The sequence below is a fragment of the Podarcis vaucheri genome, assembly GCF_965113315.1.
Source record: "Podarcis vaucheri genome assembly, chromosome: 1".
Lineage (NCBI taxonomy): Eukaryota > Metazoa > Chordata > Lepidosauria > Squamata > Lacertidae > Podarcis > Podarcis vaucheri.
The window spans coordinates 48,476,946-48,547,836 of NC_138759.1; the positions used below are offsets into that span (position 1 = coordinate 48,476,946).

The 70,891-nt window shown below is 44.9% G+C and overlaps 4 protein-coding genes, 1 long non-coding RNA gene and 2 pseudogenes across 8 annotated transcripts; 6 read left to right on the plus strand and 1 right to left on the minus strand.

Moving 5' to 3' along the window:
- Positions 1–846: 846 nt before the first annotated feature.
- MED6 (mediator complex subunit 6) lies at positions 847–17,165 on the plus strand. 2 transcript variants are annotated; one of them, XM_082226931.1, is made up of 8 exons: positions 847–995; positions 6,928–7,087; positions 9,543–9,634; positions 12,402–12,484; positions 13,121–13,229; positions 13,732–13,847; positions 15,968–15,995; positions 16,346–17,165. In XM_082226931.1, the coding sequence occupies exons 1-8, from the start codon at positions 974–976 to the stop codon at positions 16,474–16,476; spliced, it is 741 nt and encodes a 246-aa protein (XP_082083057.1). In that variant the 5' UTR covers positions 847–973; the 3' UTR covers positions 16,477–17,165. The 2 variants fall into 2 exon arrangements, with proteins under 2 accessions (XP_082083057.1, XP_082083058.1); XM_082226932.1 differs by lacking the exon at positions 847–995 and adding an exon at positions 1,027–1,225.
- LOC309535155 lies at positions 16,382–17,625 on the minus strand. Its single transcript, XR_014221031.1, has 2 exons — positions 17,589–17,625; positions 16,382–17,527 (listed from the first exon to the last, which is right to left on the minus strand). It is a non-coding gene; the product is annotated as an uncharacterized lncRNA (long non-coding RNA).
- A 327-nt stretch (positions 17,626–17,952) lies between these two features.
- LOC309533511 (disintegrin and metalloproteinase domain-containing protein 21-like) lies at positions 17,953–23,728 on the plus strand. Its single transcript, XM_082224925.1, has one exon. The coding sequence runs from the start codon at positions 20,158–20,160 to the stop codon at positions 22,270–22,272; it is 2,115 nt and encodes a 704-aa protein (XP_082081051.1). The 5' UTR covers positions 17,953–20,157; the 3' UTR covers positions 22,273–23,728.
- Positions 23,729–29,460: 5,732 nt separating this feature from the next.
- Positions 29,461–31,944, plus strand: LOC309533462 (disintegrin and metalloproteinase domain-containing protein 20 pseudogene; annotated as a pseudogene). The gene has a single exon. The product of its transcript is annotated as a disintegrin and metalloproteinase domain-containing protein 20 pseudogene (transcript).
- A 1,545-nt stretch (positions 31,945–33,489) lies between these two features.
- On the plus strand, positions 33,490–44,376 carry LOC309535957 (disintegrin and metalloproteinase domain-containing protein 20 pseudogene; annotated as a pseudogene). The gene is made up of 3 exons (XR_014224522.1): positions 33,490–33,590; positions 38,560–39,756; positions 44,373–44,376. The product of XR_014224522.1 is annotated as a disintegrin and metalloproteinase domain-containing protein 20 pseudogene (transcript).
- On the plus strand, positions 38,306–44,715 carry LOC309535962 (disintegrin and metalloproteinase domain-containing protein 25-like; the record flags this gene model as incomplete). The annotated part of the gene is made up of 2 exons (XM_082229498.1): positions 38,306–38,681; positions 43,150–44,715. 2 exons carry the CDS (start codon positions 38,306–38,308, stop codon positions 43,839–43,841), a joined length of 1,068 nt encoding a protein of 355 aa, XP_082085624.1. The 3' UTR covers positions 43,842–44,715.
- A 17,189-nt stretch (positions 44,716–61,904) lies between these two features.
- On the plus strand, positions 61,905–68,885 carry LOC309535964 (disintegrin and metalloproteinase domain-containing protein 20-like; the record flags this gene model as incomplete). Its single annotated transcript, XM_082229503.1, has 2 exons — positions 61,905–63,365; positions 67,049–68,885. The coding sequence occupies exons 1-2, from the start codon at positions 63,298–63,300 to the stop codon at positions 68,883–68,885; spliced, it is 1,905 nt and encodes a 634-aa protein (XP_082085629.1). The 5' UTR covers positions 61,905–63,297.
- Between the last annotated feature and the right edge of the window lie 2,006 nt (positions 68,886–70,891).

Consider the following 70,891-nt stretch of genomic DNA (forward strand, 5'->3'; position numbering starts at 1 on the left):
CTAGACAACATCTTAAAAAGCAGAGACATCACCTTGCCAACAAAGGTCCGTATAGTAAAAGCCATGGTTTTCCCAGTAGTGATGTATGGAAGTGAGAGCTGGACCATAAAGAAGGCTGATCGCCGAAGAATTGATGCTTTTGAATTATGGTGCTGGAGGAGACTCTTGAGAGTCCCATGGACTGCAAGAAGATCAAACCTCTCCATTCTGAAGGAAATCAGCCCTGAGCGCTCACTGGAAGGACAGATCGTGAAGCTGAGGCTCCAATACTTTGGCCACCTCATGAGAAGAGAAGACTCCCTGGAAAAGACCCTGATGTTGGGAAAGATGGAGGGCACAAGGAGAAGGGGACGACAGAGAATGAGATGGTTGGATGGTGTTCTTGAAGCTACTAGCATGAGTTTGATCAAACTGAGGGAGGCAGTGGAGGACAGAAGTGCCTGGCGTGCTCTGGTCCATGGGGTCACGAAGAGTCGGACACGACTAAACGACTAAACAACAACAACAATGCAACTATGTCCTTCATATGTGTTGCATTTGAAGCGCTGGTGTGTGTATGTGATTTACTTTTCAGCGCAATCCTAACCACGTCGACTCAACAGGCAAATCCTATTGATATCCAATGGGACTTATTCCCGTGTGTGGAGCTAGAATCGCATCCTTAGACCTTTTTTATGTAAATCCTTAAAAAGACATGCTTTACTTTTCACTCCTAAAGTTATATTTCACCCCCTTTGCTTTTTAGCGCCCATCAGGGGTGCGCAATCCTTCTGGAACCCCAAAATACAACCGCCTTAGTCCTCCAGTCGTTGAAGGAACAACTACGCATACTCCCTGCTCGGCTCTCTCGTCGCCGCTCTAGCCATTCGCTTCTCCTCATCTCCGAGGCTCGGCATCCTAGGCAACCTCTCTCTATGGTGCGGTGAGGTCATAGCATTGCGCCGGGGCGGATGCGACGCGCGGCGCTGAAACCATGGCGGCGGTGGACATACGAGGTAATGGAGACTGGATTCTTTTGCTTTACTGTATCTGCTTAGGCACCTTGTTTAAGGACAGGCCACTGACTCCCGGCTCCCTTCCCGCCCCGTGTGTCTCCATTTTGCCATCCATGTCCGCCAGGGCCCCTGTGGCAGATGCAGAAAGCAGGGTCGACAGGCGTCTGTCGTCTCCATAGGACTGGAAAGGAGGGAGTGGACGAAACCTTTGTGGGAGTCGCAGAATAAAAGTAATTCCAGTTATTTATTTATTTTTAAAGACGCAGTGGAATCAAGTGTCGTTGTCGTTTTTTTTAATAAGACTCCCAATAAGTCTTGCGCCCAAAGACATTGTAACATTGCGCCGATCTGCGGCTGAGATTAGAAGCGATATTAGTGGCTTTGGGGCTTTTGAAATTATAAACGTTATTCTGTTGTCGAGAGAGTAGCCAAAACAAGGAAAGGAAAGGAAAGACGCTAATAACATTACAACTCGGGATCACCTAATGAAATTGCCAGGAGGTTCAGGACAAATTCAAAAGAAACAGGTCTTTCATAGCGAATAACATGTTCACTACTCCACACTGTGGCAATAGCCACCAGGTTCAGATGACTTCAAAAAAAGACTTGAAACTGAATCAGAAAGGATTTCTGGGTTTGTACTCTTCTCAGTTTTATTTCATTACATGAGGACTATATATATCCTTGAGATTCTACCTAGAGCGGCATGTTGCCTGCAGTGTTATAAACTCAGAAATATAAGTTAATTGCCGAATAGCACCTTAAACCTAGGTTATGGTTGCCGCAACAGTGTGTCTAAGTACCATCCCCCCCGATGAGATTTATTGTTATTATTAATATCCATTTGCGACTAGTGCGGGTCCAATTATGACCATGTGGAGATATCTGGATGCCAAGTTGGCAACTGACATCTCCATTTGACTGCCTCCCCTTTCTTACGCAGGTAATCAAAAGAGCTTATTTATTACATTTATATCCCACCTCTCTCCCCCCCCCCCGCCAAGGAATACATGGTTTCCCCTGCTCCTCAGTTAATCCCCACAAGAACCCTGTGAGAGGTAGGTTAAGAGGCTGTGACTGGCCCAAGGTCACCCAGTGAGCTTCATGACTGAGTGGGCCTTTGAACCCTGATCTCCCAGATCCTAGTCTAACGCTCTAACCACAACACCACACTGGCTTCCTAGAGTGCTTCTGCTTTGGGGCAGGTACCGTATTTTTTGCACCATAACACTCACTTTTTTCCTCCTAGAAAGTAAGGGGAAATGTCTGTGCGTGTTATGGAGGGAATGCCTACGGGTGGCGGGGAGGATCTGCTGCAGTCGTGAGCAGAGGATCCATGGTTCCCCTTCCTTCCCTCCTCCGTGGCTCGCTTTGAAACAGCAAAGCAGGAGAAGAGCCGCTGAGTGGGGAGGAGAGAGGGACAGAGAGCCTGATTCTTTAAAGGAGCAAAGCGGGAGAGGAGAGGAGCCGCTTACACGAGTGTAAGCAGCTCCTGTCTGGTTGGTTCCTTTAAAGCAAGCAGGCTCTCTGTCCCTCTCTCCTCCCCACTCAGCTCGCTACATAGCAGCAAAGCTTTTCAGCTCACTAAGCCAGGGATGAGCGGGGAGGAGGGAGAAAAGCAGAGCCTGCTTGCTTTAAAGGAGCAAAGTAGGAGAGGAGAGGAGCCTTCTCCCCTTATACCCCTCTTCTTCATTATTAGCAGCATCCTTCTCCACCCACCCCACACGTGCTCCTTGTCCCTTGAGTGCTTTTCCTTCCCTCCCCACTTAAAACGTGGTTACAAAGCACGGATCCACATGGATCCTCAGGATTTTTGCACTGGGTCACCCCAAATTCACCATCAGATCACATAGCATGTCCATGGCTACATCTTGCACCAAAAAAAAAAATCATGCACCCACTGTTGCCTGGGGCCGCAGTGGTGCAAAAACGTGGTTACAAAGCACGGATCCACATGGATCCTCAGGATTTTTGCATTGGGCTACTCCAAACTCACTGTCAGATCACATGTCTGTGGCCACAGCATGAACCACAAAAATCATACATCCACTGTTTCGTTTAGAATATTTTTTTTCTTGTTTTCCTCCTCTAAAAACTATGTGAGTGTTATGGTCGGGTGCGTGTTATAGAGCGAAAAATACGGTATATAAATTAAGTAGGCAAATAAATATGGGGAAAGCAAAATGTCACTTAGAGAAGGATCTGAAATACTTTCCTTGAAGATTGAATTTGTTTTTGTTCTGGATTTTTAAAAAGTGTTTTAGTGTGTTGTAAACTACTTTGAGATTTTTTAAATATATAAAGCTGTATAGAAATGAAATGAATCATCATCATCTCCACGGGGGACGGGGGATGGCACCTAGACATACCATTGTGGCAGTCGCAACTTGGGTTTAAGGTACCATTTGGCGATTACCTTATATATCTGATTTTCTAACACTGGGTGGGACACCAATGGGGTGGGATGGCATGTTCCCATTTTGCATCATTTTTTGTTATAAGAATAACCTGAAGTGCAGACAACTTTGAGGCATTAAGCTTAATGTTTATTTTTGAAATGATTAAAACTGAATTTCTGACACCTCAAAGAAGAAGAGAATGATTACATTTGTACCTTGGAAGTCAAACAGAATCTGTTCCAGAAGTCTGTTCAACTTCCAAAATATCTGGAAACCAAGGTGCGGCTTCTGATTGGCTGCAGGAAGCTCCTGCATCCAGTCGAAACCATGGCAGACATTTGGGTTCCAAAGAACATTTGAAAACCAGAAGGCTCACTTCTGGATTTGCGGCGTTTGGGAGCCAAAACGTTCAACTTGCAAGGCGTTCAGGATCCAAGGTACGATTGTATTGATTAGGATTTCTTAGTCATTTTGAGTTGGCTATACAGTGGTACCTCTGGATATGAACGGGATCGGTTCCGGAGCCCTGTTCACACCCTGAAGTAAATGTAAGATGCGACTGTGCGTGCGTGGCTCGCGTTTTTGCCACCTCCGTGCACGCGCGTGACGTCATTTTGAGCATCTGCGCATACGCGAGCGACGAAATTCCATTACTTCCGGGTCGCCGCGGAGCACAACCCGAAAATATTCATCCCAAAGCTACTTCAACCCGAGGTATGAGTGTACAGTCATACCTCATGTTACGTTTGCTTCAGGTTGAGTGTTTACAAGTTGCGTCCTGCGGCGACCCGGAAGTACTGGAAAGGGTTACTTCCAGGTTTCGGCACTCACGCATGTGCAGATACGCAAAATGACATCATGCGCAGAAGCGGTGAATCATGACCCGCGTGTGTGCAGACGCGGGTTGCATTCTTTTCAGGTTGTGAACGGGCCTGAAAACCAGAGGTACCACTGTAGTTACTTTAAGAAGTACCGTATTTTTCGCTCTATAACACGCACCCGACCATAACACGCACGTAGTTTTTAGAGGAGGAAAATCCGTAGGCATGCCACCCATAGGCATTCCCTCCATAACACGCACAGACATTTCCCCTTACTTTCTAGGAGGAAAAAAGTGAGTGTGATGGTGCAAAAAATACGGTATTTAGAAATAGCAGTCAAAGCTAGTCTTTTCAAGTCATTCTGTTTGACACTGATTTTTGCAGGTGTCATGCTAATATGTTGCTGAACCTCTACGTCTGCGAAATCAGCATATGGCAGTGGCTTCGTGCTGTGCTGTATAGGTGGATATTTTCCACTGCAGGCAGATTCCTACTTTATTAATTAATTTCACAGGAAAGGTTCCATTGTTTCCACTGATATTCCCTAATGTGAGAATGCTTTCCCCCGTCTTGTATTGCACTTGAAGATAAAGGAGTGACTTTTTGAAGTGTTCCTGTATTTTAGTTTGTACTACAGTGGTACCTCGGGTTACATATGCTTCAGGTTACATACGCTTCAGGTTACAGACTCCGCTAACCCAGAAATAGTTCTTCAGGCTAAGAACTTTGCTTCAGGATGAGAACAAAAATCGTGCTCCGGCGGTGCGGCAGCAGCAGGATTAGCTAAAGTGGTGCTTCAGGTTAAGAACAGTTTCAGGTTAAGTACATACCTCCGGAACGAATTAAGTACTTAACCCCCAGGTACCACTGTATGGGTAGAAGCACAGAGGGAACAGATATACTAAAAAAATATTGAGGATATGTATTGCTGAATCTGTGGCATCTGTGGTTTCATTAATTCCCACATTTTAATCTGCTTTTATGAAAGAAGGTAAATTGTTGCATTGAGAGAAACCTTTCTCTATAGCAGTAGAATGGAGCAAGGCACATTTACATAATAATAAGACCATCTCTTTGCTTGCCTCTGCTTTATGCAAGAGTCTGAGCAGCACATTGTTGATGCAGCATATGTATTATTCATAGCCCTATTTATGCTGCATTAATCATGGTTTCCTAAGCATCTAGATATGCTTTCTATAAGATTGCTGAAACAATGTAAAGTGGTACTTCGGTTTTCGAACGTCTCCGTTGATGAACATTTCAGTTTACGAATGCTGTACACCTGGAAGTAAATGCTTCAGTTTTCAAACACACCTCAGAAGTCGAACATGCCACACGGCTTCCGCTGAGTGCAAGATCCTGAGGCCTAGCTGTCAACTGTTGAGTCCTGAGCACCCACGCAACACGGAGGTGATATTTGGGCTTATTTGGTGACTGTGCAATCAATCTGTGCTCATCTCATCTCAGGAGCTCTCTTGCAACCAATTTGTTTTTGTGACTGTGCAATCAATCTGTGTTCACTCAAACTTCCTCTCCAGTCAGGCATCCACCTTAGAATAGTTGCAGTGGAAGTCCTAGGTTTGCAAGTAGTATTGGTGGAAACATATTACTGTATGTTCCTGCATCATTTCTGACACTTCTGCATACCCTTTTATCTTGCACTATGGATACATTTCCTGCATTGGAAGCAGTGTTGGAAACTCCCATTGTTCTAGGTGCATTTTGCGAAAAAGAATTTCATTAGAGCAAGCAGTTTCTGAGCTCTGGGTGCAGTACTGCACCTAATATTTCAGATTAAAACTGCACAGTGGAAGGAAAGGAGGACCTTTTTCTGCTTCCCCACTTGAAGCTACTCTCTGAAGACTGGAGAAGAGACCCTCTTAAGAATATTAGGAGGGCAGGCAGGGGAAGCATGGCTTTGTTTTTTGCAGCCTTCAGATGAGGACTAGACCATGTGAAAAATGAATTTAAGATTTTAGCTTCAGTTCATTCATTTTCAGCTTTGTATTCCAGTTATAAAAATGTGTGCCTAAATATTCCATTGTTGGGCCCATAACGTAGGTTTAAGGTGCCATTTAGCGCCCAGCTTTCATATCTCAGTTTCTAACACTGATTGGAAGTCAAGTGGAACTTCTGTGATTCCCACTGTGGTTTAAAATGGTTGTGCTTTGGCTCCAAACTTTCTTCATCCACTTTCTTAAGCATTGAGAAGTATCGCTACACTTGCCTTGCTGCAAACCCCATATCAAAGCCAGCACAGAGAACATGTTCTGTGTATTAATTTAGTGCTTCCTCAAACCTTACTTTCTACATTACATTTTAAAAATAACTGTTTCACCTTTAAAACTTGTGTGCTTCGTCCCTTCTTGAGACCTCCAGGTATAGGGCGGTATACAAATTCAACAAACAACAGCAACAACAAAAGTTTTGTACAAAGTTGAGAGATTGACTACCCTTTAGAGAAAGTCTGCCAACTTCCTGGTGCTTGGAACCAGTTCCCCATAGAGCAGGTCCTTGGGGATCCTGCCATACTCTGAGCTCCAAGCACCCATTAAAGTAGGTGGATAGTGGTGGGCCAGCATTTTATTGACCAGGGCTGCCCGGCTTAAGGTGGGCAGTAGCTGACCAGTGAGACACAATCTCTCACACTGATGAAGACTATCGCTTTGTAACTATACTTGTGCTAACCATTCATTTCTCTTTCTCCTCCAGATAACCTCTTGGGAATTTCCTGGGTTGATAGTGCTTGGATTCCAATATTAAACAGTGGAAGTGTGTTGGATTATTTCTCAGAGCGTAGCAACCCATTCTATGATCGAACGTGCAACAATGAAATGGTCAAAATGCAAAGGCTATCGCTGGATCACCTAAAGTAAGTTACTGCTAGACATTGGTAAAGTAATCCTATAAAACAGGAATAGGGAATGTTCAGCCTACAGACCTGATTCATCCCGGCAGGTCTCTCTATTTGGTCCTATTTGTTTCAGGGACACCATGGCCAAGTGCTACATCTCTCTTCATATATATGTTAGTTGGCATTGCCTGCAAGCCCTGTTCTGCAGCAGTTTCCAGTTTCCTGACAACCAGCTGGCTGATTGGAAACTGCTGTGTGAAGCATTTTGCTAGCTCTTTGCTTGGAGTGTGAGAAATGATGGCAAAGCTTCTAGTGCAGCTCTTTCCAAGTGCCTGACAGCCACCTGGTTATCATGTGCTTTGGAAGCATTATGCAAGGGACTTAAACACCCACCAGTCACCTGATGTAATTATGTCCAGCCCACCTTTCACAACTGGCCCGCTGGAGTGGGGAAAGAAGAGGATCTGGGCTGTTGAGACTAAAAGTATCCTCCTGCGGTTATAAAACAAGGTTTAGAATGGTAATTGTCACCTGTGAAAAGTAAACACTACCACCAATTGAAGTACTAAAGCCAGAGATGATAGAACTTTCCCCCTCTCTTTGTCCCTAGTCTGCCTTGACAGCTGATTCACTTAAACTGCTTGCCCTGCCCTTTTATATAAGCAGAAGACACTTACCCAATTTGTCTTGTGCTATGGATGAAATATGGATTCAATGATTTTGGCTTATGTAAGATTAGAGAAATGCCTGTTAACTGGTGGTCTTCTGAAAATTTCTTATTCTGTTTTGAAATGGTAGATGTTGAATGACTAAGACGATACTGTGTGTCAAAAGTGATTAAAGCATTTACATTTGTAATCTACTTTGTTCCATGCATATGAGAAATTGTCAACCTTCCTGTTGATTATAGAATGCTCTGCAACACAATTGTTTGCATATTTTAACATCAACTAAAGTTGGAGCTATAAAAGATTGCTTTAATTAATGTTAAATTAAAATTCATTTCAAAATGAAGAGCATCATAACTGCTTCAGATAATCTATTGCTGTTAAAGGATAGCTTTATTAAGTATATTCAAAATAAACAATGAACAAATATATTTATTGGGAAAGACATACTAATGAGCCCAAGGAAGCAAGCACTGTTTCTTTTTTATATTGGAAAAAGAGCCTAGAGAGCAATTTAAGTGGTCTCATTAGTAAGCAGTTACCTTGAAACCTCCTTTGTCTTTTATTTCTATTTGCTCTGAAAATGCTGTACAATAAGATAACTCTTTTCTTTTTGAATATTCTGAAATTTCCTAATGAAGTCCTTGTTAGTACGATTTGTGGCTGTGATCCTTTATAGCAGCGGTCTGCAACCTTTAAGACAAAAAGAGCCACTTGGACCCGTTTCCGAAGAAAAAACAACAACTGGGAGCCGCAAAACCATTGCGACATTTAAAACAAATATATCTCCGGAGCCACGATCTGACAGCGGGCGGGAAGGGGATGTCGGGACGGTGCGTGACTAATGCACGCACCGCCCCCATGCGATGTCACAGCCAGTACAGTGCCCGCCACAGTGAGGAGTGTCGGGGCGCACAATGCGCCTCCTCCCCTCGCTAGTATCCGCCCCGGAGCCGCAGCAAAGATGTAAAAGAGCCACATGCGGCTCCGGAGCCGCGGGTTGCAGACCCCTGCTTTATAGTGTTGCACTTCCAAACCTGCAGAGATTCAGAATCCAATAACCACACTAATCAAATCCAAACATGAATACTTGATTTTAAATCATCCTATGGTGCTGTGGGTTAAACCACAGAGCCTAGGGTTTGCTGATCAGAAGGTCGGCGGTTCGAATCCCCGAGACGCAGTGAGCTCCCGTTGCTCGGTGCCTGCTCCTGCCAACCTAGCAGTTTGAAAGCACGAAGTGCAAGTAGATAAAATAGGTACCGCTCCAGCAGGAAGGTAAACCGTGTTTCTGTACGCTGCCACTGGTCTGCCAGAAGCGGACGCTGTACGCTGTCACTGGTCTGCCAGAAGCGGTTTAGTCATGCTGGCCACATGACCCGGAAGCTGTATGATGGCTCCTTTGGCCCGTAAAGCGAGATGAGCGCCGCAAACCCAGTTGTCCACGACCGGACCTAACGGTCAGGGGTCCCTTTACCTATGGTGCTGTTAATCTATCGGTGAATTTGGTGGGAGTCCAGCTGGTGACAAATTTATTAAGGACAGCAGTATGAAACCCGATAGATTTAGAGCAAATAGATCCATCAGGTGACTGTCAGAAAATTACTAGGATCTAGGACAATTTATTACATGATTTGGTCCAAGAGGGGGCACACTTGGAAGTGTGCACTAGATGACCTTTTGGGTCTCTCCTAATTCTATAATAAATATGATTCTATAGGTGTGATCTGTCAGTGGGAGACTTGTACTTTCAGTTGGCTTCTTTAGCCTTATCTCCTTGTTCAGTCTTGTCTTTATTCTTTCAGTCAAATGGTTGGAGTGGAATATATCCTTTTACATGCACAAGAGCCAATTCTCTTCATTATTCGTAAGCAGCAAAGACAGAGTCCGACGCATGGTAAGGATTTGTACAGTATTTTGTGGAGGACAAGATGGAAACAAAAAACAAAAAAAGGATAGGTACATTGCTTCCCTGTGCAGATGCAGTGCTCCCATACAGAGGAATCTTCACAGGGCTAAGCAAAGCTATGTTCTTCAACCTCCCCTCAGTGCACATACAGGAAGTGATTTGTTGTTTATGAAGAACAAGAGGTCTCTGCATATCCCCATCCAGGCTTTCTGTTCTGCTTGATCAAGTTAACCTCCCTCTGGAGGTCTCATATCTTGAGCAAACAGGGAGGAATCTGGGCATACAGAAGGTGCATATTCCACCTCCAATTCCTCATATCAGCTTGTGGCTTTTTGGGGGGTGTGGGGTGATGGAAAGAAATGAGAATCCTGTGTTTAGGTGCTGTGCCCACACAGGAAAGGATCATAGCCTATGCATACTTCTGAATGCGCCACCTGCTTTTGTTTTCCTGTTCACGGAAGCATAGGTAGAAATGCTAGCTCCCAGAATTCATGTTGCGGTTACATTTTCTTCCTGAATTTTGTTTTATGGTCTAATTTCCTTTTTGAAATAGTAAAAGAATGCCCTCTTGTGGCAAAAGACAAATAGTGCTGGTAAAAACATGCCTATTTGCAATCTTATGTTTTTAGCAGTGTTGATGACTTGTTATAACTATGTATTGCTTGTCATGTATAATCTCTGTATGTATAGAGGAGTAATTCCTCCCCACTGAGCAATAAGCCACTGCATAGTCAATCTTAAAAACAAAACTTGCAGTATATAACTCAATATATAATTATAAATAAAAACCAGGTGATGTGACAACAAACAGAACAACTTCTGAATGCAGTTGTAAAATATCATTAATAATTTTTTGGAAGAGTAAGTTCTGTTCCACTAATGCATTAGAGTTCTTTGAGCATGTCAGCAAGCATATAGATAGATGTGATCCAGTTGACACAGTGCATTTGGACTTTCAAAAAGTTTTAACAAAATACCTCACCCAAGACTCCTGAGTAAGCTTAGCTCCCATGGAATAAGAAGAAAGGACTTCTTGTGGATCAGGAATTGGTTAAGGTGCAGTAAGCAGAGAAGAATGGACAGTTCTCTGAATGAAGACATCTAGAAAGTAGAGTCCCCCAAGAATCAGTATTGGAATCTAAAATTCTTAAGTTGTTTATGAATGACCCAGAGTTAGGGTGAGCAGTGAGGAGGCCAGGTTGCTGATGGTACAAAACAGCTTAAGGTCATTAAAACAAAAAGGGAATTCAGAGAGCTCCAAAAAGACCTCTCCAAGCTGAGCGAATGGGCAGTAAAATGGCAAATGCATTTCAGTGTAAACAAGTGCAGCCTGGAGAGCAGTACAGCAGCAATTTCCCATCGCATATACTGTGACTGAGTGAAAGTAAAAGCCAGATATAAAATAACATTAAAATTCATTTTACAAGTGCACACTCTCAGATATAAACAAACCTGAAGGTCTGTAGTCTGCAGGGATAAGATCCAGACACAGATGCAGGTTTCTTTTCCTTTTCCTAGTGAACGTTTGCATGTTTCATTTAAAGACTCCCCAGGTGTTCAGAAAAATGTAAGAAAAGTAACAGGATTTTTAAAAAAGAACTTACAATAAGGACTACATGCACACAAAGCAGTCCTGTAGGAACATAATGTTTGAAACCATTAAGCAGTCATTTCATTTTTTTCTATAGTTTTACAGCTTGTACCTTCTGTTTAAAAATTCTCTTAGGGCAGGGGATAGTGCAATCGCATAATAAAAGAAATAATAAAAATACCCATAAGTAACAAGGATAAAAGAACAAAAGCAAAATGCAGCATGGCAATATTGCCAAGAGCAGACTAAAAAAAGTAGATTTTTTAAAGTTCTAGAGAAAATAAAAAGGTATTTTAATAAAAAGGTAAAGGCATGAAAAGACACCATGTATCTTCACCATGTAGGAGATCTTGGAGACAATATTAACATGGACGGGTATGTGATGAAAGCATAGCAGGGGGCTACCGTAGGTGGATGTTTTCCCTTTAAAAAAATGGGAGGGACACACACACTAAACACAGGGAGGAATACTCCTCTCCCTTGTTCTCGATATACAGCTCAGGTTGAGGCTTGCCTGTACAGTCGTACCTTGTTTTGCAACCAGGATCCATTCCGGAGGCTATGCCGCTAGCCAAAAAGACGCAGGGCAAAGCGCCGCGCCTGCGCACGTACACAGAGCAGTTTGCACTTCTGTGCATGCGCAAAGTGTGATTTAGCGCTTCTGCGCATGCGCAAGCTGCAAACCCAGAAGTAACCCGTTCCGGTAATTCCGGGTTTGCTGCGGACGTTTGCCAGAATGGACGCTAGACGAGGCGGACATTCATGGAGGTATTACTGTACAGTCTCAAAATGTTTTCTTTCCCATGTTATTTTGCTCAAGTGTTGGGCTGGCAATAAAGCATGAGGAGAAAGGCATTCAATCCCGTCCCGTTCCCCCCCGGCTTTCTTCATGTTTTAATCATGGGTTGAGATTTGCTCTAACCATTGAGTTTTTCTCCCCAATACTTGCTTCAAAAGTAAAAAAAGTGGAAGACTGAGCCCCCACAAACTGAGCCCTACTGGGCCATGTGTGTCTGATCCACATATGAGAGAAATTAGGCACTCTGCTTGATTTTGGATAGGAGGCTTGAATGTCCCATGACCGATGTACCAAATACACTTGCAATGACAGTTGTTCATCTAGTGTTTTGGTAGCTGGACTAATGTTGTGCTTTTCTTTTATAGTTACCCCACTGGCTGATTATTACATTATTGCTGGAGTGATTTATCAGGCCCCTGACTTGGGGTCAGTTGTAAACTCCAGAGTGGTAAGTCTCTGTCCTGTATTCTTATAATGAATGTATTAGCAATGCAAGTGCTTTGGGGGTTTTTCCCCTTGTTTGTCCTCAGGTTTGGGGGCAAAATGTGTGAAAAAAGGATCTCCACCTTTTTTGTGTGTGAAAAATGTATGTGTTGTAGGAAGTAAGAAGATTTACTGTTGTTCTGGACTGTTGACTTTTGAATGGTGTATTGTTCTTAAGTTTAAGGTTGAATATGCCCTGTATCAGAATAGCCCCCCCCCTTAGAGAGTGTGTTCCCAAAGTGGGGTACCACATCTCAGAAGGCCCCCTCAATGGTTACCAACTACCTAACTTCAGAAGATGGAGATATTTGATCCCTGAAGATGTATATGTAGTAAAGAAATTACTTCTGAGCATGTGCAGACTACCTTGCATTTACTCCATGTGTTCCCACCTCCTAAGTGAAAGATCTGGCTCAATGGTATTATTCAATCCCCCTCCCAATCTTCCAGCCTCTGTGCATGAAGGTACAGGGAGATTCCACCCCAAACTCAGAGTACTGGACTACCTATGTATAATGGCATTTATTTTGTGAGTTGGCTGGCTAAAATATAGCACAATGTGGGAAATCATGTATCTTGTTACAAACTTATTTTTTTCAAGCTCAGTGCAGTACATGGAATCCAGTCAGCTTTTGAAGAAGCCATGTCCTACTGCCGCTATCACCCTTCGAAAGGCTATTGGTGGCATTTCAAAGATCAAGAGGAACGAGGTAGCCTTCTAGGCTTTAAAATACATGCTCTTTCTCCTTTGATAGAAATTGTGGGCTTGGGCTTGGTGTGTTGACTTCTCTGAAATGCCTGTCTGTTCTGCTGGTTTATAAATGAATGAATGAATGAATGAATGAATGAATGTACCACAGGAGTTGGAAAGAGTTAAAACATTCCAGAAAAGTAATGGTGTCAACACAGTGTCATTTTAGGTGTCTGGGCATGTAGGATGGGGCACTGTTGGTGGAAGTGAAAGCTTACATTAATTTAATTCTGCAGGGATACCAAATCAATTGAAGGAGCTTAGGGAAGATATAAAGTAAGCAGAAGGGAGAAACCTTTCTGGAAAGTTGTAGAAAATTAAATGTTAGCTTCTGCTGCAAAACTAACAAACTAAGGAAGACAAGAAGCTTTATTTTGTAAATGAAGAATGGACAGATAAAAGAAAGTTTAAAGTTTATGTTCTTATGGGATGCTTCATTACAATCTCTAAATTATTTTCAGATAAAGCCAAACCCAAAGCCAAAAAAAAGGAAGAACCAAGCTCCATTTTCCAGAGACAACGTGTAGATGCATTACTCCTAGATCTGAGGCAAAAATTTCCCCCGAAGTTTGTGCAGGTATTAGTTGGGCTAACACTTTAACTGATAATACAGTGGTACCTCAGGTTACAAACACCTTGGGTTACAAATACTTCGGGTTACAGACTCCGCTAACCTGGAAGTAGTACCTCGGGTTAAGAACTTTACCTCAGGATGAGAACAAAAATTGTGCGCTGGTGGCAGCAGGAGGCCCCATTAGCTAAAGTGGTACCTCAGGTTAAGAACTGTTTCAGGTTCAGAATGGATGTCCGGAACGAATTAAGTTCGTAACCAGAGGTACCTCTGTACATCAATTGGATGTATTAAGGTTATGTACTGTAGGTGTTAGAGCTGTCATTCAACCCTAAAGGTTGGCATCTGTTATGGTTGGCATCTTCAACCTATTTATTTATTGAATTTATATACTGCCCTATACCCGGGGGCATCTTGTTAGCTGGTTTCATATGTTACTTGATTTTTAAAAGTGTGATTATTTAAAGTGATATAATTTGACTTTCCTGTGCAAAAATGTAACTTGGAAATCTCTTGTGTAATGAAAGCCATTGCACAAGGCTATAGATTTGGCTTCTACAAGATTACCGCATTTTTCGCTCTATAACACGCATCTGACCATAACACGCACATCGTTTTTAGAGGAGGAAAACAAGGGAAAAAACATTCTGAATGAAACAGTGGACGTATCATTTTTGTGCTTCATGCTGTGGCCACAGACATGTGATCTGATGGTGAATTTGGGATGACCCAATGCAAAAATCCTGAGAATCCCTGTGGATCCATGCTTTGTAACCACGTTTTTGCACCACTGCAGCCCCAGGCAACAGTGGGTGCGTGATTTTTTTGGGGGCAGGCTGTAGCCATGGACATGCTATGTGCTCTGATGGTGAATTTTGGCTGACCCAATGCAAAGATCCTGAGGATCCATGTGGACCCATGCTTTTTAACCACATTTTTGCACCATTGCAGCCCCAGGCAACAGTGGGTGTGTGATTTTTGGGGGGCAGGCTGTAGCCATGGACATGCTATGTGCTCTGATGGTGAATTTGGGGTGACCCAATGCAAAGATCCTGAGGATCCATGTGGATCCATGCTTTGTAACCACATTTTAAGTGGGAAGGGAAGGAAAAACACAGAAGGGACAAGGAGAGGGGTGTGCAGAGAAGCAGCTGGCTAAGAATGCAGGAGAGGGCTATAACGTGAGGAAAGGAAGGCAAAAGTTTCCCCCCACCCACCCACACAAGCCAGCGCTCTCTCTCTCTCTCTCTCTCCCCCTCCCACCTGCATGTTTTCCGGCTGCCTGATATTTATTTTTTTTAATTGCCTTGACAGAAGAAAGCATTTTAACTGCATTAAGAACTATTTAGCAGCGAAACCTAAGCTTTGCCATCCCTTAAGAGGTACAGACACTGTAATCTTCCAGATCGCATGAATTTACAGGCAAAACACTGTTTAAGGATTTCATCCTTTTAAATGGAAGAAAGCATATTTGAATGCTGTGTGTCCTCAGAAACAAAAAGCAGGAAGTCAAATCAGAATTTTAAGCTGAACCTGTAATCTCTCTTCCCTTCACAAACATTGTTCCCTCCGGAGCATGGAGAGGAGTTAGAAGGACGCTCTGTTTTCCTCTCTGCTTGCCTGGAGGGGAGGGGCTTTCCCTGCTCTTTGTTCCGTTTGAGCAAACACAGCAACGAAACAGGGAGGGTGGGCAGTAAGACCCTGAGGCAGACTGCAGGAAAGCAGCCACTTCCTCTTTTCAGGTTTCTGTTCTCCGAGACACGATTTGATTTTTGCCTGATTTTTGCCTCCACTCGCGCCATTTGGCTCCAGGGACCACACATTCGCTCAATAACACGCACAGACATTTCCCCTTCCTTTTTAGGAGAAAAAATCTGCATGTTATAGAGAGAAAAATGCGGTAAATTCTGCCTCAAAAACCTATTATTTGAGAGTGTCAACAAGCATATACATAGACAGAAGTTGTCTAATTGACATGCTGTACTTGATTTTTTTTAATTAAAAAAATCAACTAAATGGTTTTTTATATAGGGCAGCAGTTCTTAGTAGGACAATAGCAAGATCATGCCAAAGCCAGATGCATGTATTTTTTTATTAGTGACTGTTTTTCTTTTTCCTCTTCACAGCAAAAGTCTGGAGAAAAACCCATTCCAGGTGAGAATTCAGTCATTGTTTTTAAACAGAACCAAATCCAAAGACATTGCAGTTTTCTTTTCAGCTGAGGCTTATGGGAATATTGCCACTGTCTAAGGTCATGTTCACTATAGAGAGTGAGTGGGGGAAGATAGTGAGGTCCCCTGTGCTGGGATCCTAAAAAATCACCACTTTATTTATAAACATTCTGGGTGCAGGAAACTATGATTCTCCAGTACAAATAGAAAATCTGAATGCAGCAATTCAAGTTACTGCTTTATTCTGGTAGTTTTGCGTTGGAAAACAATCTTACAGAAGAATCAGATATATAAAGTTGTTAGAATTAGATTTTCTTGGTTTTATTTTTCCAGTGGATCAGATCAAGAAGGAGCCAGAGCCAACCCCTGAAGCTACAAAACAAGAGGAAAAGGACACGGCTAAGATCACCCAACAGAGCACTAGCACCAAAGGACCGCCAGAGAAACGGATGAGACTGCAATGACAGAAGGGAAGATTATACTCTTAAACTGCAATACAGCAAGGAAAGGAATGACAACTGCATGGTGGACTTTTGATATTTCAAGGCTCTTTTCTTTTGAACTGTTTACAAACCTGTTAGCTGCAAACCTTTAGCTACATACAGGAAGAAATAGTTTGGCCTTTTCCCTGTTTTAATATTGAAGGCTGTATTTCATCTAGTGTACCTAACCCCCAGTGTCATATCTTTGGGTAGAAACCCGTCCTCTTTTATTAAGCTTAGACCTTGTAAAAAGATGCTTCAGAAAAGACCACCAAGAAAAAACAAATGCAAAACTAGCTAATTCCTTGATCATTATCTTCATTTTACCCCTCTTTTTTACATGTACTACAGAATAACAAATGTGTGGCAGGATTATGTGAAGAAATGAGCAAGTTATGCTTTGGGCTTTGAAGAAAGGTGTTGGCAGTAGATGAAAATATTTTCAAAACTGTTTTACAGAATCCATATAATTGGAAGTGAAATGTAGGCTGAAATTTCAAAATTTTCTTGGTAACTATCTCAGTAAATAACATAATTGGAACAATCACTCTCTTTATAAGCTTTTGAGTCCATAATGCTTTATATATCGATAAAGTTTTACCTTTGTTAATTTTTCATAACTGTACAGTGTAATGTTGAAATAAACTCAGGTACTCTGGTTTTTGAACTTACATATTAAATTTATTCCTGACTCTACCCCATATTACCCTCTAATTAAAGTTGGTGAGAGAATAAGTTGCACTTATCATTTCGGCCACATAATGAACTTTCCATATTGTATTTGCCTGTTGTAATTTGACCTGTTTATTATGGTTAATGTCAGGGCAAGAAATAATATATAAAAAGTTGAGCCTTTTATGTAATTAGCATTGCCCCAGATACTGTATTTTTCACTCCATAAGACACACTTTTTTCCTCCTAAAAAGTAAGGGGTAATGTCTATGCGTCTTATGGAGCGAATGTGTGGTCCCTGGAGCTGAATCACCCGAGTGCAGTGTGCGCTGTTGCCACACCCTCCTGGGTGGCCGACAGCCTTTCCTTTCCCCTGGGAAGGTTTGGGAGTGGTGGGCAAGCTGTGCGCTGTTGCCCCACACTCCTGGGCTGCTCTCTTTGAGAGAGGCTTTGCCAATGATGGCTCTGGGAATGTTGGCCAGAGGATGGCGAGAAGAGGCAGCTTCCGAGAGAGGGGAGGAAGAGGACGAAGAGGAGGGGGACCAAGAAGCGGGAAAGGAGGTAGGTTGCCGTGAGTGGAGAGTCATGGTAGAGTTCAAAGGAGAGGCATCAACGAAGGGGAGAAATTGCAGATGTCGGCTGAGGAGTTTGGGCAAAAGGAGGAGGCTGGAAAAGGGGCCTGTGCTGCTTGGGGAGGGGGAGAAAAAAGTGGGGAGAAGGAAAGCCTCCCAAGCCTCCGCGGGAGGAGAGCGATCCCTGCAGAGGCTTAGGATGGAAGCTGAGATTGGTGAGTTCATGTGTAACATTTGAAACTTTACATTATCTGGAATTTGCTGCTATTGCTACTACTAAGCATGATATGCTAGGTGTCATATATATAGGGGAAAGTCCTAAGAGTCATTCCCACATACAGACTTCTGAATAAACTTGGCAGCTATGGAACAGGAGGACAGATTTTCTTCTGGACTGGTGAAACAGGAAAGTTTTCACAAAAAATGAAACCCCACCCCCAAAAGTATCCTTATTAGAACTGGTGCTATTTAGTTTTCCAAGTTATCTACAGTCAGGTGAGCAGTAGGTAGCCAGGCTTGCAGATGATACCAAAGTACAGAGAATGGTAAAAATCAGATTGTAAATGTTTGAGACAATGCCAGGCTGTCTGTGGGTGGGGTGGAGGGTGAGAGGGAAGAGAAATGTGGTTATGGCATTGGAGGAAATCCCTTCTCTCCTTGTCCTTTCTCAACTCTGAAAACAAACAGGCAATTTGAGCACCTTTTAGATTGAAACTGAAGCTAAGCAGCTGGTCAGGAAAGAAGCAGAGCTTATTTTGAAAATAACCAAAGCCTTTTGGGCTAGAAACTGGAAAGTGTTCAATGTGCTTTTTTATATGATATGGCAGCTAAAATTACATATTAAAACAATTGCCAGAGCAGTAGCTGTGTTAGCAAAAGCAATGAAGAGGGGTTTTGGCATCTTAAAGACTAACACATTTTGTTGTGGCATATGGAGTGTTTCAAAGTTAAGTGTTCAGCGTATCTCACATGGATGTAGAGAAGAGCACAGTTTAAATGGCTATAAATGATCAGAAAAAAATAGTTGCACCATATTCTGGAATAAGAAAGAGGGTAGATGGCTGACTGTATCTTCTCCTAATTTTCCTGAATTGTTCCGTTTCAGAGATTATAAAAATCTAACTTTCATAGACTGTTAATAGGGAGGTGTGAGCCTTGTGAGGAGGGAATGAGGAGCCTGTTGCCCTCCAGATTTTGCTGGACTGCAATTCCCATTACTCCCTGCCAATGCAAACACTGATCAAGGAAGATATGAAACAACAGTTGAGAGTCCCAGGATCCCCCATGCCTGCAGGCTATTCTTATGATCGTACCCCCCAATTGAAATATTTAACTCTACATCCTCTCTGTCCCTCTCTCCTTTTTAGACTCAGGATAACACCGAGAGGTAGATGGGTAGAGGGCGCGAAAGTGGTTCAGGGGCACTTCCAGCCGCTTCTCTCACGCAAGCACCCTTTCCCTCACACCTTGTAACCCGCCGCGCCGTCGAGAGAGGTAAGCGAGGAGCGAGATGCTCCCCGACCTCGAAGGCGACGGCGTTGCTCTAGCCGTCCAAGATGCTTCCCTCAGCGAAGGGCGCCTGCACACTTGTCGCCGGCGGGAGGCTTCGGGGCGGCCAGGCGAGGTTCCTTTCGCTAACCGTTTATTAAGGGCCGAATGCCGCCCACCACCCAGGAGCTTAAATCTGTCATGCCCGCCGCCTTGGGAGCCGTTTGGACCCCGGCGAATTACACGCTTCCATTGGCGGCAAAATCACGGTTCCTCCTCCTCAGAGGCGACGACGCTGTTAGAGGAAAGGGCCAGAGGCGCCCTCGTGGGTTGCACCGCCTTCTTGGACCCACCAGCCATCGGCTCCGCGTGCTTCGCCGCCCTCTCGGTTCACGCAGGCGCCATAGAGAGACTTTTGTTATTTTTCGCGCCCACACCCTCCGAATAAATCCCTGAGAAGAAGGCGGAGAAACGAGGCGCGGGGAGCTTGTTCTTGGCGCGGGAAAGCAGCGCGCGTGGGACACAAAGCACCTGCTGAATTCCTCACAGGGGAGCCTCGAGGGAGAGCGGCGCGGCGGCTGACCAGCGGCGGGAGAAGGAGGGGAAAAGGCCCGCCTGGAGGGGAAAAGCCAGGTAAGCCACTGTTTTGTTCTGGAACGGCGTCGTTTTCCCGCCCCCCCCCCCGCCGCCGCCGCGGCTCCCGCGCTCGCCCCTCCCCTCGGGCCGCTCAGTTCCACGGTTGCTGGAGCGCCGGGCGGAGGACACCACCGATGGCTGCTCTCCTCCCCGCAGGGCAGCGGTGGCGCCGGTGGCGTCGGCGGCAGCAGCGGAGGAGCCTCGTCCTTCTTCTTCCCACTCCCTGCCTGGCTGCCGCCTTCCCGCGTGAGGCGAGGCCCTCCGGCCGCCCCCCGGCCCGCGCGCGAGGGGAGATATGGGGCCGGGCGGCGCCGGCGGGGGACTGGCGTGGCTGCTGCTGGCCTCGGGCGTCTTCCTGAGCCAGGCCTCGAGCCAGGCGCCGCCTCAGGGCTTCCGATACGTCTCCTACGAGGTGATCATCCCGAGGAGGATGGCGCCGCGTCGCGGGCGGGAGCCCCAAGACCTCACGTACCTCGTGGAGCTGCAGGGGAAGGGCCGCGTGGTGCACCTCCGGCAGAAGAGAGGCTTCGTGCCTCAGCACTTCCCGGTGTTCACCTACGGCAAGGAGGGAGACCTCCAGGCGGACTACCCTTTCGTCAGGGACGATTGCTTCTACCACGGGTTTGTGCAAGGCCAGCCTTCCTCTCTGGTCGCGGTCAGCACATGCTCAGGAGGCCTTAGGGGCCTCCTGCAGGTGGAAAACAAGACGTACGAAATCGAGCCGGTCCAGGCACCCACGAACTTTCAACATGTGGTTTATCGGCTGGAAGAAAAGGAAGGCGCCGTCCGCATGAGGTGCGGGCTCACTAAGGGAGATCAAAATCTCCAGGAGGCCACGATCCAGATCCCAGAGAATGTAGAGCTCAAAAGTTCCCAGGGAGCACTCTGGCAGACACATGCCAGATATGTGAAGGTTGCAGTTGTAGTGGAACATGAGCTGTTTGTCCATACTGGCAGAAATGAAAGTCTTGCTGCTAGAGAAGTACTGGATATTGTCCATATTGCAGATTCACTCTATAAGCCTCTTGGGATTCATGTAGTCCTAGTTGGACTGGAAATATGGTCACAAAAGAACCTCATGGCAATTGCTAAAAGTATAGATGAACTGCTTGATGTTTTTAATACTTGGAGAAAAACGACCTTCATCCACCATCTAAGGCATGATGTTGGCCACTTATTTGTATATAAGCATTTTGGAGATAAGCTTGGATTATCATTTGTGGGAACAGTGTGTGATCCCATTTGGGCATCTGCTGTCGAGGCATTTATTACTTCTAGTTTGTTCTCATTCACTATAACTTTTGCTCATCAGTTGGGCCATAACCTTGGCATGCAACATGATGAGAAATACTGCACTTGTAGTCAGCATTCTTGCATTATGGCTTCATTACAGAGCAACACAAGTCAGTTTAGCAATTGCAGTTTTGATAGTTATTCTACCCTAATGAATAGTGGTAGGAAACAATGTCTGTTAATTCCACCAGAGCATGAGAAACTGTATGAGCTCGAAAACTGCGGAAACAAGGTGGTAGAGAGCGGAGAACAATGTGATTGCGGTTCAGAATTTCATTGTGAATTGGATGCATGTTGCCAGTCGAATTGTATGTTGCGGTCAGGAGCCACTTGTGCTTCTGGAACATGCTGTGCCAACTGTCAGTTTCTTCCAGCTGGAACAGTTTGTAGAGAAAGGACTGACATCTGTGATCTTCCTGAATACTGCACTGGGATTTCAGAGTGGTGTCCTGAAGATGTTTATGTGCAAGATGGAGCTCCATGCTATGATGGTGCCTATTGCTATCATGGGAAATGCTCTACTCACATTCAACAGTGCAAAATGATATTTGGCAAACAAGCAACAGTTGCCCCACTAGATTGCTTCAAAGAAATAAATACGCGAGGTGACCGCTTTGGCAATTGTGGCATTATTCCTGGTGATGTTTATAAGAAATGTGAAACAAGTAGTATCTTGTGTGGAAGAGTCCAGTGCATAAATATTGATAAAGTGTCCAATCTGAATGAGCATAACACCATAATACAAACTCCTGTTAACAACAACTTGTGCTGGGGTACATACTACCCAAGTGGAATGGGCATAGCTGATATTGGAGCAGTGAGAGATGGCACACAATGCGGTGATGGCATGATATGTATTAATAGGTATTGTATCAAGGTATCCCTTCTGAACTATGACTGTAATCAAACAAAGTGCCACAACAGAGGAATGTGCAACTCTCATAAAAATTGTCATTGTGACTATGGTTGGGCCCCTCCATATTGTCTAAATGAAGGTTATGGTGGCAGCATTGACAGTGGACCTCCTCCACCTAAGAGTGGCAATTTAGGTATGACTATAAGCATTGTAATAGTTATTTTTACTGTTGTTATTGGAGCTGGGGTTGGAATCATATAAGGAATTTCACTGATAGAAGGGTTGAAATTACTTACTGTATATTACTCATTGAAGTGTCAGACTCCAGTAAGCTCTCAAAAGACAGCAAGTCCTAAAGTGTCTAATCTGACATTGCAAACACTTAGGAGATGTTGAGCTTATAAAGGATTTCACTCAGTACATTATGCTGCAAATAATGTACTGTATTTTGTTGCTTGTAAAACAAGTCTGGCCTCTCTTAGTAATTTAAAAATCTGACTTGCTATTAATTTTCTAGGCTCATCAGCTTATGAAAATACTTGGGCACCTAGATAGTAATGTTTGAGGATGACTTCCCATGGGGCCTGTTGTAACATAATTACTGTGGAGTATCACATAAACAGAGCACTCTAGTGTGGGTTGGGGCTGACCAGGGCCTGTTTAAATAGGTCCTATCAGACTGATCTTATTTGCAGGTCATGTGGAGGTAATGCAAATTGTTTATTAGGGAAATAAATTGAAACCTGACCAATTATTCTAATTGGCACCTGTGGTTTTTAAAAACAATGTACCTCTGCTCTCTGAATGGAGAAACTGAAGTTCCATGTTCTTGTTGAAGGCCAAGCATATCAGTAGTTAATTTCCAAAACAAAATGTTGGGTCCACAAGAAAGCTCATGTAACAATTTATGCATGCATTTAATAACATTCCATTGGAAGTGGACATCTACAAAGTTTGCTCAAAGAATTAAACTGGACAGTGTTTTACAGTTGCATCTTCAAGCAAATTATGTATATGCCCATTCTAATAAAATATATTCAAGCCCACAAGAATCTTTCTAAATGCCATTTTGTGGAGGCAAAAGCATACAGTGAAACTAACTTTTGTACACTGTAAATTAGACAGGATTGGAAGCTTGGAAAAAAATTGAAGTAGCAAGAGAATGCCATCCAGAGACAAACCTAGAAAGATGATACATTCAAAAAGAATTATGAACAATTCTTTTAACTGCAATAATGACAATACAATTGGTTTCTTCACACATCTGAAATGCCTTTAGGAATGAGGTAAAACATCTGACAATTGCACATTCACGAACCTCTTACTCAAGATTTGTGTAGCTCTTTAAATGATATTTAATCATGTGTAAGTGTGTTGGGAACTGCAGCATCCATTAGTAGTATAACTGACACACTGCTGCTCTATACATAACTCCAGTATGTTATGACTATTCATAAGCGGCCTCACAAGAATAAATGTAAACTCATGCTTTTGATTTGCAATGGCATACAATATAAATTCTGGGAGATTTCATGTATGGTTTTTGCAGAACACAAAAGTGCAAGCCAGCAGAGCTATGTGGTATATGTTCTATAGCAGTATTGTATGCCCTTTGAACAATCAAACATCTGGGGTGAAAACATTATTTATGGGCCTGTGTAATGTAAGAAAATTGCTCTGGTGAAACTGGTTCAATTAAATACAAATTTTGCCTTTCTGTCTCAGTCTGTCTTGCATTCTAATTTAACCGAAAGCATTCGTCTTTGACTTCCCTCTCACAAACCCTTCATCAGGACTGCATTGTTTAACACTTGGATATTTCCTGGAAGAATCAGTTTACAGTTCTTAACAGTGATACTTGCTCAGAACAGTGAGAGTTTATATATATATATATATACCACCCATCTTTCGTAATTTATCTTTATCATATTGTACAATACACTGTTTTGAATGCCCTTTACTGATGTACAACCATGAAAACTATCGCTTAGAAATTATTTCAGATTACTTAATAAAAATATTTTATGTAAAAGTATTTTTATTTATTACATTTGTATCTCACCTTTCATCCATGGACCTCAAATAAGCATACATAGATCTCATTTCCCCCCTCACAATAGCCTGTGAGGTAGGTAATAGCATCTGGTCTCAGATAGATCTTGGTGACTGTCCCTGCTAATTTCATGGCAGCATGGGAATTTTAACGTAGGTTTCCCTGGTGCTAGTTAAACACACTGCAATAGTGATGTCTTCATAAAAAGGTGTATATCAGCTTTTCATCAAGAGAACAGCAATTTGTTTTGGTATTGTGATTGGTTTTATGAATGCAAATCATTCCTGGAATAGTTGTCTACAATTACAGCTAATTTTTTGCCTTTTATTCAAAGTAATAATAGCCTCTAGACATAAATTACTGTAGATTATTTGGTAGTCATGCCTTCTGCAGCCAGTGCAATATTTTTTATTGGGACACCTCAAGGAATTTAATGAGAGCAAAGCAGATGATATCTATGAAAGTGACAGTTTGAAACTCATACAGTGTTAGAGTTGGTACAGTCCTCATTGGGCTTTGCCACTCCAGTGTCATTTATGCTGTCAAATGTTCCTGGCTACTTAGCAGACCTATTTTGACATTTTGCCGGTTGGGACTCCCTCTAGCTCAGGGGTGGGGAACTTCTGGCTCACAGGTCAATCTTGGCCCTATCAGGGGTTCCAATTTAGCCCATGAGGACATTTTCCACAAACCACACCCACCGGTGGCATCAGCTCATGGGCAGGGTTCAATCCTGCTGGGTGCTGCTTCACTAGTGGGGAGTACATTAGCAAAGTAAATCCCTGCAGAGAGCGGAATTGAATCCTCTACTCACCAGTTGGTGAGTGGAGCACTTAATCTTGCTGGGTGCTGCTTTGCCACTGCATTTTATGTAAATAACCTCTCCCTTCACCCTATAAGTCAACTTTAGCATGTGCATGGTACTGCACACTTATCAGTTACCTGACATCATTATGTCAAATAATCCAGAATGCGGCAGCTAGGCTGGTGACTGGGGGCGGCCGCTGAGACCACATAACACCGGTATTGAAAGACCTACATTGGCTCCCAGTACGTTTCCGAGCACAATTCAAAGTGTTGGTGTTGACCTTTAAATTCCTAAACAGCCTCGGCCTAGTATACCTGAAGGAGCGTCTCCAATCACATCATTCTGCCGGGACGATGAGGTCCAGCGCCGAGGGCCTTCTGGCGGTTCCCTCACTGCGAGAAGCAAAGCTACAGGGAACCAGGCAGAGGGCCTTCTCGGTAGTGGCGCCCGCCCTGTGGAACGCCCTCCCATCAGATATCAAAGAGATAAATAACTACCTGACATTTAGGAAAGTTTTTAATGTGTGACATTTTAATGTATTTTTAATCTTTGTTGGAAGCCACCCAGAGTGGCTGGGGGAACCCAGCCAGATGGGCGGGGTACAAATAAATTATTATTATTATTATTATTATTATTATTATTATTATTATTATTATTATTATTGACAGGTGTGTGGCTACTGCGTACCTGTCGAAGGTGGCCCATGGGGTGGGGGCATTAAAGATCTTGGCTGTTGAGTCAAAAAGGTTTCCTGTATCTGCTTCTAGCCAATTGAACAGGCTTACTCACTAGGCTTATCTAAATTTATATGCCTGACTAGCTTCCCCCAGCTGCTAATGCAGTTAGTGAAATCAGGGGGTATGGCTCAAATTTCAGTGAGCAGGAATTTGAAAGGGAAAGGTCAATTTAGCCCCTGGGAATGGGATTGTTTTTGTAACCAAGGGAAAGGACGGTGGGTGTTAAGAAGGGATAAGGCAATGGGCAGTGAATTAACTGTAAAATTAATGCCCTATGGATGTTTCCTTTTTAAACCAAATGTTTTTAACCAGTCACAAAATGGCTGCCACATCTTAAGGTAGAAAAAGAGACAGGGCCACAAAATGGTCAGCCACCTCATCAATGGGGAGAGGGCACCAACAGAATCCACCGCTGTGTTCGCTTGCAGTGAGAATCCATCACTTCTCCGTTTAGAACAGAATGGATGGTGAGTGTCCAGTTCTGGCATTCAGTGAAGGGGTGGGCATGTTTAAGGGGCGAAGGTATTCAGTGTGGTAAAGGCCAAACCAGTTCAAACAAGAACTAAGCAGGAAGAGCAAACATTCTCTAATGCATTGCAGTTTTGAGAGGTTACTTCTTGAGACCTTTCACAGGCATCACAGGAGGCACCATGTTGGGAACCCCCGCCATAGCCGATATCTTATATAAGTTCACAAACGAACAAAAATGAAATAGAATATTCTATCCTCCTGCTCTTGATCAGTATAAATGGTGTTCAGGGAATCATTTTCTTTCTCTGTTTGCTGTCTAACTCATTTTTATATGTCATTACCCTGCTGAAGGCCCCAGGATTCTGGCCCATAAGCCTGGCTGAGGAACTATGAACTTTATTTTAAAAATGTCAGGAAACCTGGAAATTAAGATATGCTATGGAACTTACATGTTCATTTTCACAACTGGATAGTCTGGAAGTATCAAAGAGGATGGCCAATGGCATGCACTGATTGCTTGCTTTGTCAGTGCAACTACAATGACAATGTTCTCAAATTTTGAAGAAAATGAAGCAACTTTAAGCAATGTAATATTACAGTAATTTATTTTACATAAATAAAAAATACTTATTTTAACGTCACATTAAATTATCTTCTGTATGACAATATGCCTTACAGGAAGAACTGTGTACCATTAAACAGAAATAATCTGGTTTCTAGTCTTTTATCACTATTTGCTTTCTGTCTCATTGGGTTGCTAATGAGCAAATTCAAACCATCATATCAAAGCCACCTAAAAAGCGGATACAGAGAACGGTGGAAGCAAAAATATTAATGTTATATGGACAAAATATAAAACAATCTTACCAATAAGAAGCATTTATTTATTTGTTTGTTTATTTAAAAATGCGAAAAAACAGTGCTTAAGAACTAAAAGCAAAATGCCTGCATTTTTTATCTGATATAGGTGTAAAATGGCTCAGAAGTCCATTAAATGAGATTTCTTAATTTTCTGAATAATCTCTTCTGAATAAATCCTCAAGAAAGATAACTGTACTGACAGCTGATGTGGACAAAATAATAATGCATCAAGCCATTTCAACTACATTTAGTCATGGAAATAGGAGAAAAATAAATAACTGTCCAATTGGAAATACATTACAATTTTCAAAATAAAATTGATTTTTAAAAGGGAATGTCAAATTCCCTTGTACTGAAAAAGTGATATAGATACCCCAGTTGTATAAAGTTATTGTGAAACTCCAAAATTCTGCTGATAGTTTGTCTTACATTGAGGGAGGTCCATATAGAGTTTGTAACACAGATAGGTGACTGGAATATCTATCTATCTGTCTGTCTATCATCTATCTATCTATCTATCTATCTATCTATCTATCTATCTATCTATCATCTATCTCATTAGAAATAGACCTAAAAGTCTTACAAACATTCCACCCTTTTTCATTGTCGACCAAGACAATTAAATGTATGTACCTGAAATGAGTTGCCTTTCTGCCGTTGTTCCCCCTATGCGAGCATGGAAGAGAACAAGCAAGCAGGAAGGAAGATGCATGGGGGCCAGACAGGCAAGTCATTCTATCAGTTATATTTTATTTGCACAATTGGAATTAATTTCAGGAACCAAAGTGCTTTTTTCTGTGCAGCTTTGAGCAGGAGCAGTGAACATTGTTATGGTTCATTACTGTAGCTTGTCTTCACTTACCTCACAGTTGTGAAGAATATCTCAACATTATGAATGGTCTGTTTCACCAATAAGAAAAAAAGATTGGAATAGGCCAATATATTTGTGAATTGTACTTGGATAAAGGTGACTTTTCTTCTTTAAGTTCTCAAATTTCTTAACCTAGCTCAAGGTAGTCATCTGAACGAGCCAGAAATTTAACTGATAATCAATCACAGTCAGTCCATCATTTGAAAAATAAGAATTTAGAACCATTGATGCTAAAATGGGAACTGGACATTACATTTGGCGACTGTAACCTTGGTTTAAGGAGCCATTTGGTGCCTGGCTTATATACATGAGTTTTTAACACTGACCACTACAGGTTGTTCCACTAAGCCACCTAGCAGCTGCATTTTGTACCAGCTGCAGCTACCAAACCAAGTGCAAGGGTCGTCTAATTGTAAAGTTATCTTGTCTGTGGTAAGGGGAACAGCAGATTCTAGCAGCAGAACAGCCTTTATACACAGCACATCATGATTTGATTAATCACATTCAAGTATTCAAAACCCCTTTTTAACAGCCTCTATGTTACCTCAGTGACCTCCTCCCTACCCTGAAACTTTTGTCAGTTATTAAATTAAAAACATGACAAATCCTCAGGCTATGACCATTTACTTTGATGTGCAAACTGCCATGATACTAGTCAGGGTTTTCCTGCTGCGAAAACCAGCAGGCAGGAGGGAAAAAAACAGTTATCCTGAAGACTCAACAGCAGGAATAGGAACATTGGGACATGCCTTATACTGAGTCTGATAATTGATCCATCTAGCTCTGGAATGTCCTAAGACTGGAATCTGGGTGGTGGTGGTGCACAGACATAATTCCACTGCCTATAATTTAAGCTTGAACCTTCAGATTCCCACCAAGAGCATAGCTATGGTCCATTAAGTATTGTCTGAGGAATTGGTCTGCTTATGAAGACTGACTTGCTCATGAGTTTCCTTTTACTCATGCAAAGTCTTTATTCACCAGGCATGCATTTCTGCATCTGGTAGCCAACCAAGCCTGCAACTTTAGGCTCCTGTGGTCCGGAGAACTAGGTGAATGCCTGATGTTTGTCTCAGATTCCGAGAGGAGGTTATCCACATATTAGGAGGAAACATGTACTGCTATCTCCATCAATGAGACAGAATCCAATTGATGTGGCTTAATGTTCCTTGACATGGCCCGTCTCCCTATAACATTGTGTTTGGGGAGCTTAAAATTATCTCTGAAGAGGATCACTCCAGTGAAAGCAAGATAGTAACAACCCCCAAGGAGCCTCTCCTAAATAGAGTTCATATATCTTGTATTAATATGAGGTTAGTGATTTTGGTTATCTTCCACTACCCTTACATCTTGGTCTGAAAATTGTCCACAGAACATCCTGTTCTTCCTGTAACTGCCTTTTTTGCTAACCATCTTCTAGGTTCTCCCCCACCCTTTCCATTCTCTCCCCATTCCGTCTTGTTCATAACCAAGCTCCGCCCACATTCCAAAGGGAAATCTCCTGACGGTTGCTATAGACAGAATCCTTCTCCTCTATCTAACATGCAGCCTTCTTCCTATCTTGCCTTGCACCCACAAGGAGCTTCCCTATTGAGAAAGACAAGCAAGAGTGGAGTGGTCTAGTGAATTATTTCACCGATCAAGGAAAATGACTAGCAAGCTTGCCTGGCTACTGGTGCTGATCTCATGGAACGTGTTATGTGAGAATGCAGGTCAGAAACCACCACAGGGTTTTAGATATGCTTCTTATGAAGTGATCATCCCAAGGAAACTGACTCCCCGATATGGAGAAACTCATGATGTCACATACCTGCTGCAGATTGAGGGGAAGGGTCATGTGGTGACACTCAGGAAAAAGAAGAGCGTTGTCCCTAAACACCTCCCTGTCTTCACATACAGTAAGGATGGAGAGCTCCAGGTGGACTATCCTTTCATCAAAGATGACTGCTTCTACCATGGCTTTGTACAAGACAAGCCTTCCTCTAGGGTCACCCTCAGCACTTGCTCGGGGGGCCTCAGAGGTCTGCTTCACTTAGAAAATTACACCTTTGAAATTGAACCTGTTCAGGCACCTGGTACTTTTCAACATGTGCTGTACAGATTGGAGGGAATCGAAGGTGCTGTTCGCATGAGGTGTGGGTTAACAGAGGAAAAGCAAAGGAGCCAAGAGGCCATGTTCCAAAACAAAAGAAAAGTATTGACTGAAAGTGCTGCTAGAGGAGCCTGGTTGCCACACACCAGGTACGTAGAGGTTGCAATCGTGATAGAACATGAACGATATGTCAGGTTTGACAAAAATGAAAGTCGTGTCGCTAGGCAAGTTATGGATATCATCCATACTGCAAACTCAATGTATGAGCCACTGTCTCTTGAGCTGTCTATAGCTGGCTTGGAAATATGGACAGAAAAAAACCTCATAGAAATTGTTAACAGCATAGATGACACTCATAATATGTTCACCCACTTTTTAAAAAGTTCACTAAGTAAACGTATACAACTTGATGCTGCTCACTTATTTATATATAAGAGTTTTGGAAGTACACTTGGATTAGCGTACACAGGAACAGTTTGTAACCTCCATTGGGCATCTGGTGTTGAATCATATGTGACTCCCAGTTTGTTCCTTATTTCTCACACATTTTCCCATGAATTAGGACACAATCTTGGAATGCAACATGATGATAAATACTGTACTTGTAATCGAAGTTCTTGCATAATGGCTGAATATCAAACAAACTCTGATAAGTTTAGCAACTGTAGTTATAAAGAATATTTCAACAGAAGAAACAGGCAGTGTTTGCTAATTCCACCAGACTCCACTAAAATATATAAATTTGCATACTGTGGAAATGAAGTAGTGGAAGATGGCGAGCAATGTGATTGTGGTTCACCTGATCAATGCAAGTTGGATCCATGCTGCCAGTCTAATTGCATGTTGAGTCCAAGTGCTGCTTGTGCTTTTGGACAGTGCTGTGTTGAGTGTCAGTATCTTCCAGTTCATAAGGTTTGCAGAGAACAGGTCAGCAGCTGTGATCTCCCCGAGTACTGCAACGGGACTTCAGAATGGTGTCCTGAAGATGTTTATGTACAAGATGGTGCCCCGTGTAGTGACGGGGCATATTGCTATCATGGGAATTGCACAACTCACACTAGGCAGTGCAGAATGATCTTTGGCAACAAAGCAACTGGTGCATCAAAGGATTGCTTCAGTGAAATGAATGCTCAAGGTGATCGCTTTGGCAACTGTGGGCTTAGACATGACACTTATAAGAAATGTGATACTCAGAACATCTTGTGCGGCCGAATCCAGTGTGAAAATGTTGATACAGTACCTTCTTTGGAGGAACACAGCACCATAATTAATACGCCTCTTGGCAATAGGCATTGCTGGAGTACAGATTACCACGCTGGAATGGAGATACCCGATATTGGAGCAGTGAGAGATGGGACTCCTTGTGGCACAGAAATGATGTGTATTAATAGGGAGTGCAAGAATGTGTCCCTCTTGAAATATGATTGCAATGTCACAAAGTGTCATAATCGAGGAATATGCAACACCTACAAACATTGTCATTGTGATGATGGCTGGGCCCCTCCAGACTGTCTAAAGCAAGGTAATGGTGGCAGCATTGACAGTGGACCTCCACCACCAGGGAACACTTCAAAACGTAGCATCAACATGACAGGAATTATAGCAGCAATTGTATTTCTTGTTCCTACTATTTTTGCTGTTTTGGGGCTTGGTATTTATTTCAGGAAGCGTCTGAGAGAGCGGTTTGTAAAAAAACCAGAAAAAACATATGAAGAAGGTGTAAAAGAGGAAGAAAATCCTGTCCCAACTCAATCAGAGAATTGAGCAATACACTGAATGTGTCAAATAGATGTGCAGGAAATAATGGACAGTATTATGCAGCGATACATTTAAGTTTCTAAAGTTTTTAAAGCCCTTCTTCATTTGTCTACTAGGCACAATAGGACAGAACTCTAAAATGTGTTGATGTTGTCTGCAGTCTCTAACTCTCAGAAGTATCTCCCTTAAGCCTACTGGGGAAAAGAATGTGGAGGAATGCTAAATACTTTCAGCAAAAGCCAGGCTCTGAATAAAATCCCATTCTCACAGAAACCAACATAACCACTGATGTCATTTGAGTAACTGAGGTGATAACCTAAAATATGCCTGTTGTAGAGCAGGTAAAAAGCCAACAAAACACTTTAACAGCTGAGCATCACAACGTTACATAATCTTAGTGATTCCATGTCTTCATATCAAAGCAACTGAAGAATGCAGAGAACCGTGGAAACAAAATGTTAAAATGACAAAATGTTGATTTGTTTATCTAATTTATTCTTCATACTTTAAAGAAGGTAATCCAAAGTGATTTATAATATAAAAAACCCACATACTGTACATTGAAACCAGCAGAAAATAAAATAAAAACCAAAGATAAATGTAAAATAAAATCCCATTTTTAAAAGGCGGGATTAAAACATTCCAACCATTGGAGACCACAGATAACTAAAAACAAAGGTCTAGCAAAAGAGGGGGGAGTTTTTGCTTAGTGCCTAAAGCTATTTCTTCATGATGCCAGGTGAGCCTCCTCAGGGGGAGCATTCCATAAGTAGGGAGCCACCACTGAAAAGCCCCCTTCTTGTGTTGCCACCCCCCAGAACTCCGGAGGAGGAGGCACAAGAAGAAAGGCCTCAGATTATTATTGTAGGGTCTATGCTGGTTTATACGGGGAGAGTTGTTTCTTCAGGTATTTGGGTACTGAGCCACAATAGGCTTTGTAGGTCAAAACCAGCACTTTGAATTGGGCCCAGAAACTGATTGGCAACCAGTGTGGTTGGGCCAGGATTGGTGTTATGTGCTCAGACTGTTTTGCCTCCGTGAGCAACCTGGCTACTGAATTCTGTACCAACTTCTGAATTGCCTTCAAAGACAGCCCCATGTATAACACATTGAGTAATCTAACCCAGAGGTCATCAGAGTATGGCTGGCCACCAGCCAAAGCAGATGGAAGGCACTTCATGTTACCAAGGCCACTTGAGCCTCAAGTGACAGCAAAGCGAAGTTTCCAGAAGTATCCCCAAGCTATGTAACTACTCCTTCAGAGGGAGTGTAATCTCATCAAGAGCAGGCCATTTCCCATCCATCCAGTCTAGAGAACCATTCACTTCAGTTTAATCTGAACTGAGCTTCAGTTTATTGGCTCCTATCCAGTCTATTACTGAGTCAAGACATCAGTCATGCACATCCACTGCTACACTTGTAGATGTTAAGAAATCCAGATGTGCCATCAACATATTGCTGTCAACGTACTGCAAGACTCTGGATGACTCCACCCAGCAGTTTCCTGTAGATTAACATCCTGTAGATTAACATGTTTAACAGCATGGGGGCCATGCTTGATCCCTAAGGAGCCCTGCATTGAAGACTTTGTGAAGCTGAAAAGCACTCTCCAAGCATCATCCTGTGGAAATGACTATCCAAGTAGGACGAGAACCACCGCAAAGCAGTGCTGCCCACCCTCACACTGGGACAACTGCTCCAGAAGGATACCATGGTGAATGGTATTGAAGGCCGCTGAGAGATCAATAGGATTAACAGGGAATTAACACATTCTCCCATCCCTCTCCTGACGGAGGTCATCATACAGCATAACAAAAGCAGTTTCCATGGCCAAACAGACCTAAACCTTGATTAAAATGGATGCAGAAAATTGGTTTCATCCAAGAGAGCCTGGCTCTGGCTCACAACCAGTCGCTCAAAATATACAAGTAAGCGTTTATTTCTTTGTTTTAAAAGACAAAAAGCAGTGATTAAAAACACTGAAAGTACAAATGCTAACATTTTTTTATCAAAGTAGGTGTAAAATGGTTGAGAAGTCCTAATGTTATGAATAATTTCTTCTGAATAAACCCTAAAGGGAGATTACTGAATGTTGCTATGGACAAAAGAGGGATGTTTTAATCCTTAAGTTCCAAAGTTCTGCTAATAGCGGACTGATCTTCTTACATAGGGACCAATTTCAGTGTTGCACATAGAGGTGACTGGATCTCATCTCATCTCTCTCTCTCTCTCTCTCTCTCTCTCTCTCTCTCTCACACACACACACACACACACACACACACAAACGGAGTTGCAAATATTGGCCACAGATACTGCAGCTGAGGGAGGAAGGAGCTTCAATGCTCTATTCCACAGCATCCCAGCTCTTCCCTTTTCAGTACAGTTGAAGGTGAAGCAGCCTGCAGAGGAAAAAGGGGAAGGTGGAAGCAGTATTATGTATTTAAATCAGTTTGTATGTGTGTGCTGTATAATGTTGTAACTCTTTGTGACAAGTTCAATTACATATTACTTTTCAAAACTGATTTGAAGTCCCCCCCCAACAATCAAGTGGTATATAAATTTTATTAAATAAAAAAATAAACACTTGCAGTTGCCGTCATCTTTTTTAAAATCAAAATTACATTTAAAAAGAACTAGATTAAGTCAGTAGGGCAGAGACTCTTAATCTCAGGGTTGTGGATTTGAGCCCATGTTGGGCAAAAGATTCTTGGATTGCAGGGGGCTGGAGTAGAAGACCTTCATGATCCCTTCAAACTCTACAATTCTATGATTTTATGATAAGAGAGTATTTTAATTTCTTTATAAAAATGTATTCTGCTTAATATATATTTAGAGTGTGACCCGTAACACTCAGTAAATCAAAACAAATCTATTTGTCACAAATAAAATTGATTTGTCATGAAAATAAAAGAAAAAAAATATTCTGGAAATCCATTATCATGTTTTAAATGCAATGGAATTTTTAAAAGCCATGTCAGATTTCTGGTGTTGAAAGTGCCTTAAAAGCTTCAAAAATAAGTCATGCCAGACCAATCTGATTTCTTTTTTTTGATGGAATTACAAACTTGGTGAATGAGGGGAATGCTGTGGATATACCGTATTTTTCGCTCTATAACATGCACCTGACCATAACACGCACGTAGTTTTTAAAGGAGGAAAACAAGAAAAAAATATTCTAAATGAAACAGTAGATGTATGATTTTTGTGGTTCATGCTGTGGCCACAGACATGTGATCTGATGGTGAGTTTGGGGTGACCCAGTGCAAAAATCCTGAGGATCCATGTGGATCCGTGCTTTGTAACCACGTTTTAAGTGGGGAGGGAAGGAAAAGCACTCAAGGGATAAGGAGCACGCGTGGGGTGGGTGGAGAAGCAGCTTTTCTGCGAGCTGAGCAGGGAGGGAAAGAGCACTGTTGCTTTAAAGGTATACTTAAGGTATTTGCCCTGTGCCTGGGGTTTTTTCCATTTAACAGTTTGCAGCCTTTTTCTTCGCTCCTTGTTTTGAGGCAGAATAGATTTGAGCAAGTGAGGAGGACTTGGATTGCAGGGGATTTGCTATTAGCTGTGTAAAAGCTCTCCTCCTTGCAGCCTTCTACTTTGTTTGTACAGGTGGCTACTGGTATCAGGTTCAGTTTGAGTGATAAGCAGCCACCAGCAGCAATACAATGGAGCACAAAAAGCAGTAGGGGCACTAGGACCCAGACAATGCTCAAATCTATCCTGCCTGAAAACAGCTGAGAAGCGGGGGGGGGGGGGGATAGCCTTTTCTTTTACTTCCTGGTTTTCACTGCGCTCGTGGCTCAGAGCTCCAGGTTGGTTTTGGGTATTTTTGCTGCTGGTTGCTTAAACTTTATCCTTCCTGATCCAAGCCCTCCTTTCCCTCTGCAGCCTCATTGCTCCATTTAGAGAGCGCTGGGACCTTTGCTAGCTGAGGCTGCAGCAGCTGTTACCGGCTACTTTAAAAGCGCCTGCTGGCTTTGAACTGCCTGCCTTCTCCCGGCTTGCTATGGCTCCCGTCTGTCCCTCCTCGCGTGTAAGCGGCTGCTGCCCGCTTTGCTGGCATGGCTCTCCTTCCCTCCCTCCTCCTCAGCTCCTCCCCCTCCTCCTGGCTGTAAAGCAAGCAAAGCTAGAGCTGTGCAAAGCCCTGCAAGCGGCTCCGCTTTGCTTGACTGACGGCAGCCATGGCTCCGGTCGAGTGCATTCGCTCCGTAACACGCACAGGCATTTTCCCTTACTTTCTAGGAGCAAAAAACTGCGTGTTATGGAGCGAAAATTACGGTAGTCTATCTTGATTTCAGTAAGGCGGTACCTATTTATCTACTTGCACTGGTATGCAAACAATACTGCCAGTGGTAGTTCATGAGGAAGCTCAGGCTCGATGACCTGGGTCTGCACTAAGAGACAGCCAAGATGGTCTCTGGCCTCTTCAGCAGCCTCAGCGTTTGTAGCTGGACTCATAACTACAACATAACTAATGTAGTCATAAGCAGTAAAGAGAACATAAAAAATATACAACCAAACTGAACAATTTCCACATAAATCACAAGATCTATAATAAAGATACAAAAAACCAGCAACAGCAGCAACCACCACCCCTCCCAACAAAATCCGGCAAACAACACCCCAGCTCAAGGGTGTGTTCAGCAGTCTCAGCTTTTGTAGCTGAAGTCAGTCAGGGCCCCTCCCTCCTAGGTCAGGTGGGAAAAGGCTGCAAGGCAGAGAGCAGGTTTTCCAGGACTCACAGCCAAGAGTCACCGCCAAGATGCCCTTGGGATGAGGGGCAGCTGCCCTCTATGCCCTGCATGTGTGTTGGTGGGGCAAGGAGTGAGCCACCTCAAAATGAGTAGACACATTGGAGAATTTTGAATGTGAGCCTTTTCACTCACCTCACAGAGTGTTTGTTGTGGGGGAGGAAGGGAAAGGAGAATGTTAGCCGCTTTGAGACTCCTTAGGGTAGTGATAAAGCGGGATATCAAATCCAAACTCTTCTTCTTCTTCATCAAAAGGAGCACGTATGCAACAGCTACAGTGTGACTCTGTGGACCAGATGGACAAGTAAAGACTTCCTATAATTTGTTTTAAAAACACCTTCATATAAAATTTATAGCATTTGATACAAACTACTCCAACCTGCGGGTGGCGCTGTAGGTAAAACCTCAGTGCCTAGGACTTGCCGATCGCATGGTCGGCAGTTCGAATCCCCGTGGCGGGGTGAGCTCCCGTCTTTCGGTCCCAGCTCCTGCTCACCTAGCAGTTCGAAAGCACCCTTAAGTGCAAGTATATAAATAGGTACCGCTTTCTAGCGGGAAGGTAAACGGCGTTTCCGTGTGCTGCGCTGGTGCTGGCTCGCCAGAGCAGCTTCGTCACGCTGGCCACGTGACCCGGAAATGTCTCTGGACAGCGCTGGCCCCATGCCTCTTAAGAGAGATGGGCGCACAACCCTAGAGTCGGACACGACTGGCCCGTACGGGCAGGGGTACCTTTGCCTTTGTTGGGAAAAAGCACCAATGCAAAAGCCAGCTCCAGATTGCTGGAATGCAAAACAGGATGTTGTGTTTTGCAGATCTACTGTTGGAGGAAAGGTGGAGCCTATTCTCTGTACTGAGCACCGGATGTTAGCTCAGTGTGTCATCTGACCTGTGCTGGAAGTACAGGGGAGGAGTTGAGACTCTTCTAATGGAGTCTGAAGGGTGCAGTCACATTTCTATGTTCTGTTGAGTGACAGGAATAAAACATGTAGAAAGGACTCCTGTCTGTCTCATTTCTCCTCCCTGGGAGAATGCAGGGAGGGAGAGAAAAGCAGAGTAGCGGAGGGTGTGTTCTTCACGTCTGATTGATGAGGAGAATCGCCGGAGTTATGACCTAGCCTGCCGGGAGACGCAGCAGAGAGGTCGTCAAGTATCCAGCTTAATTTCCTCGGGGGAGGCCAGGTACCTCTGCCTGTGAGCTGAGATACTAATAGCCTTTACCTTTACTCCAACCTGCATCTAATATCTTATTGTAAATTTATGAAATCTATGTATTTAGGGCGTTATACAAATTTAATAAAGTAATAATAATTAAAAACTCCCCCTTTGTCTTACCTGCTATTGCTGCATATTTCTGGCCAAATCTCTGTAGAGCAGGCAACTTGCTGTTCACATATCCTGCTTCCAGCCCTTCAGTGGCACAAGAAATACTATATCTATACCAAATTTGTTCATGACAAGGCCATAGGAACTCCTACTAGCGCATAGCTGTCAACGTCTCCCTTTTTCTAAGGGAAATTCCCTTATTCCAAATAGGATTCCTCACAAGAAAAGGGAAAAGTTGACAGCTATGTGACTAGGTATTCTTCCATTGCCGTGCACTTAGTTCCCATGATTACCTGACACTATGGTCCTCAGCCTATCAGCACTCCTTTCTGTTCTTCCTGTTAAGTCCCCTGTCAGGCACTCTGACCCGCTTCCCGCTCGCCCAGTCTCTGCATTCTATTCTGTCCCTAACCACCAAGGCCCGCCCACATTCCAAAGGTAAATCTACAGACGGTTGCTATCATCAGAATCCTCCTCTCTCTATAGGAGTCTCCTTCCCATTTTGCTTTGGGCCCACAACAGGCCATCCCATGGGGTGCCTTAGTGCATTCTTTCACCTGTCAGGGAAGATGACAAGCAGTCTTCCCTGGCTGCTGGTGCTGATCTCATGGAATGTGTTGAGTGAGACTGCAGGTCAGAACCCTCCACAGGGCTATAGGTATGCCTCCTATGAGATGATTGTCCCAAGGAAATTAACCCCCCGATATGGACAAAACCCCCACACTATCTCTTACTTTCTGCATATTGAGGGGAAGGGCCACATCGTGAAGCTCAGGAAAAAGAAGAGCTTTGTGCCTAAACATTTCCCTGTCTTCACTTACAGCAGGGAGGGGGACCTTCAGATGGACTATCCTTTCATCAGAGATGACTGCTTCTACCGCGGCTTGGTAAAAGGCCAGCCTGCCTCTCGAGTCACCCTCAGCACTTGCTCAGGGGGACTCAGGGGTCTGTTGCACTTAGAAAACCGCACCTATGAAATCGAACCTGTTCAGGCATCTGCTACTTCTCAACATGTGTTGTATAGATTGGAGGAAATGGTGGGTGCTGAACGAATGAGGTGCGGGCTAACAGAGGAAGAGCAAAGACGCCAAGAGGCCATGATCCAAAGCACAAATAATGTAACAGTTCAAATTGATGCGAGAGGAGCCTGGTGGACACATACCAGATACTTGGAGGTTGCCATTGTGATAGAACATGAACGATATGTCAGGTTTGACAGAAATGAAAGTCGTATTGCTTTGCAAGTTCTAGATATTATCCATGCTGCAAACTCAATATATGAGCCACTTGCTGTTGAGTTGTCTATAGCTGGCCTGGAGATTTGGTCAGAAAAGAACCTCATGAAAATCGAAGACACAATAGAAAAAACACTGCTCAATTTTGTCACGTTTGTAAAAAAGTCACTAAGTAAACATATACATCTTGATGCTGCTCACTTATTTGTATATAAAAGTTTTGGACCTACACTTGGATTAGCGTACTTAAGATCAATTTGTCTTGCCCACTGGGCAAGTGGTGTTGAGTCATATACGACTCCCAGTTTGTTTGCTTTTAGTGTTATATTTGCCCATGCAGTAGGACATAATCTTGGAATGAAACATGATGAAAAACACTGCACTTGTGATCGACATGCTTGCGTTATGGCTGCATATGGAGTAAACACAGATAAGTTTAGCAATTGCAGTTACAAGGATTACTTCTCAGTAAGGAACAGACGGTGTTTGTTAGTTCCACTAGACCCTGATCTGATGTATAAATTTGCATACTGTGGAAACAAAGTAGTGGAAGAGAAAGAGGAATGTGATTGTGGCTCAACAGAGCAATGCAAGTTGGATCCATGTTGCCAGTCTAATTGCATGTTGAGTCCAGATGCCACTTGTGCTTTTGGAGAGTGCTGTGTTGAGTGCCAGTATCTTCCAGTTCATAAGGTTTGCAGAGAACAGGTCAGCAGCTGTGATCTCCCCGAGTATTGCAACGGGACTTCAGAATGGTGTCCTGAAGATGTTTATGTACAAGATATGTACAACCCACTGACAAATACCCCTTCCTCTTGGTTCATGTGGGAACCAATGACACTGCAAGCAATAGCCTCCAGAAGATCAAAAGAGACTACGAGGCTCTCGGCAGGAAATTGAAGCAACTAAATGCACAAATTGTCATCTCATCTGTCCTCCCAGTTGAACGACGTGGCCCAGGGAGAGAGGGGAAAATAGTGGAAGTGAACAGCTGGCTTCGCAAATGGTGTAAACAGGAACGGTTTGGATTCTTAGATCACGGACTGCAGTTTCTTGAAGATGGACTTCTGGCAAGTGATGGGCTGCACCTCACAACGGTTGGGAGAAATGTTTTTGCCAAAAATCTCAGAAACCTCATCAGGAGGGCTTTAAACTGACTAATGTGGGGGAGGGAGACAGTGCTCCTGAAGGTAGGAGTCTATCAATTAATGAAGATGATCATCCAAATGTCATAGACCAAATGGAGCAAACAGCACGCGGACCTAGTGGTGGGAGGAAAAAATCCTTAAATAAGAGACACGGGGGAATGATTAATGGACTTCAATGTCTGTACACTAATGCGCAAAGCATGGGAAATAAACAAGATGAGCTTGAGCTCTTGGTACAGCAAACTAAATATGACATAATAGGCATCACTGAAACCTGGTGGGATAAGTCCCACGATTGGAATGTAATAATGGGGGGATACAATCTATTTCAGAGAAACAGACCAGACAAGAAAGGAGGAGGAGTGGCGTTATATGTCAGGGATGTGTATACCTGTGAAGAGATCCAAGATTTAGATCCTCAAAGCCAAAGTGAGAGCATTTGGGTCAAAATTAAGGGAGAGAAGAATAACAGAGACCTCATTGTGGGAGTTTACTATAGATCCCCAAGCCAAACGGAGGGCATAGATGATGCCTTCCTGGAACAGATGGCCAAGCATGCAAAAGGAAGGGAGATAGTAGTAATGGGGGACTTCAATTACCCGGATATTTGTTGGACGTCAAACTCAGCCAAGAGCATAAGGTCAAACAGATTCCTCACTGGCCTTGCAGACAACTTCATTGTCCAGAAAGTGGGAGAAGCAACAAGAGGAACAGCCATTTTAGATCTGGTCCTAACCAATGTTGATGACCTGGTTAGTGGGGTAGAAGTGGAAGGATCATTAGGCGCGAGTGATCATGCTCTTCTGAAGTTTACTATACAGTGGAAAGGAGCAGCCAAGCATACTAGGACTCAATTTCTTGACTTTAAGAAAGCCGACTTCATAAAACTTAGGGAAGTGCTGGGTGAGATCCCATGGACAACAATACTAAAAGGAAAGGGAGTTCATGATGGCTGGGAGTTTGTTAAGAGGGAGATACTAAAAGCACAACGTCAGGCAATACCAATGAGACGGAAACATGGAAGGTGCCTAAAGAAGCCAGGGTGGCTATCTAAAGAACTTTTAACTGAATTAAGATTAAAAAAGGATGTGTACAAAAAATGGAAAAGGGGGGAAACCACCAAAGAGGAATTCAAACAAATAGCCAGCACATGTAGACACAAAGTCAGAAAAGCTAAAGCACAGAATGAACTCAGGCTTGCTAGAGAGGTTAAAAGCAACAAAAAAGGCTTTTATGGGTATGTTCGTAGCAAAAGGAAGAACAAAGAAACTGTGGGGTCACTCAGAGGAGAAGATGGTGAAATGCAAACAGGGGACACAGAAAGGGCTGAACTACTCAATGCCTTCTTTGCCTCAGTTTTCTCCGATAAAGAAAACAATGCCCGACCTGAAGAATTTGGAGCAAATGATTCAGCAAAGGAAACACAGCCCAGAATAACTAAGGAGATAGTACAAGAATATTTGGCTAGTTTAGATGTATTCAAGTCTCCAGGGCCAGATGAACTGCATCCAAGAGTATTAAAAGAACTGGCAGATGTGATCTCAGAACCACTGGCAGTCATCTTTGAGAATTCCTGGAGAACAGGCGAAGTCCCGGCAGACTGGAGGAGGGCAAATGTTGTCCCTATTTTCAAAAAGGGGAAAAGAGAGGACCCAAATAATTACCGCCCAGTCAGTCTGACATCAATAGCAGGGAAGATTCTGGAGCAGATCATTAAGCAAACAGTCTGTGAGCACCTAGAAAGGAATGCTGTGATCACCAATAGTCAGCATGGATTTCTGAAAAAGAAGTCATGTCAGACTAACCTGATCTCGTTTTTTGACAGAATTACAAGCCTGGTAGATGAAGGGAACGCAGTGGATGTAGCCTACCTTGATTTCAGCAAGGCATTTGACAAGGTGCCCCATGATATTCTTGTAAAGAAGCTGGTAAAATGCGGTCTTGACTATGCTACCACTCAGTGGATTTGTAACTGGCTGACTGACCGAACCCAAAGGGTGCTCATCAATGGTTCCTCTTCATCCTGGAGAAGAGTGACTAGTGGGGTGCCACAGGGTTCTGTCTTGGGCCCGGTCTTATTCAACATCTTTATCAACGACTTGGATGATGGACTCAAGGGCATCCTGATCAAATTTGCAGATGACACCAAACTGGGAGGGGTGGCTAACACCCCAGAGGACAGGATCACACTTCAAAACGACCTTGACAGATTAGAGAACTGGGCAAAAATAAACAAGATGAATTTTAACAGGGAGAAATGTAAAGTATTGCACTTGGGCAAAAAAAATGAGAGGCACAAATACAAGATGGGTGACACCTGGCTTGAGAGCAGTACATGTGAAAAGGATCTAGGAGTCTTGGTTGACCACAAACTTGACATGAGCCAACAGTGTGACGCGGCAGCTAAAAAAGCCAATGCAATTCTGGGCTGCATCAATAGGAGTATAGCATCTAGATCAAGGGAAGTAATAGTGCCACTGTATTCTGCTCTGGTCAGACCACACCTGGAGTACTGTGTCCAGTTCTGGGCACCACAATTCAAGAAGGACACTGACAAACTGGAACGTGTCCAGAGGAGGGCAACCAAAATGGTCAAAGGCCTGGAAACGATGCCTTATGAGGAACGGCTAAGGGAGCTGGGCATGTTTAGCCTGGAGAAGAGGAGGTTAAGGGGTGATATGATAGCCATGTTCAAATATATAAAAGGATGTCACATAGAGGAGGGAGAAAGGTTTTTTCTGCTGCTCCGGAGAAGCGGACACGGAGCAATGGATCCAAACTACAAGAAAGAAGATTCCACCTAAACATTAGGAAGAACTTCCTGACAGTAAGAGCTGTTCGACAGTGGAATTTGCTGCCAAGGAGTGTGGTGGAGTCTCCTACTTTGGAGGTCTTTAAGCAGAGGCTTGACAACCATATGTCAGGAGTGCTCTGATGGTGTTTCCTGCTTGGCAGGGGGTTGGACTCGATGGCCCTTGGGGTCTCTTCCAACTCTATGATTCTATGATTCTATGATTCTATGATTCTAAGATGGTGCCCCGTGTAGTGATGGGGCATATTGCTATCATGGGAATTGCACAACTCACACTAGGCAGTGCAGAATGATCTTTGGCAACAAAGCAACCGGTGCATCAAAGGATTGCTTCAGTGAAATGAATGCTCGAGGGGATCGCTTTGGCAACTGTGGGCTTAGACATGACACTTATAAGAAATGTGATACTCAGAACATCTTGTGCGGCCGAATCCAGTGTGAAAATGTTTATAAACTACCTTCTTTGGAGGAACACAGCACCATAATTAACACACCCCTAGGCAATAGGAAATGCTGGAGTACAGATTACCACGCTGGAATGGAGATACCTGATATTGGGGCAGTAAGAGATGGGACTCCTTGTGGCACAGAAATGATGTGTATTAATGGGGAGTGCAAGAATGTGTCCCTCTTGAAATATGATTGCAATGTCACAAAGTGTCATAATCGAGGAATATGCAACACTTACAAACATTGTCATTGTGATTATGGCTGGGCCCCTCCAGACTGTCTAAACCAAGGTAATGGTGGCAGCATTGACAGTGGACCTCCTCCACCAAGGAACACTTCAAAACATAGTGTCAACATGACAGGAATTATAGCAGCAATTGTATTTCTTGTTCCTACTATTTTTGGTGTTTTGGGGCTTGGTATTTATTTCAGGAAGCGTCTGAGAGTGTGGTTTGTATAAAAACCAGAAAAAAACATATGAAGAAGGTGTAAAAGAGGAAGAAAATCCTGTCCCAACTGAATCAGAGAATTGAACAATACACTGAATGTGTCAAATAGATGTGCAGGAAATAATGGACAGTATTATGCAGAGATAAAAAGACAACAAAACACTTTAACAGCTGAGCATCACAACGTTACATAATCTTAGTGATTCCATGTCTTCATATCAAAGCAACTGAAGAATGCAGAAAACCGTGGAAACAAAATGTTAAAATGACAAAATGTTGATTTGTTTATCTAATTTATTCTTCATACTTTAAAGAAGGTAATTCAAAGTGATTTATAATATAAAAACAAACACATACTGTTCATTGAAACCAGCAGAAAATAAAATAAAAACCAAAGATAAATGTAAAATAAAATCCCATTTTTAAAAGGCGGGATTAAAACATTCCAACCATTGGAGACCACAGATAACTAAAAACAAAGGTCTAGCAAAAGAGGGGGGAGTTTTTGCTTAGTGCCTAAAGCTATTTCTTCATGATGCCAGGTGAGCCTCCTCAGGGGGAGCATTCCATAAGTAGGGAGCCACCACTGAAAAGCCCCCTTCTTGTGTTGCCACCCCCCAGAACTCCGGCGGAGGAGGCACAAGAAGAAAGGCCTCAGATTATTATTGCAGGGTCTATGCTGGTTTATACGGGGAGAGTTGTTTCTTCAGGTATTTGGGTACTGAGCCACAATAGGCTTTGTAGGTCAAAACCAGCACTTTGAATTGGGCCCAGAAACTGATTGGCAACCAGTGTGGTTGGGCCAGGATTGGTGTTATGTGCTCAGACTGTTTTGCCTCCATGAGCAACCTGGTGTGATGGCCTGGGAATCTGATTCAGAGGCTGAACTGGCTGAGCTGGGGCAGGGCCTTGAATCTGAAGCGCCTGCACCTCTGCCGGATCCTCAGGAGCAGACACCAGATGAATCCACTCTGGCTCCGGAGGTGATTGATGACCCATTGCCTACAGGTGCGCCTCTCCCAGCCCTGTCAGGGGAAGGTGAGCCTCCCCCTGGGTCCAGTAACCCTCCAGCCTCTCCTGAGCTGTAGAGGCTCAGGGCAGAGAGGCGGAGGGAACTGGTTTCTCTCAGGAGGAGTGCTCACCTTAAGGCCAGGAGAGGCGGATCACCTGGGGGCTGGGACCTGCTTCACCCAGTATCAGAATCATTTGAAATAAAAAGATTAATTTTGGTAGCATGTTCATCTTTATAATGGAAATCCGACCCAGAAATGTTAATTTTAGTTTACTCCAGGTTACCAAGTTTTTTCTAATCTCTAACCAAGCTTTGGTGTAATTATCCTGAAATAAGTTTTTGTTCTTGGGGGTGATCCAAATACCCAAGTATTTTGCTTTTGAAGAGATTTCCAGGCCCAATATTTTTTCTAAGTCGTCCTTTTCTTTCGTGGTTACATTTTTAACAAGCATTTTTGTTTTTGTTATATTCAGTTTAAAGCCTGCCACTTCTCTTTTCAGACTTTCTTTAGGGTTTTCAGTCATAACAAGTAAATTGTCCGCGAAAGCTTCAATTTTATATGTTTTGTTTCCCAGAGTGATTCCTTTAACAAGCTGATCCCTTCTTATCTGATTCTTCAAGACTTCCATCACCAAGATAAATATCATTGGAGACAGTGGGCAGCTCTGTCTGGTTCCCTTGTTTATTTTGCACTCCTCAGTAATTCTTCCGTTGATGATCAATTTTGCATATTGTTCCGAATAGATGCCATTTATTCCTTTACAAATATTTTCTCCCAGTCCAATTTCTTCCATTAATTTTTTCATAAACTTCCAGGACACATTATCAAAAGCTTTTTCAGTGTCCACCAACATAATAGCTGCTGGTTTATCAGTTTTAATATCCAAATATTCTAATACATTAATCACACATCTAATATTGGATTGCATAAATCATCCGGGAAGAAATCCGGTTTGATCTTTATGAATTATCTCTTTCAGCACCTGTCAGGGGTTCAGGAGCAGAGACGCAGAGAAGGGAGGAAGCAGAGAGCGAGGGGGAGGAATCCGAAGGGAAAATGAGTGATGATGACGACCCGAGATCTCCAAGCCTAAGCAGTGAGTCAGAGGACTCCCAAAAGGGAGCCCCAGTGAGCAGAGCAAGGGGGGGATCCGGGGGGACACCCCAGGAGGAAGGGAACAGAGGAGATTCAGAGAGCAGCAGCTGGAAGTCGGGACCCACGCTCATAACTGAGGGCGGCAGCAGCTGGAAGTCGGGACCCACGCTCAAGACTGAGAGCAGCAGGGAGGAAGGTAGCCAGGCATCGGGTTCCGGAGGCTGTCAGCAGGAGGGAGGGCACGAGTCAGGGGTGGTCACGCCCTCCTCAGAGAGCGAGGCAACGGTTAAGAGGAAAGTAGAGAGTTGGGCGCGCGCGCCAAGTTCAAATGCAGCGGAAGCTGGAGCAGTAAGCAGCCCGGAGAGTGAGCCAGGTCCTAAAGCCCGCCGCAAGGAGGCAGAAGGATCAGGGGGGTCAGCGTCAGAGGAGAGTAGAAGGGAGGAGGCCCAGGGGGGCAGAAGGACCCAGAGACGTAGGGAGAGGCGAAGGAGGTGGAGCAAGGCTAGGGTATTAAGCTGGTGTGCAAGAGGCGGGGACTCAGACGGGTCTTCGCCGACCTAGGGCAGAAGGTGTAGAGCTGCACGCTGCAGTTCGGAAATGAAACCTGTAACTTAATAAAGACTCTTATAAAGTGAACGCTGGCGGACTTGGTCCTATGTGAGCTGGGACTGGGTGGCAGCTCTGACAGTAAGACCCGTCTCCTAAAAGCTTCGGACACCTGATATCTCGCAGCGGAGAGAGAGGCAGCTGGAGGAGGGGATCGGTGTTTGGGAGCAAGCTCACGACGGTTAGCAGAGATGACGGAAGCAGAGAAAGTTGCAGCGCTGCAACAGGCAGTTACCCAATTGAACGCGGAGGTACTGGCATCCAAGAAGAGGGAGGAGGATGCGGCAGCCGCCTACAGAGATCTCCACGCCAGGTTTGAAGCATGGGTTAAACACGGGCAGCCAGGACCCAGACCGGAGGGGGTTGGGTTGGCACGGAGAGCAGGAGGGCTTGTGGCTCACTTCGATGGGAATTTACAACAGTACCCCAATTTTCGAGCAGACGTAATGTGCGCACTGCAACTGCTGGCAAAAGACTTTAGAGATGAGGAAGAGAAAGTGGGGTTCATACTATCCCATTTGCATGGGGATGCTAAAGCGTGGCTACGCAATTTGTGGAGGGATAAAGATCCAGCGCTTCAGAATGCAGATGCCTTTATTAAAGCGATGGATGCGTGTTTTTTGTCTACTATTGATGTGGATCTTGCCCGACGGGAGATTCATGGACTGAAACAAGGGAGGGCAAGCGTCCGGCAGTACCGCGCCCGCTTTTTTGCGCTGGTCAGTGCCTTAGAGTGGGACCGGGATTCGCCCCCTGTCAGAGACCTGTTCTGGGAGGGTCTAAGCTCAGCGGTCAAGGATGAAATTGCAAGGGGGGAGAGGCCCCGAAGCACGCAGGAGGTGGTCCAAAGGGCGCTGACTGTGGGGGTGAGGCTGGAAGAACGTCCCTGGTGCAGAGATGAAGGACGTGGAGGGCGCGAAGCAGCGAGAAGTTTCTCTTTCGTTCCAAGAGAAGCAGCGCGTGCGCAATCCACACCTCCGCCAGGAGGGGGAGGGGAACCGATGGAGGTTGGAGGTGCAAGGGCTCAGTCAGCAGCCAGAGCCCAAGCACCGACAGCAGTGAAAGCGAAGCCTCCTAGAGGGAACAGGAAGTGTTACATCTGCGAGGATCCAGGCCATTTGGCGAAAGAGTGTCCCCGGAGGCTCCACAAGCACACTGCAGCCTCAGCAATGGTGACTGCAGCAACGCAGCAAGGGGAACCACAGCAGGGAAACGACGATGTCTGGCTGGAGACAGAGGCACTGGGGCCCAGCCAGACGCATCAGTGAAGCAGTCCCCAGCGATCTTGCAACCCACGGACCCCCTCCCACCCAAACCAGTAGTGCAGCTCACAGCATCTCTCCAGCTACCCGATGGCGTCACTATCGAAGTGCCGCTTTCTGTGGATTCTGGAAGCAACGCAGACTTTATAGCGCAGGATTTTGTGGAGCAGCACGCTATACAGCTACTGCCTGCCACTCTGCCCCTGCAAGTCGTCACAGTGGATGGCAGAGAGTTGCTAGGGGGGCAGGTGGTGAAGCAAACGCCACCGATGGTGATGCGCCTTGGCAACCACAGGGAAGTCATCAGTTTTAATGTCACCCAACTGTCGGACACGCCCATTGTGTTGGGCATGAGTTGGCTGGACAGGCACAGTCCGACACTGGCTTGGTACCAGAGACAGCTGATCTTCGGCTCCTCTTATTGCGCAGAACACTGCATCCTGCCCAGACAGGAGGGAGAGGAGGAGGAATCACAACTGCAGTTGGGAACGTTACAAGCAGTCCCCCACAAATACGCGGACTTTTTGGAGGTCTTCTGCGAGAAAGAGGCTGACAAGCTACCACCGCACAGGCAATATGACTGCAAGATTGACCTCCTACCAGGGGCGACGCTGCCGAAAGGGAAGCTGTATTCCATGTCTGAGGACGAATTACAGGAACTCAAACAGTTCATAGATCACAATTTGCAGCGCGGTTTCATCCGGGAGTCCAGGGCAGTAGGGGGCAGTCCTGTTTTCTTCGTGAAGAAGAAGGACACGCCCCAGAAAAGACTGGTGGTGGATTTTCGCCTCTTAAACAAGATGACCAAGCCTTCTGATTTCCCCATGCCCAGGATTGACGACCTGCTAGCGACGGTGCGCAAGGGACGCGTGTTCACCAAGTTGGACCTGCGAGGTGCGTACAATCTCATCCGCATGAGGGAGGGCGATGAGTGGAAGACAGCCATGTTCACGCCTCTGGGCACCTACGAATACAGAGTGATGCCGTTTGGATTGCAAAACGGTTCTCACTGTTTCCAAGCTTTCATGCATCATGTGTTGGCGGGACTCCTTTACAAGAAGTGCGTCTGCTTTCTGGATGACATCCTGATATTCTCCGACTCGCAGCAAGCCCATGACCAAGATGTTCGGGAGGTGCTGAAGAGGCTGCAGCAGCATAGACTGTACGCCAAACTGGAGAAGTGCCAGTTCGACACGACGGAGGTGGATTTCTTGGGGTACAAGTTGTCGGACAAGGGGCTAGCCATGGACAGCGCCAAGGTTCGTGCGGTGTTGGATTGGAAGAGCCCGCGCAATCGGAAGGAGGTCCAGCGGTTTGTCGGCTTCGCCAACTTCTATCGCAAGTTTATCAAGGGGTTCGCGATGCAGACGGCGGCCATTACGGACACGCTAAGCTCCAAGAAAAAGAAATTCATCTGGACGGAGCAGGCGGAGCAGTCCTTTCAGGCACTCAAGCGTCTCTTCGCGTCGGAAGAGCAACTGCTGCATATCGACCCCAGCAAACCGATGCGGGTAGAGACAGACGCGTCCGATAGAGCAGTGGGAGCTGTCCTGCTGCAAAGGGACCCACAGGGGGTCTGGAGGCCGGGAGCGTTCTACTCCAGAAAGCTCAGCAAGTCGGAGCAGAACTACACCATCTGGGACAGGGAGTTGCTGGCCATTCATGCAGCTTTCAAGGCGTGGAGGCACTTCCTGATCGGCGCCAAGCACACGGTGCAGGTCTGCACGGATCACAAGAATCTGGAGCATTGGCGCACGGCTCAGTTCCTGAACCAGAGGCAGATACGTTGGGCGGAGTTCTTTGCTGACTTCAATTTCCGAATAGAGTACGTCCCAGGCGACACCAACGTCATGGCGGATGCACTGTCCCGCAAACCGCAATACCTCGAAGAGGCGAAGCCAGCGGCAGCCATGCACATCTTCGCGCCAACAGCGTGGGCGTGCGCTTCAGCCACAGTAGACCTGGATGCGGTGCGGCGGGCGTTGCAGGACGACTCCTTCGCGCGGGCGAAGATGGCAGAGGTGCACAAGGGCACGGCGAAGGGCGACGAGTTCCAGATACGAGACGGCTTGCTCTTACGTAAAGGGGCCATCTACGTGCCGGGAGACGAACTTCGCGCCAGGGTACTGCAGCAGCTGCACGACGCACCCACGGCCGGGCACTTTGGCACGGAAAAAACGGTGGAATTAGTCGCAAGGGACTTTTGGTGGCCCAGACTGAGAGGGGAAGTCGCGGACTACGTTGCGAGGTGCGACACCTGCCAGAGGGCCAAACCGGTGCACAAACCACCGGCGGGACTGCTGGAACCGCTGCAAACGCCGTTTGAACCGTGGGAGAGAGTGGCCCTGGACTTTGTTACGGATCTACCCAGCTCGAGAGGCAAGACAGCTGTACTAGTGGTGGTGGACTTGTTCACCAAGATGGCACATTTCATTCCGTGTGCGAAGGTGGCCACGGCGGAACAAACCGCCAAACTGTTCATAGATCACGTGTTCAAAGTGCATGGTCTGCCGCGGTCTATCCTGTCCGACCGCGGGCGCCAGTTCGTCTCGAATTTCTGGCAGAAGCTGATGAGTTTTCTAAATGTCAAGGTCGATCTGGCATCAGCAAGACACCCGCAGACCAACGGGCAAGCAGAGAGGGTCAATGCCATCATGCAGCAGTACCTGAGATGCTATGCCAATCAACAACCTGCGACCTGGGTGGATTACCTGCCGCTCGCCGAGTTCGCTTACAACAACACGAAGCACGTGTCCACAGGGGTGACGCCGTTCTTCGCCAACAATGGGAGGAATCCCAGAACCTTCCCGGGACGGGAGAGAGTGGGGGACGGAGAACCACAGACGGCGGACGCGTTCGCGTCAGAGTTGCAGGCGGTACACGATCAACTCAGACGGCAGCTGGAGCTAGCTAAGCACGCCTACAAGGTGCAAGCTGACAAGCACAGGCGGGTTGGCGAAGAGATCCAAGTGGGAGACTGGGTCTGGTTGGCAGCCCACGCAGTGCCGACCAGGTCACTAGCCAAGAAGAAGTTGGGGCACAAGCAAATTGGTCCGTACCAAGTCGAGGCACAGATCAACCCGGTAGCCTTCCGACTGGCGCTGCCGGAGGGTTCCAGAATGCATCCGGTGTTCCACAGGTCGGTGCTCACTCCCTACAAGGCACCTCACAGATTCCAGGAGCCAGGGACGGCACCGAGTCCGTTCCGGGAGCGGACGGAGACGCGAGGGGTGACGCAGCAAGACCCCATCAACGAGGTCACGGAGATTTTGGACTCCAGATGGGGAGAAGAGGGAGTCGAATACCTCCTAGCCAGAGAGGGCACCCGGGCCAGCGCCAATAGCTGGGTGCCAGACTACGCTTTGGAGGAACCCCTGCTCAAGGACGAGTTTCATGCCCTTTTCCCACACAGACCCATGCCAGCGAGCTTCTTCGACGACTGGCTGTTCACGCCCACACTTTCTTCCAGCACGTTCCATGGATTCGACTCGGACGGGGAACCCGCACTGAGCACCCGTTCCCCAGAAGGATCGCCGGCGGGTTCGGCGTCAGACACCTCGTATTGGTGGGACGATCGACCGGAGGAGCAATGGCGCCGGAAGTGGCTGGAGATGCCAGGTCGAGCGACCGACGCAGAGACTGACATGGACGTGTTCGGGGAGGACCTTGGGTTCGAGCACGGCGGTACAGAGATGGAAGCGGAACAGGTCAACGTCGGCGACCGCGAGGAGGAAGACTCGGAGGTCTTCAGTTGGCGGCCACCCACGGGGAGCGAACTGTATCCGGCATTCCCTCCCGTGATGATGGAGCACCCAGCACCCACACCTGAAAGCGGGGAGGGGGGAAGGGGGGGCTTCGAGGGGGGGATGGATGTCAGGGGTTCAGGAGCAGAGACGCAGAGAAGGGAGGAAGCAGAGAGCGAGGGGGAGGAATCCGAAGGGAAAATGAGTGATGATGACGACCCGAGATCTCCAAGCCTAAGCAGTGAGTCAGAGGACTCCCAAAAGGGAGCCCCAGTGAGCAGAGCAAGGGGGGGATCCGGGGGGACACCCCAGGAGGAAGGGAACAGAGGAGATTCAGAGAGCAGCAGCTGGAAGTCGGGACCCACGCTCATAACTGAGGGCGGCAGCAGCTGGAAGTCGGGACCCACGCTCAAGACTGAGAGCAGCAGGGAGGAAGGTAGCCAGGCATCGGGTTCCGGAGGCTGTCAGCAGGAGGGAGGGCACGAGTCAGGGGTGGTCACGCCCTCCTCAGAGAGCGAGGCAACGGTTAAGAGGAAAGTAGAGAGTTGGGCGCGCGCGCCAAGTTCAAATGCAGCGGAAGCTGGAGCAGTAAGCAGCCCGGAGAGTGAGCCAGGTCCTAAAGCCCGCCGCAAGGAGGCAGAAGGATCAGGGGGGTCAGCGTCAGAGGAGAGTAGAAGGGAGGAGGCCCAGGGGGGCAGAAGGACCCAGAGACGTAGGGAGAGGCGAAGGAGGTGGAGCAAGGCTAGGGTATTAAGCTGGTGTGCAAGAGGCGGGGACTCAGACGGGTCTTCGCCGACCTAGGGCAGAAGGTGTAGAGCTGCACGCTGCAGTTCGGAAATGAAACCTGTAACTTAATAAAGACTCTTATAAAGTGAACGCTGGCGGACTTGGTCCTATGTGAGCTGGGACTGGGTGGCAGCTCTGACAGCACCATTTTTAATCTATTTGCAAGAATGTCTGCGAATATTTTGTAATCGTTATTTAGCAGTGCAATGGGTCTGTAATTGGCCATGTTTGAGGCATCTGTTCCCTGTTTATGGATAAGAGTAATAAAGCTGTCCTTCCAGGTTTTCGGAAGCTTTCCATTTGCCAGAATATTATTCATTAGGTCTTTCATGGGAAGAAATAATGCTTGTTCTAACTTTCTATAGTAATTAGCTGGAAGACCATCTGGGCCCGGTGTCTTTCCTAATTTTGACCTCTGTATAGCTTGTTGCACCTCCATAGCTGTTATTGGTGAGTTCAAGATTTCAGTTTTTTCCTTAGGTATTATTGGTAGTTTATTTTTGCCCAAATAATCAATTATTTTTTCTAGAGTCTCTGGACCTTCTTTATATAGTTTTCCGAAAAAAACTAGCAAAATTTTTATTAATTTCCTTCGGTTCTTGAATCCATTTGTCTTCAATTTTAATTTTATTGATAATTCTATCTTCCTTTTTCTTCTTTAATTGCCAGGCCAGAAGTTTGCCAGGTTTATTTGCAAACTCAAAATTTCTATGTCTCAACCATTTTATCTTCCATTCTATCTCTTCATTTATTATCATGGAGAATTGCATCTGTAAAATTTTTATACTTTGCTTAATTAGTTCATCATCTGGTTTTTGGAAAACCAGAGTTCTTTTTAAAATGTTTTAAAATGTTCCTTTTCCTTTCTTTTTTATTTTTTGTATATGCGGGGACGGGGATGGGGGGGGATGGATGTTTAGTTGGGAATTTGTTTGATTTTAATGGATTTGTAATTTTTATAGTTTTTCATTTGTATTGTTTTTTGTTTTCTGGGTTTTTTTTATTGTTTTAAGGTCTTATTTTGTTCTTAAGGGGAAGGGTCAGGGCTGCCGGGGAGTGGGTCCCAGCCAACAAAATGGCTGGGGTATGTTCCACAGAGGGGGATGCGCTGGGACAACCGATCTCAGTGATCACGGGTAGGAGGAGGAGTTACGCTAAGACCAGACCATGTCATTACAGAGGAGGCGGGTTTAGTCGTTGTCTGAGGACTATCCCTGCCTCCGGGTCTGGTCCTGTCCGGACGGATACTAGAATCAGCAAGGGATACCCACATAGCCTGAAGGTGCTGCTGTGCAATGCCAGGTCAATGATTCATAAGACCACTGCCATCCATGACTTGATCATGGATGGAGGATTTGACCTGGCTTGTGTAACAGAGACTTGGTTGGATGAAGCAGATGGGCCTGTTCTTGCCGCTGCTTGTCCACCAGGTTTCTCTTACGCACAGCAACCCAGGTCATGTGGGCGGGGAGGGGGGGTTGCAGTGATTTTTAGGAAGTCATTAGTTTGCACCAGGCGTCCTATTGGGAAGACCCAGTTCTCTGAGTGCATGTTCTGGAAGTTGGGCAATAGGGGCAGTACAGGATTCCTTTTGGTGTACCGACCTCCCCGCTGCACCAAGGATTCCCTGCCCGAGCTGCTTCAGGTCGTGGCGGATGTTCTCCTGGAGACACCTAGTTTGGTTGTCCTAGGGGATTTTAATATCCATGCCGACACAACCTTACAAGGGGCCGCTCGGGACTTCGTGGAAAGCATGGCCTCCATGGGGCTGTCCCTGAATAAGTTTGGCCCAACCCATAGCCGCGGACATGCCTTGGACCTGGTGTTTACCTCCATGGATGTTGGTGTTCTGACATTAAGTAAAAGCGAAACAAAAGAAGTGCCATGGTCAGACCACTTCCTGGTGCAACTTGACTTCTCCGCGACCCTTCCCCTCTGCAGGGAGGTGGGACCGATTCGGATGGTCCGCCCCCGCCACTTAATGGATCCAAATGGTTTCCAGAGAGTGGTAGGGGATGCTTTATCCCATGTTGGTGGCCTTTCAGCTGATTCCCTGGTGGCCCGCTGGAATGCGGAGTTAACCAGGGCTATTGACTGTTTGGCTCCGAAGCGCCCTCTCTGATTGCATGGAGCCCGGACAGCCCCGTGGTTTTCCACGGATCTGAGGGCAATGAAACAATCATTGAGACGGCTAGAGCGCCAGTGGCGGATGACCCATTCTGAAGCTGACCGGACACAGGTTAGAGCTCAGTGTCAAGCCTACCAAGTGGCGGTAGCGACGGCGAAGAAGGCTTTCTTCGCCGCCTCTATTGCATCTGCAGAAAACAGCAGCAGGAGACTCAGGTGGTCCGCAATTTAGCGGAACCACCTGCTACATCGGGGCCCAGTATGGGCCACATGATCTCCTGCAATGATTTTGCAAAGTTTTTTGCAGATAAAGTCGCTCAGATTCGGGAAGAGGTAGACGCCACCGTGGGAGCAGGGCCGGGGCGGGAGAGTGCTAGAGTCCTGTCTAGTCAAATTGCGTGGGATCAATTCCAATCTGTTACCTCCGAGGATGTGGACAGGCTGCTTGGACGAGTGAAACCAACCACCTGTCTTCTTGATCCTTGCCCATCCTGGCTTATAAAAGCTAGCCGGGAAGGGCTGGGCGATGGGCTTCGTGGGGTGGTGAATGCTTCCCTCCGTGAGGGAGCCTTCCCAGACCTGCTGAAAGAGTCGGTTATTAAACCCCTTCTTAAAAAACCATCTTTAGATGCGGCCACGATGGCCAACTATCGCCCAGTCTCAAATCTTCCATTCTTGGGCAAGGTGATTGAGCGAGTGGTTGCTGAACAACTCCAGGCACGCCTGGAAGAAGCGGACCATTTGGATCCCTTCCAATCGGGATTCAGGCCTCATCACGGGACTGAAACTGCCTTGGTCGCACTGGTTGATGATCTCCGGCGGGCTAGGGACAAAGGTGAGAGCTGTTTCCTAGTTCTGCTGGATCTCTCAGCGGTGTTTGATACCATCGACCATAACATCCTTCTGGACCGTCTTGAGGGGCTGGGAGCTGGGGGCACTGTCATACAGTGGTTCCGCTCCTTCCTCCTGGGCCGTGTTCAGAAAGTGGTGGTGGGGGATGAGTGTTCAGACCCCTGGGCTCTCACTTGTGGGGTGCCTCAGGGTTCTGTCCTCTCTCCCATGCTTTTCAACATCTACATGCAGCCGCTGGGAGAGATCATCAGGGGGTTTGGGCTGGGTGTTCATCAGTATGCGGATGATAACCAGCTCTACCTCTCTTTCAAATCAGAACCAGTGAAGGCGGTGACGGTCCTGTGTGAGTGTCTGGAGGCGGTTGGAGGATGGATGGCGGCAAACAGATTGAGATTGAATCCTGACAAGACAGAAGTACTGTTTCTGGGGGACAGGAGGCGGGCAGGTGTGGGGGATTCCCTGGTCCTGAATGGGGTAACCGTGCCCCTGAAGGACCAGGTGCGCAGCCTGGGAGTCATTTTGGACTCACAGCTGTCCATGGAGGCACAGGTTAAATCCGTGTCCAGGGCAGCTGTGTACCAGCCCCATCTGGTACGTAGGCTGAGACCCTATATGCCCGCGGACTGCCTTGCCAGAGTGGTGCATGCTCTGGTTATCTCCCGCTTGGACTACTGCAATGCGCTCTACATGGGGCTATCTTTGAAGGTGACCCAGAAACTACAACTAATCCAGAATGCAGCAGCCAGACTGGTGACTGGGAACGGCCGCCAAGACCATATAACACCGGTCTTGAAAGACCTACATTGGCTCCCAGTACGTTTCCGAGCACAATTCAAAGTGTTGGTGCTGACCTTTAAAGCCCTAAACGGCCTCAGCCCAGTATACCTGAAGGAGCATCTCCACCCCCATCGTTCTGCCCGGACACTGAGGTCCAGCGCTGAGGGCCTTCTGGCGGTTCCCTCACTACGAGAAGCCAAGTTACAGGGAACCAGGCAGAGGGCCTTCTCGGTAGTGGCGCCCTCCCTGTGGAACGCCCTCCCACCAGATGTCAAAGAGAACAACAACTACCAGACTTTTAGAAGACATCTGAAGGCAGCCCTGTTTAGGGAAGCTTTTAATGTTTGATGTATCATTGTATTTTAATATTCTTTTGGAAGCCGCCCAGAGTGGCTGGGGAAACCCAGCCAGATGGGCGGGGTATAAATAATAAATAATTATTATTATTATTATTATTATTATTATTATTATTATTATTATTATTATTTCTAATTTCCTCCCAGATCTCCATTTTCTTCTTCTCCTTTATTTTCCCTTGGAATGCGTTTTGTTGTATAAAGAAGCCCCTTATGACGGCTTTACCCGCATCCCAAACCATCTCTAGATCTATTCCTTGATTTAAATTAAACTTAAAATATTCTTCTAAGATTAGCTTGGCCTTCTGTACAATTTTTTCATCGTTTAGCATACTCTCATTAAGTTGCCACCTTTTAACCTTTTCTTATTTTCCTTTAAAGTTAACCCAGACCGCGCTGTGATCTGAAATTGTCCTTGGGTGGATTTCTGCTTTTGTAATATTATTTAATAAATCCTTTGTTGTCCAGATCGCGTCGATTCGTCCCGCCGATTTATGTGGCTCTGAATAATGTGTAAATTCTTTCTCTGTTGGATTCTTAAACCTCCAAGTGTCGAACAAATTCAGGAGTTCTATTAATTGGAAAAATGTAGTTGGGAGTTTGTTCTGCCTCTTTTCTTTCTTCTTTCTTGTTCTGTCCATGTTTGGATTGACTACTCCATTAAAATCTCCTAATAATATAATTCCCCCCCTAAATATTCTATGACTTTTTCTTCCAGGAATTGATATAATTCGGATTTTCTTTCATTTGGTGCATAAATTCCAATAACTATCACTTTTTCATTATTGATCTTAACCTCTATAATCACTGTTTGACCTTTTTCATCATTGTAAAGCAGTTTTGGCTCCAGCTGAGGTTTTACATAGATTACCACCCCTCTCTTTTTTTCTTTACTTGATGAAATAAACTCAAGCCCCAATCTCTTATTTATTAATACTCTTTTATGTTTTTCCGCTACATGAGTTTCTTGCAGACAGATTAGATCATATTTTTGCTTAACCAGAATATGTTCCACCTTGTTCCTTTTTTATTTTTCATTTAAACCATTTACGTTCCAAGTAATAAAGTTATAATCCATACTTTATTTCTTATGATCCGTCAACGGGTTAAAAAAAATAAAATAAAAATTACACATTCAAGGTCTCAGTATACATTTAATAAATTCCCTTCTTAGATCTGTCTCCTAACTCTCAACTGTTTGTTCAATTTCCTCTGATTCTCCCAACAATTGCCTTTTTCCTCCGAGGTCTTTCCGGTACTTTCTCCAGAACTTGTCCGCATCTAATGCCGACAAGCACTTTATACGTTTCCCTTTAAAGAAAAAGGAGATACCTTCCGGGTACTCCCACCTATAATCCACTGCCTTTGCCTTTACTGCCTCGGCCAGAGGTCTATAAGCTTCTCTCTTTTTTATCAACTGATTTGGAATAATCTTGTGGACGATAATATCATTTCCTTCCGATTGGAATTTCTTCTTGTTACTAGCTTGTAAAATTCTATTTCTGAAATCCATAGAGTTAAAAGAGACTAAACAATCAGTTGGCCGGTTGTTTGCTTTTGCTACATTAGATTTGACTCTGAATGCTTTTTCTATTTTTTGTGCTACTTCTGCTTCTGCTAGGTCTAACCAAGCTGCTGGCTCTTTTGAGATTTTTTTCTCAATTATTTCCTCTGCGTCCTCTGTTAGTCCTCTGAATCTTAGGGTATACTCCCTTCTCTGCATTTGCAACATCGCAATAGAGTCCAAAGTTGAATCCTGCTGTGCTTTCAGATCTGCTGTTTCTTTCCTTATCTTATCGCATTCCCTTTTCAACTCTCTATTTTCATTTTGTAATTTTTTCTGAGCGGTTCAGTTAATCAGCACCTTGCAACAAAGCTAATGACATCTGATGCTAATATCAGCTGCATTAGCTACCAATAGATAGCGAAAGGCAAAGCAAACAAAAACAGAAAAAACAGCAACAAAAAACAGCAACAAAAAAACACAAGACAAAACCACACAAGTTGAAAACCACACAAAACAACCAGAAAAACAACAAAAATGAAACAGAGAAACAAAACAAAACAAAAACACAAAAAAATTACAAAAGAAAGAAACAAAGAAAAGATGGGAGGGTAAGAGAAAAATAAAGCAAAAGAAGTAATAATAATGCAATTTATAATTTGTAAAGAAATAAAGAGGGGGAAGAAAATACAAAAAGTATATTTAAATAATAAGAAAAGAGCTGGGGAGCATTTTCAATTAAATGTACAATGCAATAATGTTATGTGCTATTAAGTTCTCTTTAGATGTTGCTTTTCCAGAGGTAACAGGAATGCTATTCCAGTAATGGGGTATAGGGTCTATAAAAATTTATGAAACCTTGTCTCTTTCAACAGATTATGATGCAGCGTTTTGGGATCTTCACTAGTTGCAGATCTTGCAAAAATCCCTGTAATTGCTCTTATAAGTCTTATTAGAGGAACGTCTTTTTCAAAAGAATGCAAAGCTTTCTTTCATCAGCTGATGTTGCTGTTTGAGTCACTCCCTCTCTGCGATTTTCGACCCCCTTCTCAATCTATGTCAGTCCCAGGAAAATGTCAGTCTAAGAAAATGTCAGAGCGCGTGAGTCAGCAGAAGTACTCTTAGCTGTTGTTAAATTGATTTATACTCCGTAGCAGTCCACAGCCGAAGACAAACAGAAATCCCCAGAAAGGGAGGATAGCCACACTTCTTGGGAGAGGGGAGACGATGTTTATCAGTCTTGTGACAGTTTTATAACTTTGTAATCAATCACCCTCTCATTCACCACCGTTCTCTGGGAGTCTCTGGCCTCTTATATTCCTTTTGCCAGCATGAACAGACAGTTGAAAACTAACTTGTGAACAACAGTTAATTTTATACTGAAGTGTCTGGAAACCACTTTATATATTTCACCACTTGGGAAGGGTCTTTTTTATTATTTCTTCTTCATGACTTCTTGGTTTATTTCTGTCGCAACACTAATGAAGCCACAGGTAATCTTTTTGTTCATAACTCCAGCAGGAAAAGATGGCTAAAACGTCTTAGGTATTAATGGAATAGACGTCTTTTTTGAAAAAAAACCAGTCTGATATAGCTTGTAGGTAAATCTTGGTCAGTTGTGAAAAGCCATTTAAGTTCAAACACTTTGTTTTAAGATCAAACGCTTTGTTTTAATCGTAAATTAGCAAGTTCAGTAAATAAAATAGGCTAATTGTTTAGGTTTGCTTCAGTTTGTTAGAAGTGTAGCCATTGACATACCCATGGGCTCGGGCTTCTCGTCAGCGGAGGGTTGCAGGAATTAGCACAGAAGAAGTTCTCCCCCTTCTTGCTCAGCTTTTAGGAGCTTGAAAATGGTCTGGGGGTCCTCTTCTTCGCGCTGCAGCAACGCCATATCACCCTGGAATCTCCTTCCAAGGCTTCGGGGTCAGCTTAGCCTTAGCTCCCCCTTCTAGCTTCGCTAACAAACGCGTACCTCTCGACCTTGGCAAAGTGGGAGAGACGCATCTGTCCGTGAGCAAAGACTACGCGGAAGTCATTTTTCAGTGTTCTCTCGGTTTCTTTGTGTTGAGAGGAGTTGCTTCTCTGCTGTCACAGAGGCAGGATGGATGTTTGTATGCTCTCAGCATAGCTTGTAAATGAACTTTAGCATGTAGCAAATTTACCTGCTTATCCTTTCGTTGCGTGACTACACTCTGCTTGGGCTCAAGGTAAGGCGAGCCTGTATCAGCTCCAGATGGGTCGGGGCTGATCAAAGTCTCACATTTCTGGTTATGGACTCCAGAGGATCGGAAAGCCAGCAGAGGAATAGAGAGATGGAACGGAGTTATCTGCTCTGCACGTCAAGAAGATTGATGAGAGGTATGTGTTCTTGCCCCGGGAAGCCTGCCAGTTCCTAATTAATGGCTTTAAGGCTGGACTTTGAACTTTTTAAGCTGTTTGCCGTGGCAGAGGCTCAGAGGCTCGGCAGAGGCTTGAAATCGAAAGTGCTTTTGAAAGTGCTTTTGGAGCTGCTGTAAACACAGACGCAGCTTGATTAATAATGCAGAAGGCTAATGCCAGAGTCATGGCGGCCCTTCGGGATGCTTTTGGGATTCTAAAGCTCGATAAAAAGAATTATGCAGAATGGGTTATACACAGAGGCACTTCTGCGAAAAGAGGGTCTGTTCAATGTTATTACAGACACACACCCCAGCTCCGATGACAGATGAATGGGCAGCCAAGGATTCCAAAGCAAGGGGAAATCTTACATTGCTAGTATCCCCAGAAGAGCTTTGTCTGTTGCGTGATAAGACCTCAGCCAGAGAGATTTGGGAACTTTGAGAGATTCTCATTTAAGAACAGAGGTTGGTGCTTCTTTGTTCTGCTATGCCAAGCTGCATGATATGGCACTTGCTGAAGGTGCAGATGTGCATGCTCATCTGATGGAGATGCAGAATATGAGACATGAGCTGCAACAGACAGGACTCACCTTTCCATAGGCTGTGTATTCCTTCATGGTACTACATTCTTTGGGGTTAAGTTGGGAGTCTGTTGCCACTCAGATTGCTGTTCTGCCAACTGCTCAGATCACGGTAGAGCATGTTACTGCTGTGATTCAGAATGAAGCGGACAGGTGAGGTGCTAGCTGCATTGGTAAGGGGGAGTCTTCACAGACGTCATCCCTGAATGCAGTGGAACCACCAGATGGCGCCAAAGCTTTGAAGGCAGTGAAATGCTACTTGTGTGGACGTCTAGGCCATATGAAGAGGGAATGCAAATATCCCAGGGCCAAGACAGAGCAGCGCAGCGAAAGCTCAACACGTGGAAAAGGCAAAGGCAAAGGTCCGGTAATTGATTCAGGAGCCACGAGACACATATGCAACAACAAGCAACTGTTTGTGTCTTTTATACCGCAGGAAGGTGCGATTCACCAGACGGATGACCACACGATCTCCAGTCAAGGCTACAGAACTGTTGTTCTTCACAGTTTGGACTTGTCGATACACGATGTTCTCTACGTTCCAGATGCTGCACACAATCTACTCAGTGTTGCGCAGCTGAATGAACGGAACATTGACGTTTCTTTCAAGAACAATAAGTGCACAATCACAAAGAAAAACAATTATGTATTGTATGCTGAATATGTTGATCGTTTGTTTGTGTTGTATTTTGATGATGTTGTGCAGGATGAAACTTGTTGCATTGCAGGTTATAACAAGGTTTTGCATGCAGGATGTATTCATGATTTTCACAGGAAATTTGGTCATTTACATTTTGAGGCAGTATCCAAAGTGCCTGCCTTGGTTGAAGGTATGACTATTAAACCCTGCAGGTACCACATGAAGTGTAAGGCATGCGCAGCAAACAAGGTGAAAATGACTGTGAAAGGTAAGGTGTCTAGTAGGCAAGCTACAGAACCATACCAGGTAGTGCATGCTGAGTTGTTTGGTCCACTATCACCCTCTTTAGGTGACAACAGTTACTTCATGGTTCTCATTGATGCATTTTCCAGGTATATTTATGTGTACAATCTCAAGCAGAAATCAGGCATATCAGAGGTTCAAGGAATTCTGTGCTTGGTTGGAAAATGTGCATGGTAAGGAGATAAAGACTCTGTTCACTGATTACGGGGGGTAGTTCACTTCTCAGCAGTTTAAAGCTTTTCTGACTGAGAAAGGAATTCAGCATGATTTGTCTAGTCCTCGTTCGCCATGGCAGAATGGACTTTGTGAGAGAGCAAATCAAACATTGCTTCAAGGGTTGAAAACCTTGCTGCATGATGCCAATCTTCCAGAGAGTTATTGGGCAGAATCTTTGGCCTGTTTTGTTTACAGTTACAATCGCAAGTTATCTTCAGAGATTGGTTGTACCCCCTATGAGAAGATGTTTGGCAAGAAGCCTTACATCAAATACATGAGAATTTTTGGTTCTGACATGTGGGTTCACACACCACAAAGCTCCAAGTTAGGCAAGCGTGGATTGCATGGTATCTTTCTAGGTTATCAGAAAGGTTCTTACAGAGTAATGATGACTGACTCTAAGACAATTAGACTCACAAATGGCTACTGAATTCTGTACCAACTTCTGAATTGCCTTCAAAGACAGCCCCATGTATAACACATTGAGTAATCTAACCCAGAGGTCATCAGAGTATGGCTGGCCACCAGCCAAAGCAGATGGAAGGCACTTCATGTTACCAAGGCCACTTGAGCCTCAAGTGACAGCAAAGCGAAGTTTCCAGAAGTATCCCCAAGCTATGTAACTACTCCTTCAGAGGGAGTGTAATCTCATCAAGAGCAGGCCATTTCCCATCTATCCAGTCTAGAGAACCATTCAGTTTAATCTGAACTGAGCTTCAGTTTATTGGCTCCCATCCAGTCTATTACTGAGTCAAGACATCAGTCATGCACATCCACTGCTACACTTGTAGATGTTAAGAAATCCAGATGTGCCATCAACATATTGCTGTCAACGTACTGCAAGACTCTGGATGACTCCACCCAGCAGTTTCCTGTAGATTAACATCCTGTAGATTAACATGTTTAACAGCATGGGGGCCATGCTTGATCCCTAAGGAGCCCTGCATTGAAGACTTTGTGAAGCTGAAAAGCACTCTCCAAGCATCATCCTGTGGAAATGACTATCCAAGTAGGACGAGAACCACCGCAAAGCAGTGCTGCCCACCCTCACACTGGGACAACTGCTCCAGAAGGATACCATGGTGAATGGTATTGAAGGCCGCTGAGAGATCAATAGGATTAACAGGGAATTAACACATTCTCCCATCCCTCTCCTGACTGAGGTCATCATACAGCATAACAAAAGCAGTTTCCATGGCCAAACAGACCTAAACCTTGATTAAAATGGATGCAGAAAATTGGTTTCATCCAAGAGAGCCTGGCTCTGGCTCACAACCAGTCGCTCAAAATATACAAGTAAGCGTTTATTTCTTTGTTTTAAAAGGCAAAAAGCAGTGATTAAAAACACTGCTAGTACAAATGCTAACATTTTTTATTAAAATAGGTGTAAAATGGTTGAGAAGTCCTAATGTTATGAATAATTTCTTCTGAATAAACCCTAAAGGGAGATTACTGAACGTTGCTATGGACAAAAGGGATGTTTTAATCCTTAAGTTCCAAAGTTCTGCTAATAGCGGACTGATCTTCTTACATAGGGACCAATTTCAGTGTTGCACATAGAGGTGACTGGATCTCCTCTCTCTCTCTCTCTCTCTCTCTCTCTCTCTCTCTCTCTCTCTCTCACACACACACACACACACACACACACACAAATGGAGTTGCAAATATTGGCCACAGATACTGCAGCTGAGGGAGGAAGGAGCTTCAATGCTCTATTCCACAACATCCCAGCTCTTCCCTTTTCAGTACAGTTGAAGGTGAAGCAGCCTGCAGAGGAAAAAGGGGAAGGTGGAAGCAGTATTATGCCCTTGTTAGACCTTCCTCTTTCCAGACTAGAAATTGGAATGTGGGGCTGAGCTGCTCTTTTACTCTCCAAAATTTCATAGGTGAAGTAGGCACACTTATTTGAAACAATAGGAAAGTAAAGCCCAGGGAATGAGGCTGCTAGTCACCGAGACAGCTCATCTTACACAGTGGCATCTGGCTTTTTGCTTATAGTCTGAGGTCTGCACTTGCTCAGAGTCCATGCTGGCACTGTTTTGAGCCTGGTCCTCAGCTATCCATCTCTCCACTGTAAATGGAGAAAACCACCTTTCTTTGTTTCTACAGAGGTTCCTTACAAATAAAAGGCAAGTGTAGAAAACCAGGACGTACCTCTATAAAAAAACACACACCCTCATTTCAGAGATAACATGTTTTTCTGCCAGAAAACATATTAGAAAAAGTTAGTCTGTTAAAGCCTATAAAACAATTTGTTCTACCAAGACACACTGCTGATTTACTACAAATTCATATTATCCCAAAGATGTATTTAAATCAGTTTGTATGTGTGTGCTGTATAATGTTGTAACTCTTTGTGACAAGTTCAATTACATATTACTTTTCAAAACTGATTTGAAGTCCCCCCCCAACAATCAAGTGGTATATAAATTTTATTAAATAAAAAAATAAACACTTGCAGTTGCCGTCATCTTTTTTAAAATCAAAATTACATTTAAAAAGAACTAGATTAAGTCAGTAGGACAGAGACTCTTAATCTCAGGGTTGTGGATTTGAGCCCATGTTGGGCAAAAGATTCTTGGATTGCAGGGGGCTGCAGTAGAAGACCTTCATGATCCCTTCAAACTCTACAATTCTATGATTTTATGATAAGAGAGTATTTTAATTTCTTTATAAAAATGTATTCTGCTTAATATATATTTAGAGTGTGACCCGTAACACTCAGTAAATCAAAACAAATCTATTTGTCACAAATAAAATTGATTTGTCATGAAAATAAAAGAAAAAAATATTCTGGAAATCCATTATCATGTTTTAAATGCAATGGAATTTTTAAAAGCCATGTCAGATTTCTGGTGTTAAAAGTGCCTTAAAAGCTTCAAAAATAAGTCATGCCAGACCAATCTGATTTCTTTTTTTTGATGGAATTACAAACTTGGTGAATGAGGGGAATGCTGTGGATATAGTCTATCTTGATTTCAGTAAGGCGGTACCTATTTATCTACTTGCATTGGTATTCAAACAATACTGCCAGTGGTAGTTCATGAGGAAGCTCAGGCTCGATGACCTGGGTCTGCACTAAGAGACAGCCAAGATGGTCTCTGGCCTCTTCAGCAGCCTCAGCGTTTGTAGCTGGACTCATAACTACAACATAACTAATGTAGTCATAAGCAGTAAAGAGAACATAAAAAATATACAACCAAACTGAACAATTTCCACATAAATCACAAGATCTATAATAAAGATACAAAAAACCAGCAACAGCAGCAACCACCACCCCTCCCAACAAAATCCGGCAAACAACACCCCAGCTCAAGGGTGTGTTCAGCAGTCTCAGCTTTTGTAGCTGAAGTCAGTCAGGGCCCCTCCCTCCTAGGTCAGGTGGGAAAAGGCTGCAAGGCAGAGAGCAGGTTTTCCAGGACTCACAGCCAAGAGTCACCGCCAAGATGCCCTTGGGATGAGGGGCAGCTGCCCTCTATGCCCTGCATGTGTGTTGGTGGGGCAAGGAGTGAGCCACCTCAAAATGAGTAGACACATTGGAGAATTTTGAATGTGAGCCTTTTCATCAAAAGGAGCACATATGCAACAGCTACAGTGTGACTCTGTGGACCAGATGGACAAGTAAAGACTTCCTATAATTTGTTTTAAAAACACCTTCATATAAAATTTATAGCATTTGATACAAACTACTCCAACCTGCGGGTGGCGCTGTGGGTAAAACCTCAGTGCCTAGGACTTGCCGATCGCATGGTCGGCAGTTCGAATCCCCGCGGTGGGGTGAGCTCCTGTCTTTCGGTCCCAGCTCCTGCCCACCTCGCAGTTCGAAAGCACCCTTAAGTGCAAGTATATAAATAGGTACCGCTTTCTAGCGGGAAGGTAAACGGTGTTTCCGTGTGCTGCGCTGGTGCTGGCTCGCCAGAACAGCTTCGTCACGCTGGCCACGTGACCCAGAAATGTCTCTGGACAGCGCTGGCCCCCGGCCTCTTAAGTGAGATGGGCGCACAACCCTAGAGTCGGACACGACTGGCCCGTACGGGCAGGGGTACCTTTGCCCTTACCTTTACTCCAACCTGCATCTAATATCTTACTGCAAATTTATGACATCTATGGATTTAGGGCATTATACAAATTTAATAAAGTAATAATGATAAAAAAACTCCCCCTTTGTCTTACCTGCTATTGCTGCATATTTCTGGCCAAATCTCTGTAGAGCAGGCAACTTGCTGTTCACATATCCTGCTTCCAGCCCTTCAGTGGCACAAGAAATACTATATCTATACCAAATTTGTTCATGACAAGGCCATAGGAACTCCTACTAGCGCATAGCTGTCAACGTCTCCCTTTTTCTAAGGGAAATTCCCTTATTCCAAATAGGATTCCTCACAAGAAAAGGGAAAAGTTGACAGCTATGCGACTAGGTATTCTTCCATTGCCCTGCACTCCGTTCCCATGACACTATGGTCCTCAGCCTATCAGCACTCCTTTCTGTTCTTCCTGTTAAGTCCCCTGTCAGGCACTCTGACCCGCTTCCCGCTCGCCCAGTCTCTGCATTCTATTCTGTCCCTAACCACCAAGGCCCGCCCACATTCCAAAGGTAAATCTACAGACGGTTGCTATCATCAGAATCCTCCTCTCTCTATAGGAGTCTCCTTCCCATTTTGCTTTGGGCTCACAACAGGCCATCCCATGGGGTGCCTTAGTGCATTCTTTCACCTGTCAGGGAAGATGACAAGCAGTCTTCCCTGGCTGCTGGTGCTGATCTCATGGAATGTGTTGAGTGAGACTGCAGGTCAGAACCCTCCACAGGGCTATAGGTATGCCTCCTATGAGATGATTGTCCCAAGGAAATTAACCCCCCGATATGGACAAAACCCCCACACTATCTCTTACTTTCTGCAAATTGAGGGGAAGGGCCACATCGTGAAGCTCAGGAAAAAGAAGAGCTTTGTGCCTAAACATTTCCCTGTCTTCACTTACAGCAGGGAGGGGGACCTTCAGATGGACTATCCTTTCATCAGAGATGACTGCTTCTACCGCGGCTTGGTAAAAGGCCAGCCTGCCTCTCGAGTCACCCTCAGCACTTGCTCAGGGGGACTCAGGGGTCTGTTGCACTTAGAAAACCGCACCTATGAAATCGAACCTGTTCAGGCATCTGCTACTTCTCAACATGTGTTGTATAGATTGGAGGAAATGGTGGGTGCTGAACGAATGAGGTGCGGGCTAACAGAGGAAGAGCAAAGACGCCAAGAGGCCATGATCCAAAGCACAAATAATGTAACAGTTCAAATTGATGCGAGAGGAGCCTGGTGGACACATACCAGATACTTGGAGGTTGCCATTGTGATAGAACATGAACGATATGTCAGGTTTGACAGAAATGAAAGTCGTATTGCTTTGCAAGTTCTAGATATTATCCATGCTGCAAACTCAATATATGAGCCACTTGCTGTTGAGTTGTCTATAGCTGGCCTGGAGATTTGGTCAGAAAAGAACCTCATGAAAATCGAAGACACAATAGAAAAAACACTGCTCAATTTTGTCACGTTTGTAAAAAAGTCACTAAGTAAACATATACATCTTGATGCTGCTCACTTATTTGTATATAAAAGTTTTGGACCTACACTTGGATTAGCGTACTTAAGATCAATTTGTCTTGCCCACTGGGCAAGTGGTGTTGAGTCATATACGACTCCCAGTTTGTTTGCTTTTAGTGTTATATTTGCCCATGCAGTAGGACATAATCTTGGAATGAAACATGATGAAAAACACTGCACTTGTGATCGACATGCTTGCGTTATGGCTGCATATGGAGTAAACACAGATAAGTTTAGCAATTGCAGTTACAAGGATTACTTCTCAGTAAGGAACAGACGGTGTTTGTTAGTTCCACTAGACCCTGATCTGATGTATAAATTTGCATACTGTGGAAACAAAGTAGTGGAAGAGAAAGAGGAATGTGATTGTGGCTCAACAGAGCAATGCAAGTTGGATCCATGTTGCCAGTCTAATTGCATGTTGAGTCCAGATGCCACTTGTGCTTTTGGAGAGTGCTGTGTTGAGTGCCAGTATCTTCCAGTTCATAAGGTTTGCAGAGAACAGGTCAGCAGCTGTGATCTCCCCGAGTACTGCAACGGGACTTCAGAATGGTGTCCTGAAGATGTTTATGTACAAGATGGTGCCCCGTGTAGTGATGGGGCATATTGCTATCATGGGAATTGCACAACTCACACTAGGCAGTGCAGAATGATCTTTGGCAACAAAGCAACCGGTGCATCAAAGGATTGCTTCAGTGAAATGAATGCTCGAGGTGATCGCTTTGGCAACTGTGGGCTTAGACATGACACTTATAAGAAATGTGATACTCAGAACATCTTGTGTGGCCGAATCCAGTGTGAAAATGTTTATAAACTACCTTCTTTGGAGGAACACAGCACCATAATTAACACACCCCTAGGCAATAGGAAATGCTGGAGTACAGATTACCACGCTGGAATGGAGATACCTGATATTGGGGCAGTGAGAGATGGGACTCCTTGTGGCACAGAAATGATGTGTATTAATGGGGAGTGCAAGAATGTGTCCCTCTTGAAATATGATTGCAATGTCACAAAGTGTCATAATCGAGGAATATGCAACACTTACAAACATTGTCATTGTGATTATGGCTGGGCCCCTCCAGACTGTCTAAACCAAGGTAATGGTGGCAGCATTGACAGTGGACCTCCTCCACCAAGGAACACTTCAAAACATAGTGTCAACATGACAGGAATTATAGCAGCAATTGTATTTCTTGTTCCTACTATTTTTGGTGTTTAGGGGCTTGGTATTTATTTCAGGAAGCGTCTGAGAGTGTGGTTTGTATAAAAACCAGAAAAAAACATATGAAGAAGGTGTAAAAGAGGAAGAAAATCCTGTCCCAACTGAATCAGAGAATTGAACAATACACTGAATGTGTCAAATAGATGTGCAGGAAATAATGGACAGTATTATGCAGAGATAAAAAGGCAACAAAACACTTTAACAGCTGAGCATCACAACGTTACATAATCTTAGTGATTCCATGTCTTCATATCAAAGCAACTGAAGAATGCAGAAAACCGTGGAAACAAAATGTTAACATGAGAAAATGTTGATTTGTTTATCTAATTTATTCTTCATACTTTAAAGAAGGTAATCCAAAGTGATTTATAATATAAAAACAAACACATACTGTACATTGAAACCAGCAGAAAATAAAATAAAAACCAAAGATAAATGTAAAATAAAATCCCATTTTTAAAAGGCGGGATTAAAACATTCCAACCATTGGAGACCACAGATAACTAAAAACAAAGGTCTAGCAAAAGAGGAGGGAGTTTTTGCTTAGTGCCTAAAGCTATTTCTTCATGATGCCAGGTGAGCCTCCTCAGGGGGAGCATTCCATAAGTAGGGAGCCACCATTGTAAAGCCCCCTTCTTGTGTTGCCACCCCCCAGAACTCCGGCGGAGGAGGCACAAGAAGAAAGGCCTCAGGTTATTATTGTAGGGTCTATGCTGGTTTATACGGGGAGAGTTGTTTCTTCAGGTATTTGGGTACTGAGCCACAATAGGCTTTGTAGGTCAAAACCAGCACTTTGAATTGGGCCCAGAAACTGATTGGCAACCAGTGTGGGTGGGCCAGGATTGGTGTTATGTGCTCAGACTGTTTTGCCTCCATGAGCAACCTGGTGTGATGGCCTGGGAATCTGATTCAGATCCTGAACCGGCTGAGCTGGGGCAGGGCCTTGAATCTGAAGCGCCTGCACCTCTGCTGGATCCTCAGGAGCAGACACCAGATGAATCCACTCTGGCTCCGGAGGTGATTGATGACCCATTGCCTACAGGTGCGCCTCTCCCAGCCCTGTCAGGGGAAGGTGAGCCTCCCCCTGGGTCCAGTAACCCTCCAGCCTCTCCTGAGCTGTAGAGGCTCAGGGCAGAGAGGCGGAGGGAACTGGTTTCGCTCAGGAGGAGTACTCACCTTAAAGCCAGGAGATGCGGGTCACCTGGGGGCCGGGACCGCCCCTGGCCTCAGAGAAGATAAAGGCCAGTCAGCCTGGTCCCAGGTTGCGGGAGCAACGACGTTGGAAACCTGTTTCTGTCAGCACCCAGACCTGTCTTTCCGGAGTTCCCGACCATGCCCGGCTTTTGCTTTGAACCCAGCTTCCCCCATGCTTTGACCACGCCTCATGGTAACCCCCCGGGACCAGCACAGTTTGCTCCCGACCCACCCACACTCCCCCTTCGTTGGGGTGCGTTCGGGAAGATCCAGAAGCCATGGCTGACCAGGCAGCTGCGTTGGTGGCATTGGCCCAGGAGAACCAGGCCTTGACTCACACTGTTCAACAGCTAAACAATGTGGTTACGACACTTCAGCAGCAGTTGGACGCCTTACCGGCTCCTAGGGCTGATGCCCCAGCTTCTGGCAAGTACCCAGTGGCCATGCCAGAGAAAATTGATGGGTCCCCAGCCAGCTTTCCCATGTTCCTTGCCCAGGCCACCTGTATATTCAGGGGCCAGCCCGGAATTTTCCTGACGATCGCACCAAGGTGCACTTCTTCATCAGTTTCTTAAAGGACCAGGCGGCCAAGTGGGCTTGCCACTGCTCCGGCAAGACTCTCCTTTGCTAACAGACTATGTGGGATTCTGTATCCACTTGGAGAATGTGTTTGGCAACCCTCTGAAGGGGAGCCAAGCCAATCGGGCGATTCGTCGGTTGAGACAGGGCAAGTCCACAGCCGCCGCCTACGCCACAGAATTTCAGCTGTTGGCACAGGACTTGTCTTGGAATGACTGTACTTCGGGACC

What these genes read in the sequence shown, in the direction of transcription:
- MED6 (XM_082226931.1), top strand. Translation starts at nt 974, where the DNA reads ATGGCGGCGGTGGACATACGAG. An exon ending in GGCGGCGGTGGACATACGAG is followed by an intron (nt 996 to 6,927) that starts GTAATGGAGACT and finishes TTTCTCCTCCAG; the next exon opens with ATAACCTCTTGGGAATTTCC. An exon ending in AAGACAGAGTCCGACGCATG is followed by an intron (nt 9,635 to 12,401) that starts GTAAGGATTTGT and finishes TTTCTTTTATAG; the next exon opens with TTACCCCACTGGCTGATTAT.
- LOC309533511 (XM_082224925.1), top strand. Translation starts at nt 20,158, where the DNA reads ATGGGGCCGGGCGGCGCCGGCGGGGGACTGGCGTGGCTGCTGCTGGCC.